General features: G+C 39.7%; 1 protein-coding gene across 5 annotated transcripts; it reads left to right on the forward strand.

Annotated features, from left to right (window-relative positions):
• Positions 1 to 19,082: 19,082 nt before the first annotated feature.
• On the forward strand, positions 19,083 to 58,011 carry RNASEH2B (ribonuclease H2 subunit B). Of its 5 annotated transcripts, XR_003989998.1 has the most exons (12): positions 19,083 to 19,227; positions 31,458 to 31,529; positions 34,455 to 34,562; positions 36,791 to 36,867; positions 39,535 to 39,655; positions 44,910 to 44,974; positions 46,205 to 46,310; positions 49,141 to 49,219; positions 50,148 to 50,190; positions 51,546 to 51,635; positions 55,261 to 55,341; positions 57,278 to 58,011. XR_003989998.1 is itself a non-coding variant. In XM_030476077.1 (11 exons), exons 1-11 carry the CDS (start codon positions 19,164 to 19,166, stop codon positions 57,383 to 57,385), a joined length of 924 nt encoding a protein of 307 aa, XP_030331937.1. In that variant the 5' UTR covers positions 19,083 to 19,163; the 3' UTR covers positions 57,386 to 58,011. The 5 variants fall into 5 exon arrangements, 4 of the variants coding, with proteins under 4 accessions (XP_030331937.1, XP_030331939.1, XP_030331938.1 ...); XM_030476077.1 differs by lacking the exon at positions 51,546 to 51,635; XM_030476079.1 differs by lacking the exon at positions 57,278 to 58,011 and having other exon boundaries at positions 51,546 to 51,631; positions 55,261 to 55,345.
• Positions 58,012 to 72,089: the final 14,078 nt, after the last annotated feature.

Below are 72,089 nucleotides of genomic sequence, written 5' to 3' on the forward strand. Positions count from 1 at the left end.
AAACACTAGAATCTCCTTACTGCAAACACTGCCTTCTGACCACAGCCACTGAGCTCCCTCCCCTTTTACTGGGGCATGGACAACAAAGAATCTGTAGGGGTTGAAAGCATATAAACACCAAGGACTTAGGATCTCCCCAGAGAGGACAGATATTCTAATTGCTCCGCAATTAAAATTTATATTTTAAAATGCCAGGGCCAGTTCCACAATTTATGGAAGCAGACATGCTTGCATAAGCATTTGTGGGGAACCATGCCAGAGGAGGAACTGGGTCTAGGGTTTGAGTTGTTTTAAAGAGATCCTTAACAAAACAGATCTCAGCTTATGCTTCTGGGCATGAAAAAACAAATACATGAAACTTTAACTATTCATTTTGTTAAACATATCATTTACTATCGTATCAGAAATAATCAGGTAACATATTGTGGGAGTGGGCTTTTAGTCACATTTGATGTTCTGTTTATTCCAAAGAAACTAGGAGGTCATCTTTCTAGGAGACACTCTACTGAAAAGCACAAATGAGCCACAGCAGAATGCATGAGACTGGAATAGCCCATTCTCTGACTTTCCCCTATGAAATGTCAGCTCAGCCATACCATTTACATAGCTCCCAGGGTGTCCAGGCATTTTTAAGACATCTTGCAAGTCTCTCTCTCACTCAAGAGAGTTTACAGCATAAAAGTAAGCAGCACTAGTCATATCTCTGCCTTCCCACATCACATGGGAGCTGTCCTGTGTGGGAAACCAAGAGATGTTGCTGGGTCTAAAAGCCTCCTTTGTAGAAAACATGAAGAGTATGTGGAAGACACAGCACTCCACAGACACACCTGGCTAGCCTTAGCCCACTCTCCACTCTCACCTCAAGGCCACAGTATGGGGACTATAAGGAACCTCAGCCTTCTGCTGGGAAAGAAAATGGAACAGAAAAGGGTTGCATGACACTCTTGCTCTTCCACTGTTTGTCCCCACTGTATGACCACAATATGGCACCAGCACAGGACTGACCCTCTCCGGCGCCTCTCCCCTCCCATGCAGAGCTGCTCTGTGCAGTGATAAGAAGCTTCCCTACTTTTTACTGTCTTATAAACAGAGGATAAAGCTTGGCCTTATGAATGTGACTTTCCCTGATTTTTGAGATACTGACACAATGCGTATTCGCAAAGACTGTTCCTTCCTCTGGCCATCTGAGTACAGTGTTTGAGAGAATATTTATATTTGGATATGTGAGATCAAAGATTTAGGCGAACAAAGGCTTCAACAAAAAAATAATAAATAGAAGACACTCGTAAGAGCTGAACACAGTTGAAGGCACAACAAATATGAGGACAAATACAGGTTCCTGTACAGCTGCATGCACAAAGGAAGAGAACAGCCATAAATGCAACAGTTAAGCTGAAACACAACATTGCTACAAAGTGTTTATGAAACTAGGTTCTTCAGGGAGTGCATGAAGCAGGATCTGAAATCAGTACCGTGAAAATCTATGCATTGATGATCTCAGCCAGCACTCAGAAAAAGCAATCAAAGTTCCGACTGAGCTTTGGAAGGACCGAGAACAAGCCCCAAAGACCAGAGATTATGTTCTCCCAGCCTGTCAGGTCTTGCATGCAGTTACGGCGTATGGTTTGCCAGTCTGCTGTCTCAGCACAGCCTTTCCTGTCTGGTACCAACAGACTGTTGACCTGTCAACCTGTCTGTGACTAAGAGGCAAGAGATTTCAAAGCGCCACTTTTCTGCAAGGCGAGAGAGCACACGGAGGTACCATGAGATGGTGTGTCAGTGGGTTTGCAGCTAATATTTGCATGCTGGCTCTTCCTGATGGTAGTTTACCTCTGTCGCAGCAGAGCCTAGTTGCAGTGCAAAGCTGCAATGAAAATAAACATAAAATCACCTAGAGGAAAAGTCCCTCCCAAACCCCTACACATATTACACTGTCCCTCAGCTACCTTTCAACTTGAACTACTGCTTCATTCTTGTTGAAAAAAAAAGAACAAACAAAACAAACAAACAAACAAAACCCAACCAAACCCTAGGAGTTTGATGCTCACTTTTTGTTTCCTGCTAAAACTTCTAATTCATTTACTCCAGAAAAGCTCATTTGCTTTAGCTGTAAACAAATATTTTGGATGCACATGCATCCTAAATAAGTTCTCTGAAATCTCTACCAGCGTACCCAGTAAAGATCTAGAGAATAGCTTAATTTGGCATTAAATGAGAAAGACAGTAAGAGAAATGCCTGAATTCATGCACTTTCAACCTCATAAAGAACAGGGACAAACAATGCTACCAGAACTCATACCACAAACAGCAGTAACTATGCTCATAGAGTAACATAACGGAAGTAAGGGAGCTAGGCACACAGGCAGACTGAGAAATGATTGCCTAAACTAATGCAGAGCACAGCAAATAGGGTATCTTAAAGTAAGATACACACAAAAATTAAGATGAGCAGAAAACAGAGGAACTGACATATTGCAGGAATTGTATGTTTTCCAGTGCAGGATCCCATGCACGTCACATACCTAGGGGCTACGTGCTTTACAGGAATCTGTCGGTTTAGTGCCTTGATGCTGATGGTTCTTATCTACACACTGCCAGAACGCCTGGTGGTTCTGTTTTGCAGTTCATAAAAGCAGTAATGCTGAGAGCAACATTCTAGCTGTGACCCATTGTGTTCCCATTTTCCCACTGAAAAAGCCTAAAAATAAATTATGTCATTTTTATGGGGGAAGTTGTAATAGCTCATCCTTTTTATGCACGTTCACTATTTTTCTTATTGTTTTCTCTCAGGTATCTTCTGTTAAATGAAAAATTACAACAGAATACAACTGAACAAACATTACTAAATACTCAAATAAAGAAAATACTATGATTATACAGTTAAGCGTTAGGTAGCACAGAATTCCTGAAAAATGTTTGAGAGAAGCTTAAATTCTGAAGCTTTAGGCTGAGTAAGGCTGGTTTACTGCATAGACTGAGAGTCCAGGCTCATACAGCATGGCCTCCTAACAATTTTTCTTGAAACATTAAGGGTATGGAATATGTATCTCCACAGTAAAGATGGGCATATTGCTCTTTAAAACAGTGTTCAAAACTAATTTTTTTCTGGAAACCTCCTACCTTGCCACTCAAGGTAGGATTTGGCTTCTGTAGGTGTCTATATGCAGCTGTTTAACTGTGAGCATGCTGTATAAGCTCCTGTTGTAGGCACCTGAAATCTCTTTAGTACAGTCAATGGAGCTCATTCAGGTGCCTAAACGTAGGTATCTAGTTGAAATGTCTACTACCATAAGGAGGCATCTATACAGGGCTGGCATATATGATAGTTACGATGAAACTTACGGCAAATCAGAATCCTGCTGCAGCAGCTGTGAGATGCTACAGGGATACCCTTTACGTCTAAAATGACACTTTACTGTGTTTCAGCGACTTAGCGAAGCCCAGTGACTTCTGGTTTTGGCTTTACTCTGATCCTAATAATCACATTTTTTGATGTATAGTACCTTGGTAGAGCCACCTGGGCCTTATCCTGACATGCAGGATAATTCTGGAGAAGCTGTACATAAGATTTTAACACAGGTACTTTGTTATGCATAGCAATGAAAAAAAAAATCGCAACATTCCTTCAGACTGAAGGTTGCTCTAGCACTGGTGGCACCCCTGCTTTGAGGGGGAGGTTGGTCTGGATGACCAGGTGACCTCCAGACATTTCTTCCAACTGACTTTTCTATGATGCTATGGTTCTGGCTTATTCAGTCCTACACAACAGAGCATCTTTCTAATCTCTTCATGAGGTCTGCTCCATTCTTGAGTTGAACCAGCAGCCAGTATTTATGTGTTTCATGGGTTTTCTGTGTGAGTCTGAGTTGGTTCAACAATTTCCCAGGCCATGGGCTGCGTCTCTATTTACATTTGTAAAGGGTCCAGCACACCCCCTATGACATGCAAAAACCAGTGCCTCCAGATACTGCAACTGCTCTTCAACTGTGCCTAACTATGTGGAGGCCTTATATAAAGAAATAAGTCATTGACTTATGGAAAAGCTAAGTGTGAACTTACAGCTGATCATATATTTAAGCGGTTTTCAGAACACAGGTAATACAGAAAACAGCAACTATTGTTTTTAACCAGACCAAGACTGTTCTATGAGCAGCAAAGCCTTCCTGGTTGTGACAATTCATCGAATTTACATAATCTTATGACATGTTTGAGCTGTTAGGAAGTGTGAAGGTGGGCTGCTACTAATGGAAAGAGGCAAGGATGTGAGCTTGAGCAGTTGTCCTCACTTCTACATTGTTAGCTCTTTTCCAGCTTTAGCTCCAAATAGCTCTCCCCAAAGAAAACCTAGAAGAGAGAGAAAAGAGCTGTAAGGAGGGAAAATGGGGGCATTGGTGGTTCCTAACCCTCTTTTACTTTGTAGTAGAAACAGCCTTAGAGGTCAACACTGGTAAAAGAAGCCTAGAGCAACTTGGTCTAAGAGATATCAGAAATATCTCTGTACCCAGAAACAGCAGTGGAAGGGGACAAGGAAGAGATGGATTGTATCAATGCAGTAGGTATGCCAGAAAGAAAGCACCCTAGAGGTTTCCAGCTTTGGGGATTTCTATTGCTCTGTTCTGGGATGTCATGGTGAATACTGGTATGACTAGAGCAGCTGCATCAGCAGTAATGCAGCAAAAAGGCCCAGAACAGGACATTTATATGTGATTTATCCTTTTCACCTGAGAAATTAATTTCAGAACAGAATGAAATAACTGGATGTAATTGAACAGACATCCAGCTTAATACTTGTCTTTGTAATATCTGATACTTATATATTTTTTGGAGAACATAGTGTTGGATTCTCAGTTGACTCATTCATTGTGCAAGTATCTATTAGACTTCCAACCACTGAGATTTATTTATTTTCATTAAAAGTCCACATTATTATTTATATGGTCAAGAACATAAGTAACGTTGGAAAAAATAAGTATTAAAGTCTAAGAAAAAATATTCAGAGTAACAGAAGAAAAGAAAAATATGTAGTACATATTAAAAATGAAAACAATTGTTATAAATATAATGGCCTTAAATGTTTGCTTTTATGTGACAGATGTTTTTAACAAAATGTCTGTGTTGGCAGTTTGAGCACACTTATGATTTTAATTTGTGTAATATTCCCTTTTAGTATTGATGTCTATTTACAACATCTGTGAAGGGTCTGTAACCTGAATGTGACAGGGAAAAACTAACAGACTGCTATTGGAATCTTTCCACTAGGTCCATGTAACAGACTATTAACAAAAATCTTAAATAGCTATTCTAATCATCAACAGCAATCTTACGCAAATTATATCAGACCCAAAGGACTCGATTAACTTTAAAATGCCTTACAGACCTGAAACATAAATTTTGCTCCTCCTGCCTTCCTCTGTAGAGTCAAAATCAGATCATTTCACAGGCATCGGTTTTAGCTAGGCACACAAAAAATCAGTATGCAAGGCAGGCTGCAGACACACAGGCGGGGTTCCACTTTTATCACAAGGAAAGCACATTTCTGAGTATTGAAATTAAACGTAATCCTTTTTTTTTTTTTCTTTCCCTGTTGCTCTTTTGTAGATCTCCAACAACTCTTTCAACTAGCTGGAAGTTGGACAATATCCTGGCATTGGAAGGCATTAATATGCCAGTGAAGTGCTGCTGTTAAAATTATACCACTCACAGAGGTAGATAGAGGATTTCTTCATGAGGAAAGCCAAGTCTTACTTACCATAATGGTTTCAGAGCATAGCAAAGTATGAATGAGGGAACACGAGCTGTCTTTTGCTATTAATCGCTTAATATTTGCATCAAAATTTGAAATGTTAACTATTATTTTTATGTCCCAGAGGTCTTTTCCACAGAGTTCTTACTTGTTCACGCCTTCTAAGTCAGAAGCCAAGATTCCCCCCCACCTTTTGCCACTTAGGCCCTCTCTTCCCCTCCCCTCCCACACATACCCTTTGTTTGACCCCATCTATGCTACAATAACTATTTAATTAACAACAGTTGTTAAATTTGTTTATGGCCTGACCTTATAACACAGTATGGCTGGCCAGTTAGGATGGAGCCAAACTGTTTTATATCTAGGTTAAGCAAAAAGCCTAGGTAGAGACCTAAGCTAAACAGCTATTTTCTAATAAAAACTGAAAACCAAAACACAACAAAAAGAAGTCATTCCATTTGTATCACGCTTTGGCCTCATCCACTATGGCTGTCCAAGATGCATTATAACCAAGTCTTTAACAATGGAGACTAACAGCCATTGCTAAAGTTTGCTATTTTTCATACAATAAAAAGGAGAAAGGAGGACAGTCCTTTGAAAGCTTGTATTTAAGGCAAAGCTTTTTATTTAAGGCAAAAAGGTCTCTTTGTCTCTAACCCTGTTTTCCTTGGCATTTGGAAGTTGGGTCCAGTTTCTCGCAAGAGAGCCCCAGGGTCTCTGACAAATCTGGGTCTCTGCTGGGTACAGCTGCTTCCTTCTGAGCTACTGAGACGGTCCCACGGGTAGGAAATTTCTAGTGTTCCTTGCAGTAACTTTTTCTTTCTCCCTCACTAGACATATTTCACTTCTCTTTTTCTTTCTATATCATTATATCATTTTAGTCTACTTTGCCTATGTCCCCCTTGCTTCTTGTGTTTTTATTTCCAATCGCTTTTTCCTTCTTTTGCATTGTGCCCCTCAGGATTTCCACATTGAATCACTTAAAAGTAGGGCATAAAAGTCTCGGTTTAACAAGGAAAAAGGTGTTAGCTTTTGTTTACCACTCTACTTCTAGGTACACTGAATCCTGTGGAAATCCTGTGAGGCAGAACTAAGACATCCTCCTTAGGACTGATACTGTTCTTGATGTGTTCTATATAATTCACAAATAATACATTGCACAAATAAACCAAGGATGTTTTCCATATTACTTAGGTTTTCCTTCTCCTCAGGAACATTCAAGATAATGGTTTTAGTACTTCAGTATCTCTATTGTCTCAGTGGAAATACCTCTGTCTGAGTCCAGGATAGTTCCCCAAGCATTCTGCTGTTTAAGCTAAACTGACTTGGAAAATCTTATTTCATCTCTGTGAAGAGAAATGTGACTGAACATGGGTCTACAGCCAGACCATGGCAGACTCTGAGCATATTTGCACATCGGAGAAGAGAAGAAGCAAGGCCTCACTGCATGCAAATGGAAGAAGCTGAAGGAATGGCATGAACATGAGGAAGAACTTTATGCTGAGAGTGGCAGAGCTGCCCAGGTGGGTTGTAGAGTCTCCCTCTCTGGAGACATTCAAAACCTGCCTAGACGTGTTGCTTTATAATCTGTTCTAGGTGACACTGCACTGGCAGGGAGGTTGCACTAGATGATCTCTAGAGGTCACTTCCAATCCTAATGATTCTGTGATTTTGTGAAGGAACTCCCCCACTTGCCCTCTGAAAGGAGGTTGGTTATTTGTAGCAGGGAGAACTGCTATTCATTGTGCCAATGTCACTGATCATAGAAGAGGATTCAACACTGCTGTGGATGCTGTCTTGGACACAAAGCCAGCCTAGGTGATTAGAGATTCATTAGCACTTTTCATGAATGCATATCCTGGCAAAAAAAAAAAAAAAGTGAGCAAGGGTGGACCAACAGACAAGCAGTCCATACCGTGAATTTTGGGGTCTTATAGTAAAGTCTTCAGACATTCACTGAGGAAAACTAGGTACACTCACTCCCCAACAGCTCACTTCTGCCTCTGCAACTGTTCTTGAAACAGGCGTCCTGTAGGACTTCATCCACTGCCCAGTCACATCCACTGCTTTTTGGTGGCCAAGTTCGCACACCAGTGGAAGTGCTATCAGAGTGCATCCTTATTCCAGTGTCACCCCAACAGAGCAAGTAGGCACAAAACTTAATTTCATAGTATATTCTTTGTTACCTAAATATGAAAAATATTTCACCTTGAAATCAGTCAGATTTTTGGATACAGGCTCAGCCTGCTTCTTATTTTATTCAAACTGACTTATTTCAAGTTCTGTTACTGTCTTTTTGAACTAGCTGTCCTCCTGCTCTCTTTGTGCAATGAGCTGTATGTGTTCCAAAACAGTTGAGTGAAGTTAAATCACAAAACAATGGATCTCTGCTGAACCAGAATGTCAAGGAAAAATTTAAAACATAAGGTTAAGGAATCACATTACACACCAGTTTGGGTACATTCAGAAGACTCAGAAATATTAAAAACCTAAGTTTGACTGGTAAAGATATAGCTTTTCTACAGAAGTTTGTGTTCAAAAGGTTTTAGTCTTCCGTTCAACTCATTTATGGTGTACGTAGCAGAATCAGTTCCCTTACCCGAAATTAAATCCTAAACTGAACCCTCCTATGTTTTTTGAATTAAATTGTTCTAGGTATACACAAGTTTTGGACTGGTGTTCATCTATTCATAAAATGTTTTAATGGTACTAAATGAAAAGTTGTATTCTTTGCAATATTTTTCTACATTATCTATAGCAATATTAAAGCTGATAAATCACTATATTAAATACACGTTTCCTAGTTGCTATTACTTTTAGCCTGGTTTCCCATAATTTCTGCAATGGGGCAATCTGTCTGTCCTCCTCTCCTAACCTCCATGGCCAGTTTCAATCAGATTAGAAAGAGTAGGGCTCAAACTAGAATCTTGTCTTAGGTTCTTAACTTGAACAAACATTTTGGAGAACTGGAGAAGAAGCCCTCCTAGAGCAAAGTTTCTCTCTACAGTCAGTGGAGACAGGTAAATGTCTTTGGATGTCTCTGAAGGCAGACCTTGTCTGTGAAATTCAGATGCCTAGCCTCAGGAAGGCAGTGATGATCTTCTGTTGCTTGTGGTAGGGGCAGAAACACTGAAAGAAGCCTGGCTCCGTAGCTTTCTTGAATTTAAGATCAAGTTAGGTCCCTCAGTTAGGCAGGCTTGATCCCTTCTTAGGTATGTATAGATCAGTGAAGATCTCCTGGAGGGTAGAGGTCCTCAGACAATTTGTCTTCACTGACGCAGAGACACAAGGAGCTCAGCTATTGCATGGTCTGTCTGGCTGTGGCCAGGGGCCCAATCGGTAAACCCCCAGCTCTAGATAATCTGCAGCATATGATGAATCTCAGCTGGTTGAAATGGTGCAGAGGACCTGGGCAGGGGAGCTGGGGTTATGATGGGGGAGGCTGAAGAACAAGGATAGAAATCCATAAGAAACAATTTGTTCCTTTTAGAATTTGTTTGCATTCATTAGTTCTGCTGCTCACAAAACAACTTATTCAAGTATGTCAATTGCTTTTGTTTACTTCTGTAAATGCCAAATGCATTCCAAATTCAACTGTTGAAGTAACGGGTAAGCCTGTCCTTACCATACCGATTGCTTTTCAAGGACATCAAATGCAAATCCTGTGTTCTAGAAATATATCTTTTGTGGCAGGGTTTGCTGATATTGCAGTCCAAATACCTAACTCTTATAGGAACAACCATTGCACTGACTCTTGCTTACATTTTTAATATTTCTTTGGCCCCTGGCCATTTTCTAAATAAATGAAACATGCCTGTACTGTTCCATCCAGCAGACAGATGATAAAAAGTCTGTTTCAGACTATAGGCAAGTCATTCTTCAGCCAGTCACTTCTAAAGATATGGAACAAGTAGAGCAGTCTTTAAGTTTAATGCTACCCTTTCACATTTTAAATCAATTTACAATCTTCCTTTGTAATCAGTTTGGTTGCTTCCCAAATCCAGTACAGGGGATGTTTTATTGCCAATTCTTCATTTCTGGTATGATGTTCTTAATAAGGGTTATGTCAAAGACAACACTCCTTGATCTGTACAGAATCTTTAACATAGCATCTCTCACAGGCCCTTTGTTTCAATAAAGCTATGAATGGTACATATACCTTAACAAGTCATTTTTCTAATGATCTGCTTTGAAGGTCACAAAATACTGTTAATGATGTTCCAAATAACAAGGACCCTTTGCCTTCTAGAATTTCCCTTGAGAACATGCTTGGCTGAAACCAATTTTTATGTACATTAACAATATAATCTCCTTGCAGTGCTCACAGAATAATAGAGTTACTTGCATTAGTGAAGACACAACACTTCATAAGCCAATATACAATTCAACTGAGAATTCTGATTTTCAGTCTGATGTAAAAGTAACCCTAGAATATATCTAGTTTCAACATGCTTAACATGTGTAACAAGCTAAGAATTCACCAAATACCTAATTACCAGTAAGATTAATTTTGCACATGAATTCAGAAGACTTTTAAAAGATAAATGAAAAACTGTTGTGAAATGAAAAGTTTTATGTAGTATGCGAGCTGAAGGCATTAACTCAGAAGCAATTGAAAGTCTTAATCTTAGGTATATAAAAGTCTTAGGTATAAAAAGAATCTTAGGTATACCTGCGTATTTCCACAGAAAAGACTCCTTTTTCCACCTCAAAATTTTGTTTTGACAGAAAAAGATAAGCATGGTGATTTGTCAAGGATTCCTGAACGTCTGGCTGTCCATTTAGAGCTATGGCGATTGCTTTGCCTGGGCTATCAGTTCTGGTCACATGGCCACCACGCATTAACCAGTACCTGCACTCGCCTGCAGTTGTTAGAGAGTCTATTTGCACACATTACAAATGCAGACGTACAGTATGTTTTCTGCATGTGCAATGAGCTGTATACTTCCAGAAATGTCAGGCTCACAGTGCCTGAACTGGTCATCTCTGTGCGATCTTCACCCACAACTCCTAGAAATAGATATGCATTATAAGATTTATTTAAATATTGACCTCTTGTATTTGCTTGCAGTAGACCTATTAGGCAAAAATTCTCACTGGCCACATTGTGAGCTGCCACCAAAGCACGGCAGACCAGGGTGCCTTCCATAGCCCCTAGGAAAGAAACATGATGCTGTTGCTGTACTCTTTCCTCAAAGCAGGGTGGCCCTGTTCATACGACTTATTGGGAACAGTCATGTCATCCCTTACACTGTGCTGGGGCAGTGTCTAGGAGTCTAATAGCTGGCACAGAACTGTGTCGGGAGTTGCTACCAGTTAGATAATGAAGTTTCTGGACAGCGTTTAAGGCCGTGCTCTAACCGTGTTTGTTTTACTTCTCTTGATGTCACTCACAGTTACAGTAAAGAAGCCACAACCAGGAATTACAAAAGAGGCAGGCAAAGCACTCTGTCCTGGGGGACTGGGCCACTCTAACAATGGGAATACCAAATCCTTGCCTCAGAATTGCATGGAACCAAATAAGGAACCAATAACATATTTTATATACATTTCTTCATCTGTGAGGGCAGTGTTGGTGTTCTGCTTTACATGAGGCTCCTTGCATTTAAAACTCAGGTGTCTCAAACTGCTATAGACCTGGGTGTTCTTTCTTAATATGGTCATACCCATGCCCTCTACTTACAGATCACCCTACTTCCACCTGTAAGCAATGTTCAGCTCTCCCACAACCATGACACAGCCCACATTTGTGGCCCTGTGGGGGTATTTCTATGCATAACCACAGGTGGGATCTAAGTAGAGAGTAGGCAGATCACCCCTCCTAATATATTCAGATTTTAGAATAATAATGGTAAAACAACAGTTCCAAATTCACCAGTGAAGCCCACTTTCTAATGAATTTGTGTCACATAGCTGATTGAATTGTCCTTTGAATTGTGACATGAGCTCAAGTTCTTCTTAGACATCAGACAATCCATGCAGATACTAGCCATTTTATGAATGCTATCATTCGTAGCTGGGAAGCCTTCAGGAATATTCACACCCAGTTTGATAGAATTCTTAGATGAGAGAAATCTTGGCTATAATGTCGATATTCCACTGCCTTTTGGGGCCTGACTGTCAAAATACTCATGGCTAAATCATTTAGAATTTATATTTCTTCATCTCACAATCCTCCCCCAGAAAGGTCACTAATGCCATCTAAGATACCTTAAGATATCTGACACATGCATATGGGGCTAGAGGGTATGACAAAACATGTACGGGAGACCAGCGCCCCGCTGCACCAGAAGTGGGTGGTCAGGTGTTCCTACTGTCACAAAACCAAGACTACAGTCAATAAATGCCATGGATTTTAGAGAGTTGTTGGACAAAAATATGAATTTGCATCAAAGGTGGCTGAAGTCAGTGGACACTTACTGAGGGATGACAGAGACATGCATACATCCACACAATATGCTCCCCCAAGCCCTATTTCCTTAGGAGACTGGTCTATAAACACCACTCAGAACTTCCATAATTATTTTTATGTTGCTGTTAGTTCCCTATCCCATTCTATACATGGTAGAGGACCGACCTTCTACCTGATTTAAAGGACTGGTATGCCAGCCCCAGTGACAGAAATTCAATGAGTCTGCTAGGAACCAAGTCTGGGTTTGAAGCATATGAATGACCATCTTTGGCGACAATTATGCTTAGCAGCTTGGCACGCAGTATTTGCTAGAAAAGAAACTGAGCCCGAATGGAGGGATCTCTCGGAAGACAGCACTATAAACAGTTCTTTCTTTGAGATCCCACCTGGAGGGTTTTCTGCAAGAGGATAAGTCTGTTGGTTTACACTTGTATGACTGAAAGCAGATGTTAACTTTTCAAGTTTTATAATTAACCATGATGGACTTCTGTAATGATTTTTGAGCATGGAAGGTTGTCTTAGTTATTGCTGGGTATTAGAATAATGCATGTGTTGCTTTAGTAACAGACTGCTGTTAGTAAAAAGCAGGGAGAAAAGAAAAATAGGCAAAAATGAAACCATTAAACATGCAGTGGTTGTTCAGAGAGAATTTCTGAAAGAGGAAAAATGGGAACATAGAACATCAAAGGGCACTATAGCTGTTTAAAGATAAACGGGGAGAAGAAGAAGAGACATTTTCTGGACTATATAGGTAGCATTCTACGATAAATGGCACTGATTTGTCTGAGAAATCTAAGCTTCTATTCCTCAATATCATAGGGACAAAGCCTCAGATACAATAAACTGACACAGACTCCTGCAACATTTTGGTGCACAGAACAAAACATAGATATATGTGTATACATATACACATACAAATACACATACACATACAAATACACGTACACATACACATACATATACATAGACACAGACACAGACACAGAACCAGACGTACATGTTTTATATGGAAAATTTCTATATATATTTTAAAGGATTGTGTCTGTGTACACAGATATTTATGTATATGTATCCATGTGTATGAACTGTGGTAAAAGGCTATTGTTTATGGGTTTTTCATCATATGGATTCTACATTTCTAACTATTGATACTGTGGAAGGAAAGTGCAGCATCAAGACTGCCAAAGTACTGTTGGGTTATAATAGTAATAATACCATCACATGGCACTTATGAGGTTCACTGTAATGTTCAAACTCAAGTATTGTCTTCTTTCTTAGACCTTACGCTGTCTACAAATACCTGAAAGGAGGATGGAAGAGACAGGTGTCTGGTCTCTTTTCCCAAGTAACAAGTGATAGGACAAGAGGTAACAGCCTCAAGCTGCTTCAGGGGAGGTTTAGACTGGATATTAGGAAAAAATTCTTCACATAGAGGGTGCTCAGGCATTGGAACAGGCTGCCCAGGGAAGTGATGGAATCACCATTCCTGAAAGTGTTCAAAAACCTTGCAGATGAGGCCCTTAATGACATGATTTAGTGGTGGATTTGGCAGAACTGTGGTAAAGGGGGGACTTGATAATCTTAAAGGTCTTTTCCAACCTAGTTGATTCTATTATTATTATCTGGACACTTTGTTTGCAGAGGTTTTTTTTCCATGCTCTGCTTTTCAAGTGAACACTTATTTTCTGAGAATGTCCTGATAGGGCTGAGAAGTTCATTGAAACCCACAGTACAGGCAGGCAGGGTTAATATGGCCACTATAACACTTCTGATACAACAACTTCTAATCTGAAAATGTTCAGAAAAGACTCCATATGTTTGGTAGGGGTTTTTTTTAATATGTTAATGCCTTTTTTTCTCTCTCTCTCTTTTTTTTTCTTTTTTTTTTTTTTTGCCAGTGTCTGAGTCATAATCTGGAGGATATTTTGCAGTAACTTACTGCTGTGGATGAATGTATCATGCACATTAAACAAGTGTTGCTACTGTTCACTTCAAGCCAGCTCACAATCTGTATACTCATTCAACTCTTTTCTCCAAACAGTATACATCATTCTCAGCAGCTTCTATAAACAGATCAAGTTCTGCTTGCTATAGCAACACACCTCCAATGAGCAAATTTTCTGGTTGATTCAACAGAGGAAAAAAATAGTTCTTAGGTGCTCTGAAAGAAAAGTGGGAGATCCAGCATACTTGGGTCAATAAATACCTGCTTGTGCTGACCCCATAATAAAGTCTTCATCCACCCTTTGGGTATGATGGATGCACGAAAGGTGGGGTGAAAAAATAAGAGATAATGCTAACGGCTGTATAAAAACTGGGGCCTGTCCCAGTACAGAAAAAAGGTATCTGCAATTTGCCTATCTATCTACCTCTAGACAGCTGGGCTAACTCTGAGATAAACTTACAAAGCAGGTCAGACAAATGTTTCTCTGTTTCTCTCCATTGACACTAAATAATTGGCTTGAAGCTAGATACTCACAGTACAAAAATACACAGCATGAATCCCTTCGTTTCTGTGGGTGTACCCACATTTCCTCGTCTAATTCTGGTTTCTTTCCTTTTCTCTCTCTTACTCCTATTTGACCTGACATACAAGCAAACTTTGGAATCCAGTAGGTTATTTCTGTTCAGGCAAAACCTGATAATTGTTAACAATAGGTGTGATGCAACCTTGTTAGAGTGCAAAGGACAAAGTGATTTCTGCTCAGAATCTTTATCATCATTGCTTGAATACTTTTAAATGAATACTGTTACTTTCCTTAAAGTGGACTATTTGCAATAAGATAAATACTTGCTTAGAGGAATACTGCAATGAAGAACTATTTAAAATAATTATTTTTCTGCTTGAAAAATTGACTTGGAATTCCAGTTAGAAATTCAAACATGGTTTTGAGAGCTGTTTTATAGGTTTGTAATGCCTGTATGTGCTCTTTCTGGTCAATGCCATCTCTATATTCGGCATCCATATGTTCTTTTGAGTCACAGCAGAACCTTTTAAGATCACTACGATTTAAATATAGGGATTAACCAGCTCTTACGTATTTGTGAATTAAAAAAAATTAGATTGGGAAACCACTTTGTGAGGCAAGCAAACCTGTTCTGGAGAACAAGACGGCTGCTCACGTGGACCTGTTCCCTCCTATGTGCCAGCACGTGTGTGTTTCATGTGACAAACTGGCATCTTCTGTGCCATAGAATGAGACAGTGCCAAGGCTCGTGTGACAAGATGATCCAATTACTTGAACTGATGTTGCATTTCAGCCAAATCATGGAGTATTTTTGGTCACACAATGAAGAGGAACTGTGATTTGCTTCAGTGGGTCAGAGTACAGATACTTCATCACGGGTTTATGTTCTGTTAAAGTATGCTAAGAATATACTATTTGTCATTTAAATGAGCTTATTTTAATGTATAATGAAGCACGATTCATGTTTCCTTATACATTTTTATTAGCCTTTTCAGTTTTCATATTTATCTTATTTTTCTTTATTTCTGTGTATCCACCATTAATTGTGAGGATAAAGGGATGTGATTCTTGTCTAATGGGAAGAAAAATAAGGGGAAAAAAAGACTGAATAAAATATTTTCAATTTGTTTCAATTCCACACATCTTTTATTTTGAACAAAACAATAACTTGACCTGTGATGAACAGAGAGCAGTATTTGAAGCTAAATCACTTTAAATGAATCATAATTAGCCTTGAACATCAGCTAAAGTTACACGTATCAATAAGCCTTTTGCTGGGATGAAATGTAACACTTGCATACATACAGCTGACCCTTAAATGTGCAGATCAATGGATTTAAAGTTATGCATGTAACTGTTTGAACCACTGAAGCATAAAATAGATAAACTTGGCCCATAAATATAATTTGTTTGTTGAAATAGTGTAAAATGAAACATAATCGTAAGTGGAAACAATTTTGTCTTTCAAATGACAACCTTGACTTAACAATGAACCACACTTCTTTCTTAACATTGTTCCGTTTCTTGCTCCAAGCAAGATTTAAGAGTTACTTCACTTAAATGCAACTTGTGCATTTAAGCGCATCCCCACTTGTGCTGGGGAGGAGGAAAGGGTAAATTCCACAGCTGAAGGTGGACAAAGGTACCGTTTCTTTGGCAGCAGAAAGCCAGTAATTTTTGCTTGGCAAAAAAGGATGCTTGCATTTGCACAGCCATTTGGATTATGAGAAGCAGCCCCAGAAGAAATGAATGAATGGACAGCATGCAGGTGAAGTCTGAATGCACATCACATGGCTCTGAAATGTGTAGACTGATTGTCCTCAGATAGGATGCAGTCCCATACTGCATGCATTTAGCTTTCTGGATGAGATGAGTCATATGGACCCAAATGAGAATACCCATGTGTGTAAAATTAAGATTTGAGTATTTACAATGATATCACCACAGCAGTTCAGATCAGTCTAGTGTTTTAAACATCAGCATTTTCCTTCTGGGAGATATCACTAAGGTTTAAAAGTGTTGGCAAGCCTGAAAGGAAAGTATTTAATTCTTAAGCAAATAAGATTTTAGTATCATCAGCTCCTGACAGAAATCCCTAATTAGTATATCTTCTGTTTATAATGATATAGTATATCCTCTGTTTATAAAGACAGATAGTATATCTCAAACGTGCATGAGTAACAACAGAAAGCTTTAAATATTTAATATGTATAAATTACTACATTAATTTTATTCCAAAACTGATGTAATTCTAAATCCTTATTTGGGCCCATTTGAGAATTTCTGTTTGAGAATGTCCCTGGAAAGGGACATTATAGATCCCAGGGCCAATATGCATCTAGAGATTGGGGGAGATGCTCATAAACTAAAAGAAATGAACAGCTGGAAAGTCCATTCAGTTCAACTGATGTTAGGAGTACTTGGTACTTCTGAAAATTAGCTTGTTTACCAGGTGCCTAAACAAGGACAGATTGGTGCTTTGAAAAATGTGAGCTTAATAAGTCAGTTTTGTATCTGTACAGCAATGTTTGCTGTAACATTTCCATCACTCACCACAGTCAGGGAGGAAACGGATGTCTGGAACAACTGCAGGTTTTGCCTCTAGACTTGACCCTGACACACACTGTACCTGGAGGCTTGCACAGTTGGATTCCCAGCTTTTCCAGAGCTTTGTTAAGCTCAGTGGTGTACAACAGCCTGTGTGTCATCGTCATTTTCAGAACTGGAGGCCAAACCAATGTTGTTATTTATGGAAAACTTTTTCTGCATGTGGAAGGCTTTCCTTCTAGGAAAGTTTCAACAGCAACTAGCTCTGTTCTGCTCCTCCAGTGCTCTTGTACAATTACAGTGGAACAGCCGGGAGTCTCTTTCTTTCTTTGCTAACAAAAGTACTAAGAAGGGTTTTACAAGACCCATCAGTGAATATTGCAACCCAGGCATATGCTATGGCAAACTGCAATCACTTTGAAAGCAAGTGATTTCAGCAGGGATTTCTTCAAAACACATGGTGAGGTGTGGTCTTTGGCACTTGGATCTTGCCCCACTTCAAGCAGGGTAAAAAATCAGGAAAATTAAAACAAATTTAGATTAATGTAATCTCAGTTATGAATGTATATGCTCAAACTTCAGGAAATTATTTCTTTCAGCCTTAGATCAACTCAGCTGTTTTGCATATGTTGGCCTTGGTTAGTTCTGCTCTGGTTTAGGGAATGGATGTTAGTATGTTTTTAATATTTGTTTCATATCTCTGAGACTTAAAATTGACAGATACACTTTAATACTCTTGATAACATCTAATATTTGCCTCCTAAATCTCCAGGACAGTGGCCATCAACCCATTCTTCTGCTGATAAAACCAAGTGTATGTACATATGCACACATGTATGAAAATATGCGTATTTTGTGACTATGGCTTTCTGGCGTGATCTGGAGATATAGAACCTATTCAGCAGGATTATATTATACACACCAGGGAGGATGAGTGTCGAGAGGACTGCCCACGCCCAGCCTTGGAGGATGAAGTTCCACAGGACAGCAGAGGCTGGCAGGCACCCCTGGGGAGAGTCCAGTCCAGGTCCCTGCTCAGGGCTGCACCAGCTATAGGAGGTGGTCAGGGCGATGTCCTGTCAGGTTTTTAACATCTTCACTGATAGAGATTCTGAGATCATCTAGGCCAAACACTATGAGTGTGGCTCCATCCTCTTTAGTCCCCCTATGAGGTATTTATGTACACGGATTAAGATCCCCCGAGTCTTCTGCAGGCTTAATAGCCCCAGCTTTTGGTCCTCCCTCGCATCTGATGTTTGAAATCCATTAACGACCTCTGTGGCCCTGCATTTCAGTCCTTAGGTCCAAACTCATGACACCTAGTAGAAGCCGCACCCCGCTCTAGACAAAGCTTTCGGCAGAGATGCTGCCTCCTGCCAGGGGTTGGCAGTGATGGGGCAGCAGCAGGCACCGCTCAGCTATGGCCACTCAAGCGTCTGCCACAGAGCACTGCAAAACGGTCACCCGCAAGCCTGTGATGGGTCAGGGTTAAAAGGAAGTCTTTGCCTGCCAGCCCTCACGGTGAGGGGGAAGACGTGCATGTGAAGGCAGCCTCGCTGCCTATCCGCTCCTAGGCCGAGAGGGGGGAAAACGGCTCCGCGGCGCTACCCGCCCACAAGCCCTCCGCCTCCCGCTCCGCACGCCCAACAGCCCCGACGATGAAAAGAGGCTTTGCCACTCTCTGTCCCGCCCGCAGTGGCTTGTACCATTCTCTCCACGTGGTAGCGGGGAAGGAACAGGGGAAGCGGCAGCAAATCGCCAGCATCTCAGTGCTCTGCTACCGCCCGCACCTCTCTCCCGCCCACGGCGTGGTGCCGTCCACCGCCACGCACGGGGCTGTGGGACGCGCCGCCGCCGGGCGGGCAGTAGCGTTCGGCGCCTTTTTCCGCCTCTCCCCGCGACGCCCCGTGCGGCCCCGCCCCGGCCGCCATGTTGCGGCGGCAGCGGCGGGAGCGGCGGCGCGATCGCGCGTGGAGGCCGGGGCGCACGGAGCATGCACGGCGCGAAGCAGCGTCCCGCGGCCGCGCACCCTGGCCAATGGGTGCTCATTGCACCAGGTAACCCAGCGCGGCCCCGAGGCGGGACAGGCTCTGCTGCAACGCCGCGCTGGCCGACCTTGGCGGTGCTCGCTCCGGGGCTGGGCCGTCGCTCGGCCAGGAGGCGGGTGCGTTTTTCCGAGGGCTGGGGCAGGTCTCTGGGCTGCTCTGTGCAGCCGCCTCCAGCCCTGGTGTGGTATAGGACGTTTCGAGACACAGCCTTTACACAAGGCCCTGCAGAGTATACCTGCCTTGTCCCTTCTGGGGACCCTGCTTCCCTCAGTGCATCTCTGAGGTTTGTTTTTGTGTGCCATTAGGGTTTTCCACAGGTCAGCTCGCTCCTGGTTTGCAAACAGTGTTGTGAGCCCCGGGGACAGGAGCTGCAGAGGAGGGGTCTTGTCACTGAGGTCCCTGATGGAGCCTCACTGTCATCTCCTTGCTGTGGTAGCCCACTTTGCCTCCATCCCCTTTGTCCGTTCCTACTTTTTTTGGGAAGAAATGGTTTAAATGCCCTAAGCCTGCGCTTGAAAACAAGTTTCTTGGAAACCGTAAGTCTAAGCCAGAGGGAGCTCTCATCAGCTCTTCCTCTCTATAGGGTAAAGAAGCAGACCTCCACATGGCAGTTCTGCAGATGCAGTATACACAAGGCGTTAAACACGGTGTAGGCTTACTTTCCCTCACTTAGCGTTAAATAAATAGGAAGATGCCTTTTCCCCTTTATTTGTGCCTTGTATCATGTTAAAAATTTAAATTCACAGATCACAAGTTTTTTGTGTTAAAGAGGATGAGTGAAAAGAGGATGTGCTCAAGCTCCAAGACACCAGGAGGCATTTCATAAGTGCTTGTTTTAGTTTCGTTTCTGAAGGAAGTGCACAAGTATCTGTGGGTCATCTTTGTACTGTGCCTCTGTGTTACCCCACCCAAAACATTTGAGTGTTAATTTCAACCAAACCTGATAAAAAAGAGGAGCTCTTTGGAGTAATTTTGTGAGCTTTGTGAAAATGTCTGTGATGATGTGAGAAATGTTATATATGGCACCTCTCAAGGAAAGGTATAGCAAGAGCTTAGTTCAACAAAGTTTGAAAACAAGGGAAGAGCTCAATCTTGAGACATGTATCCATAAGAAACTAGGCTTCTCTAGTTACATGATAAACAGAACCAATTGTTATGGTTTCACTGATTCCACCTTTCCTCTGGTTTTAACTTTTCAGTCCGCCCTTTGGATTCTGATATGCTTGATGCCTAAGAAAGGAATTTATACATGAGGAATTCCTTTTTTTAACATTGACTCTCTGCAGACTAGGATTTAAAGCCGAATCTTGTATCAAATGACTGGCTATGCCAACAGATGTCCATACTGTACAAATATTTACAAATACGCTTAACTTATGCATGAATAGTCAGTTCTGTGCAGTAAGTTAAATTCTTCAGTAAGTGTTTGCAGGATTGGAGCCAGAGCTTGTAACTTTCATGAAACCAGACAGTTTGTATTACCAATTATGCCAGGACAGCTCTCACAAAATTTATGTAGTACTCCAGACCTGTAAGAAAGTTTATTAAGCCTTAGTAGAACCTCAGAGCACGTAGTGATTTTAAAAAAAGCCTGTGGCTGATGATTTCAGAACTGCACGGCTGATGAGACTTGCCAATCGTATAAATAGGGCTGCTGGAATGAAATAGATTTAATGATTTTTGTTTGGGTTTAACTTTTTTCAGAAAAGAGTTTTGTTTTTTTTTAAAGTTAACGTCTAACACCTTTCAAAGTTTTGCATTGCTTTGCTTTGCTTTGTTGAACGAATCACAGAAGTTCTTCATTGGCCATTTAACAGAATTTGTAGTAGGAAGATCTGATTACTTTTGTGAATGAAGGTGGATGCAGTTGGATTTATAACAAAAAATGCTCTTTGACTATGTTAAATTTTATTCATATGGTAATCCATATATTCATAAAACTGCATAGCATTATGCTACATACATACATAAAAATAGCAGGTGTAAATAACCGCAGGATCTGGTTCTGGATGTGAGTTTAATACCATTTGTTAATAAGTCTACCAACATTTTCTAGGTGTAAATGGCCTATTTATGTATATGTGGCTGTTACCCTGCGCATAGTGGGAGGAAGGAGCAAGGTATGTTTTAATGGTATGCAAGAAGCTCCAAAACCTTTCTTGTAATAAAGGCACTTTCTAAGGTCTTGGTTTCAAGAGCTTAGGTTTGTTTGAACTACTCACCTGCGTACTCTGCCTCCTAGAACAGCCTTTAAGGTTAATAGTGTGTACCATCCCGCACAACCTAATAGCATCTCCACTTGGATATACGCCATTCATCTCTCTTTGAGTGTGATATCTTTAAAGTTCCTGTATAGATGCAGATCATAGAATCATAGAATGGGCAGGGACACCTTCCACTAGACCAGGTTGCTCAAAGCCCCATCCAACCTGGCCTGGAACACTTTCAGGGATGGAGCATCCACAGCTTCTTTGGGCAACCAGTTCTACTGTCTCACCACCCTCATAGTGAAGAATTTTTTCCTAATAGCTAATCTATAATTTACCCTCTTGCAGCTGAAAGCCATTTCCCCTTGTCCTGTCACTCTATGCCCTTATAGGTGACTAGTTATACAAAGAGGCTTGGTATATCTTAGTCTGAAAAAGAATGAGATCTGTTACAAGTATAGAAGTAAAACAATGAGAACCGCAACTTGCTTTCTTAAGTATCAATAGTTTTCAATTGATAAGACTGTTGGGAGTTCAACAGTAGCTTCCTAGAACAAGGCAAAGTTATGGCTGGTCTTCTGAACTGTGATGTGTGTGTTGCTCTGATTCCTTAGTTGTTATGTTGTTTTTTACTGATTTTGCATAAGTCTCTGACCGTGGTTTTGTTGCTTATGTGACATGTAGAAACAACTATAAAAAGCACATGCGAGAGAAGGATGACATTCTTTCTTTTTTGGACTTTAGCAACTGACAACATGGGACTGATGTCTGAAACATAGCAGCTAAAAATTAGCAGGCAGATTTCATTTTGTAATTGCCATGGAAAGTCAGCAGAGTATGCTTGTCTGATTTAGTATTGAAGTTTATAAAATTATTACTCATTTCCATGTTTCAGTGTACATTTATACACTTTGTTATATTGCATAGTTAATAAATTGCTGCTCTGCTGTTTAGAGCACATGTGATGACAGAGGAGTTAAATTTCAATTTCGTTTCTGATTTCTTAATTTTTATATTTATTTTAGTGTTCTGGCAACAGCTTAGAAACAAGGAATCTCCTCAGTCTGGTAGAACTGCCTTGTTCTTTGTGGAAGACATGTTTATGGCTAGAGGAGTAATGCAGCTGGAGTGGTTGTTTTATGAATGATAGGTGTTATCTCAGCCCTCTTGAACTGTTCCGGAGGTCCAGACTCTGACACTTTCTGTTGCAAGTGGTTAACTCTATCATTATAGAGGTGGGTGAAGGTGGGAAGGGAGAGCAGAGTTACCTGAGCTGAGAGGCAGGGTTGATATTCAGTCAGCAGGCTAGTCACCCTGTGCTTCATTTCCATCAGTCCTTGCATTCTCTCTTGTGGCATTCTTTCCTTATTCACTGTTCTTACCAGCAGCCTGGTGATAGTCTTTGCTGTCCCACACCCTTCACCACTCTGAAGCACTCAGGCTGTTTGGCATGGGAGAGTCACACAAGGGAAGTAGGAAGAGGAAAGGAGAGCCTCAGACAGTCATATCTGGGCTGGCTGGTAAACAGCGTCTAGGTGAGGTAGCAATTTTTACCTTTAGGAATGGTAGCCTGCCCTTGTCGTGGTGAGAGCTCTTGTGATGGTGTTTCTGCTGATACTTATTTTTGCCGTGGAGGCAGGATTGTGAAGCCTTATCATGGACATATAGAGGAAGGTTGAGAAATGAATGTGAGTAATGAAGAGAGAAAATGATGAACAAACAGGAAGAGGGTAGATGGAGGGATTGGTCATATGCAGGGAGGTGATGAGGACTGAAAACTTGGATGTGTGAGTAGGAGTAGAGCTGTGCGTGCTGGGCTCAAAACAGAGTCAATTCTTTGGGCAGTTTCTCCAGTTGCAGAGTTAACTATGCTGTGGATATACAGGCACCAGATTTGGCCTAGAGCAGACTCAGCTCAGCACTAACAGTTTATTAGTTCAAGCTCTGTGCCATGTTAACACATCTCTGCTATTTCCAGGACCAGCTTTGCAGTGCAGCTGCTTTCAGACAGTGTCTGAACTAATAAGTCCTGATGGACCCAAGCTGGCTCTGTGCAGACCCACTTGGGTGTTTCTGTGCTGTGCTTCACGTTCCAGGGGATTTTATTAGCTTGGCTGGGAACCCAGATCTGAACTTGCTTTGAGCGGGGTAGTTGACGTTGATGGTTAGGAAGACCTCCTGAATCTGGGGTTCTGGAGGGATCATGGTACAGAGACACCAAAGTGCTAACAAGTCCTGAAGGACCCACATGGACTTCACTGATGGACAGCTGATTTTCCAGGTTGTGCTTTTCTGCATTTCTTGTAGTAGTTGGGTAATCAGGAATGTTATATTACCCATGTATCCAAGCCCCCTTTACTCTCAAGGATGTAGAGCTTCCTGTACAGGCTTCCTGTTCTGTTGGTCTGGCTACTGAACAGGTACAAGGGAAGCGAGGTAGCTCCTGAAGATTAAAACCTGTCCATCTCGCAGCTAGAAAGTTGCTGATGGTGTGCTTTGTTATTTACTAGAGGAGATTCTGTCTGTTGCAGAGTATTCATGTACATTTTTTTAAAATCCTGCTACCTGAACGATGAGGTTTATTTTTTTTATGTGCATATAGGAAATGTCTACTTGCTTTGTGAGCTGGGCCCATGGAAATATTTTCTCTGAAAATCGAAAGAACTGGAAATTATTTTCTAGACAGAAATATCCCACTTAATTGTGGAGTTCTAAAGGCAGGGCTCTGGAAGACCCTCAGATACTTAGATAAAGTTGCTCTGTGTGACACAGATCTTCTCTGGGCTCTGTATAACAAATACACATTCTTACATAATGGCTTCAAGCTGGTCTTGCGAATAGCAACCAAAATGACACTAGCTGGTTAACAGGATAGGTGTGAAGGGCAGTCTCTTTTCAGTACACTTTCTCAGGGATAGGTGTTACGTCAGAACTGAAATTATTTATATCCTTCACTGGTTTTAGCAAAGAGGTCAGGAATCGAAGACACTTTTCTAAGCCTGGTGTTCCACTCTACACCTAAAGTTAAGACTACTGTATTTAATTTGTTCAGAGTTTGTCTTTATTAGGAAAAGAAGTAGAGGTTAGCTGCAAGCTGAAAATTATTTTCAACCTTCATTTTTGTGAACTAGGCAAGTTTAGTTGACTATACATTTTCAGTCTGCTGTTTTCTTCAACAGCAAATTGATTAGCTTTTTTATTGTTTTATGGGAACTGCCATATGAATAGCACTGGAATGATTGCAAGGGGGGAAGGAAATTAACAATCCTATTATTTTTAGGAATTATTTAAAAATAAAAGGAGCAGTTTCGCATTAGACTTGGCAAGTTGTTTGAACAAATCTCATGTGTGCCAAAGTCTGATGGAGGCAGAAATAAATGGACTGTGATGCCAAACCATAGGGCATCAGCACACATTAAATTAATCCTTCATTCTTTCAGATGAGACTAAGGAACTTTTGTCTCTGTGGAACAACAGAGGAAGCATTTGCCTTGAAAATTTTGGGTCATATTGAGAGAAGATGTCATAGCAAAAGAAGCAGTGGAATACCTAATGCATGAAAGTATTTTGTTTTAAAATCTAAAGTAGGCAGGTTTTGTATTTATTTTCTTTCCATTCTCATACCTTGCTCTTAAAGCTCTGATACATGCTTTCATTTAGCATTTAAAAGCCAGTTCAGTTTATCTGCTACGAAAGAGACCGCACTGCTGGACTGTTAGGGAGCTTGATTCAGAGTTGTAAGAATGTCAAAATTGAGGAGGATACTTGGACATTAATAGTTCCAGAATAAATTAAAGAACTTGGAAATAATGTTTACAATAAACAAATGCATATGTTCTTTAATAGCTGACTTAAAATATTAGAAATACTGTATAAAATATGTGCACGTTTTTATATCTTTTTAATAAGGTGAATGTGAATATGCTTCTTTCAGAAGTTAGAACTCCATGGGCATATTTTACTTAACCTCCCCCTAAATTGGCATTTGCATCTCCTGAACAAAGCCTTTTGCCTGCAGGTAATTTGCACCATTTCTTGTATGTCATCTCTTAAAAGGCATACTGTGCTCAGCTGTGTATAAAGCAGATATAACTGGCAAGCTAAGCAGCCAGAAGGAAGCATAGCAAATAAAATAACTGAAAAGAGATGTTTTAATGTGTAACACCATCTCCTACTTCTGCTTTCTGCCATCTGGCTTTGAAGAGACCAACTTATGCCAACTTAGGCCTCTCTGCGCATGGGAATAGGGCTGATTCAGGCAGTAATACATCTGCACCAGTGTTGACCCTATAAATATTGAGAAGGGAAGTCTGAAGTTTTTATCCTTTCAAGTGATAACCTGTTCTTGAACTTCTCAAGATTGACCTCTCCTTTGTTAAGCTCAAAGTCCTACATGTTCTGCCTAGCATCGAGATTTCAGTAACAGATGAATTAGTACTGCCCATTGCTGCCAGTGAGTCCATAAACATGTTTTTTTGGCCTAAGGAGTGGACTGTGCCAGCGTAAGGGGAAGCCAAAAGATGCTCTCAGGCAGAAGCCGTAATATTTAGCTGTATTGTATAGCAGTTAGTGGAGCAAAGGACCTCTTAAACCATTTAGTAGCATTTCCATGTGAAGTTTTGCTCAAGATAGAAAACAATGTTATTTTTAGCACTAACATATCATTATGTTTTATCATAGGATGTTCCGGTGAAATGGGAGCCAGAAAGACTTTAAGGGGTGTAAATTATGTCACGTTAAATGTTACTTCCTTAGGGTACCAGATACTAAATGCTGTGATTACTAAACTGATAACAAGTCTATCTTTTACAACAAGTGTGGCAAAAGTCCTCTTACTGAAGCTAGTAATATGTATGGTCAAGGAAAGGGTAAGGTAGTCAGGTAACATCAAGTTAACGTAACTGAGTAACAATTAAGAAGGTGTTTCCAAAAATTAAGTGTGTGCAAGTGCAAAGCCATACCTTATGTATAAGCATCTGCAAAAGAGGCTGTTTGCAGAGATAAATCGAGATGCGTGCCTGAGTACCCCCCTGAGAGTATTGTGAGCCAGAGAAGTAACAATGTAGCCTTGTGGTTCATCTCTTGATTTCTTACCTCTATAAAGTCACATACAGTCTAGTTTTCTAATTAGCTTACACTGGTCAAAGACCCCAGCATCACATACAGAGTAGGTTACATTCTATGCCATCTGTTTCTGCCATGGGTTCTGTCCCTTTGTTCCAGTGATCATGTAACCATATGGTGAGTGAGAGTAGCTTACTGACCTGGGTGAAAATTAATACTTTTTTTTTGTGACTGGTTATTTCTCAGCTGGATCAGTGAACTGAGCTGACTTGCTATGTGGCCATGAGGTTGCTAGTTTTGACAGAAAGAAGGTAGGAGGGATGTACAACGGGGTGAGCAGAGGTGGGGACATCTGGGCAGAGCTTTTCAATGACCTGTGATCCTTTGTCATTTGAAGCCATTCATGAAACAGTACCCTCAGTCTGTGCATACCTAAATTCATTCATTATGCTAATAGTTAATAACCTTTTAACTTACAAAAGTTTTCAAAAGTTTGGGTGCTACAAAGTACTGGATTTATTAATTTTCACTGGGCTTTTTTCAGGGCACGCTGCAGGGCAGAGGACACAGGCACTGAGTTAAAACCATTTACTTCAGGGTTGACTGATTCTAAAAAGAACCTAAATAAAATGATTATTTGATTTAGCATATCTTACCCTTAGGCTACAGAGTTTAAAATCTTCCATAAAATGTCCATTTAATGGGCTTCATCATAATGTCTCCATCTGACACACCTTTCATGCATGGTTAGAAGTTAAGAAGGGAATGGAAAAGACTTGTGTAGGTGACGTATGGTTTAATATCTGTTTTTAAATGAAATCTTAACTTTATATTTCCAGACTTTTAAATAATCCTGTTTCTTGCAGGGCAATGGTAGTAGGGAAATTTGTGCTCTCAGAGGGTTTTTTCCTCTTACGCAATTGACAGATATTTACAGCCTTTTTGCTTGCTTGGCTGGCAGCTTTTTTCATGGGAATTCCATATAACTTGATATTAGTCTGCTACATATAGTATTCTATAAGCAATTAAAAAAACCCAAACCAACCCCCCCCAAAAAACCTCACCAAAAAACCAAAACACGTGAATAGTCTTTGCATCATCCATAACAGTTTCATAGATCTTAGTGGGAGTTTTATGTTCTTTCCCAATTTATTCATGTTGCTGTACCAGCTAACATTTTTTTTTAATAGCCAGATTCATTAGTGCCTCATATCTGTCCATTGTGGAAGAAATTATTGCCAGAAATCCTTTGACAGCTGGTTCATTTTCACTTTGTTCTGTTTATATATTTTATAGAATTTGCCTGGTTGTATGTCTGACCTCCACGAAATACGATAGGCTTTTCTCCTTTTCTGTAATGGAAAGCTTTGTTTAAGCTTTTACACTCTCTTTCGCTCAGCTTCAGGTTTCTGAGGTTCTGTCTGTAGAGTCCAATACAACTGATGGATGTATCACCTACATTTTCAGATAGACTTTGTGTGATTTGGTTAATAGTAAATGAACAGTAGACTTTCACTGAAGCGAAGTAGATATACTTATTAGCCCAGTGTTGGCATTTAATTGTCCTCAGAACTTCCTCCTCTGGTATAGCTGTAGTCGTGCTATATCTGGATTCATTCTGTCTTGCTGGAGGTGTGTGTAAGTTCAATGGAGATAGAGGCATGTACTTGCAGGGGATGGTACAGGTGGGTTTAGGATTTAGGTGGGTTCAGCTGCCCCCTGGATGTGCCTGTCAACTGTCTTCCCTGGCAGTTTAGAGAGTGGCTTGCAAATTGAGATGCCTCCGTGGGACAGAATTAATTGAGCCTCTCTGTATCCCTGTGTCAGTTTCTGTGTCCTTGTAGTGAATGTTTTCCTAGGATAATAGCATACTGTACTAGCACATCTGTTAGTAAGCTGACCTGTACTTGCTGTGTGTAACCTGCAGCTGTAAGCTGCAAGACATTTGGTAGTTTAACTCTTAGTTTTGCTAGAAAACTGCTACAGTACTGCTTTTTAAGAAGTCCATATTTACTTAGCTATGAGAGATCCTTGCCCAAATGCAAGAACTGATAAATGTAATGATATTAAAGAAATCCAGTTACCTTTCCTGGCTAAAGGCCAGAGCACACGCAAGTTAGGTTTGGACACCTAACTTCAAAAATCCCTTGTGCAGCTTTTTCCTAGTCATGAAGTGTTTAAATTCAGATAAATAGGGCCTTCTTTGCCCTTAAGGCCATGTTAATATTATATCCAGTTTTCAAGCAGGCATTCTCCCAGTTGCCTCTCTTTATCTGCCAACTTGACATCTAGTAGAGCCAATCTGTAACAAAAATGTACTTCAGATGCTCCTGGAAATGTAGAGAGGTATTGCCTATATTTTGAGGAAACTGAAGGTGAAAGAAACTCGAAGAGACCACTTTTGCCTTTGTCTGCTTCTTGTGTGTGTGCCCCTTCTGGTAAACTGCCTTTTGTGGTGGGTGTGTGGAGAATGTGACGTATACTATGATCCTGTCAGCAGGCGATACTGGGCCTGAAGGCTGCAACTCAGACTGTTCATTAAGGTATGGTCACTACTGCCCTCTGCAGTGATGAACCCGATGGAGCTTGGGGAGGACCAAAGAACTAAATGGGCAGAGCTGTGCTCCCCTTCACGTGGGGAAGAGCTACTGGCTGAGCCAAGGCTGCTGCAGGGCCAGGCTGCATATACGGAGGAGCAGAGCAGAGGGTACTGAGCCTGGGCTAGTATGGGGCAGGCCTTATTGCTGGAGTGCCATGGTCTGGGCTGGCAAGGCAGAGGATTGATGAGGAAGAGATGGGACACTGTATCCCTTGGGTTTGTTACGAAGTGCTCCCTTGTGTACAGGTGCCTCCCAGGCTCAGTTTGGATGGATAAATCCAGTGTGTTACTAGAAAATTAGGAAAAGAACAGATCAGCTAAATAAAGATGTGAACTTCATTAAAAACATCTACATTAGGAAGGATGGTCTACTTAATTGTTCGCGTTATACAAGATGCAACTTAGGGCTCAGCTGGACTCATTCCCAGTGTTCATAAATCTATGCATGAAGAAAGCAGAGCAAGTGAACGCTATAAGTTCCTTTGGGTTTTTTTTGTTTTGCTTTTTGTTTTAGATTTTGAAACTCACATTTAGTGTGTATATTTTAACATGTTCATGTGAAACACATCAAAGTAAACACATGCAGTGTGTTTCTTTCACTGTCATTAATCACTGTAGTGTTTTAAAAAGTAACAAAAAATAAACTAATGTTAAACTGTGGTCAAGAATTGAAATATACACAGCTCTAGAAATTTGAAGTTCGCCTTTGCCAGGGCAAATGTAGCTTGACAACCGTGTGTGTTTATGTATCAGCATATGAAGCAAGTCTGGTTAGCAAGTACGGACTTTTTCCATTAAAACCCCTCAACTTATATTGAAACTTTTTAAAGCACTTTTTCAAGCCACCTGAAGACTCAGCTAAAAATTCAGGGGAAGAAAATGACTGTAAATTCTCCAGATCTCTCTGAGAACTATTATCCTCCAACACTTTATCACAAAACACACTTGTTTTTTAAGCCCTGCTTATGTCTTTATCTGGGCAATTTCTGTTTGTGGCACAACTGAATAACCAGGAGTGGATGTGAAAGATGAGGGTTATTTAGGGCTTTTCTTTCTTTTCCCACCGAGGTGCCAGCGAACAGCCTGTGAGAAGTCCACCTGTCCTTTCCAGATGTGTTAGGGAAAGGCTTTCAGCCAGAGTGAAGGACACCTATTTTTGGTGTATTTGAGGTTCCTGCTTCCCTGTTTTCCACAGAAAAGAACTGTGCTATCTCCCTTTCCACAAACCTCCTGGATGCTATTGAAAGGTGAAGGATAGGTGTGCAGCTCGCCTCGGCCGCCTCTCTCTGCTTTCCTCAGCAGCAGATATCAGTCTGATCTCTGTCAGTCCGTTCTCTGGGGTCTGGGTACTGGTTATGTATGTGGAATGCTTTAGTAATTTTCCTCGCTCTGATAAATGCCTATATGAAAGGAATTGGGACAGAACTGGCAGCATGCAAGCTAAGAAAGATGATGCTGTCATGTTGCTCTTCATTCAGATGTGGGAAGTTGTTTTCATAAATATAAGTTAAACTTCCCCTAAAAGAGAACTTGGACAGAATATAATTAATTGGGGATCCTTATAGATGTTTTCTCAGACTTGAATCAGCATCCTTGTGGGAGCTGTTTCCTTTCTTTTTTTTTTTTTTTTTAATTTATTTTCACAGGGAAATAGTACTTCGTGGTTCTGCTTTTTGTCTTTTTTTTTTTTTTTTTGCTTAAAGACACAGAAAAGAGAACAGCTGTCAGAGGCTTAAGCCAGAGGTGCTGTATTCTCTCAGCTTCTTTTTCCTCTGGAGGGAATTAAATACAGTCTTTATTTTTCAAGATTATACATAATAGATAAACAAGTGTTAATATTTTTCACAGAAGTAACAACCACTCAGACAATTCCTGCCCCGTATTCCTGCATAATTTGACTTCTTGAAAGCTTTAGAGGACCACTGTTTCTTCCTGTGAATATTTTACCTTTTCCTCTTTTAACTTTTTAGTGTCCATGCTGTGCTTGGCCTAACTTACCAAAGCATTCCCATTGTCTTTGTAATTAAACAGGCCAACATATCAGTTCATCTCACTTAACTGAGATGTCATACTTAGGGCCTCTCTTGCCTGAGCCTCTCTAGGGGGAAATGGTTTTCAAAATCTAAATCATCCCCAGGTGCATATCTTTCCTGTGGCAGATAGAGAGTGCCAGGAAGTCTGGAATCATAATTTAGGTGTCTTGATCAGGTAGGATGAATTTGGGCTGAAGCATATAACTTTCAGGCAGAAAATATGTGAGTTTTCAAAAAATGTCAGTTCAGTTGATTCTGAATGCCTTGGAGAAGCATGGCAGAACGTGAAATACTTCTTCATTTACAAGTTCATAACTTTTTCCTCTCCCCCTACAGAGGCTGCTACTGACTTTCCTGAGTCACCTGACAGCGAACCTTTGTTTACAAAGCTGCGTAATCCAAGCACAGGCAAGTTTTGCAATTGTGACGTGAGCCTGTTAATGTTCTGGTTGATGCCCTCCACCATCAAAAGATTCATATTTTGCAAGCTGAAATAATGATGATAGTATAAGTCTTACACGCCAAAAATACTGCTGGCGATGCCAGATAGTTAATGCTGTGCAAACATTTAGGATTTCTTTTATGATTTCAATTGGTTGAACTGTTTATTCGTCAAGGATATTGGCAGCACAAAAAAGAGGTGTAATGCAAGTTCTGTTTTTAAGTGCATTAGTTTTGGGGAGCTTACAGTGTTGGGTGTTGAGCGTGGGCTTTTTTTTAATCCAAATTTAGGCTTCATAGCATTCATCTTATGCTATAAAATAAATAGTCAGAGTTACAAGATCTGATTCAGTTATACTTACCAAGCTTTTTGAGTCTTTTCATTTTAAAATTGCATTTTCTTCTTGCCGTGGTCCAAGTGGTGGCGTCTCTTCTCTTGTTAATAGACAATGAGACACTTTGAGTTCAAAATACATTGGAAAGACCAGCAAATGCAGACAATATAATGACACTACCATCCCTCAGCTACTTTCTGCTAGCCAAATTGTTCTTTTTGTCAAGGATTCGTTATTACTGAGTAATGTAATAATTGGAGTACGAGACATTGCAGCAGAAACTTGCAGTAAGCCTTTGTTAGGGTTAAAATATTTTGTTTGAAAAACACATTTCGTGCTGTTTGATTTTTTTCCTTTTCATAAGCTCATTTGTTTTCTGTAGACTTCAGTTGTATGGTTTTGTTTTGAAATTAACTGCTTCTATTTATATATGTTTAACTAAAGTCTTCAGGTACATTTTAATGTTTCAACATAGTAACTGCTACTTGAAAGAGGAAAATAATTAAGAACAATAGATATAAAATGTGAACTCAGTTATTCATCATGATACCTGCTTTTTGAATGCTCAGATTTGCAGTGGGAATATATAGCCACAGATATTTTCCACCTGCTGTATTATATTGGCTGTCTAATCTGTTATGTTTTTAAAAGCATGGATATTAATTTGCTTTTCTCTGTGGAAGAAGAGAGCTATTTACCTTGTGGAATTGGAGATCTTGGGAAAAGTTTCTGGGGAAAACCTGAAGTATAATTGTCTGGGTGTGTTCTTTTAGAATTTACAGGAGCTTATTTATAGACCTGCAAAAACTTTCAGTTATGTAGCCCATTATAAGTATAGGGTCTGAAAATGGAAGGACTGAGAACACCCTATTAATGTATTTTCCTTACATTTGGGTCTCACAGATGAATTGTTGATGCCAGATATTGTATAAATACGCACTGAAGGACTCAGCACAGTAGAATTCATGTGAACCGCTTTACTAAATAAAAGTATGCATGGTCCTTTTTGTAGACAGATAAAAAGCACAGAATTTCTATCCCTTACAAACACTATAAACTAGGGTTTAGCATGTAGTTCAGAAGTACCACAAGATACATTTTTAAAAGTGCTGAACTAAGAGAAGGGAAATAACTGTACCACAAAACTTAGGCAACTCACTGAAATAGTAAAGTTGCGAGCAAAGCTGCCTAGGTTCTCTCTTCATCCCCTAGAGTTTCTCTCTGATGACACTGCTGGGAACCTGTGGTGACTGTCCTTTTAACAAAAGAAAGTAAATTAAGAAGCTAGAGTTAGGCAATATTAGTCTCTTTCCCAAAATTTTGTAGCTCACCACTGCATTTGGCTAGCGTGCTCACTGGTAGGAGTCTTAAGTTGTTCAGTAAGCACTTCTGTGAATAGTTTGATGTCTGGTACTGATCAAACTATGGTGTAGACCCTTGTTGAGAAGCACGTGGTAATGATTGAAATCTCTGCTCCCCCTCTTATCTAGTTTTCACTTCTCTCCTCCCCAGAAGAAAAATTATAAGAGAACTGAAACTATCTTCTTAGGGGAGGTTAAACATCTGGTCAGTCTTTTGGATAAAGGGGGGGAAAAAGCAGCATCAGTCATTTTGGGGAAGAAATGTGTTTGCCCAATTTAGCTGATATCCTTCCACCCTTAGGGATCTCTGCAGACTGAGAAGAGCAGTGCTGGCGTCCGCTTGCAGGGCTTACACTGGGACTTTTTAGAGCCAGCAAGTCAGTGCAGCTTTGCAATTTATGTGTTTTGAGCAGGACTGGCATGTTGTTGTTGTTCTTGAAGATGGATTGGTAACCAAGACAGGACCAGTCCAGCTGCAGACTCAGCCGACCAAATTTCAGTGGCCTCTTCTGTAGTTCTGGCAGCTTTCTGGTTTAGATATGGAAAATACAATCCTATTCACAACATATTTGTCACCCTTTTATTATAACCCAGAACTAATGTGAAATGACAGAGCTGTGCTATAGCATGGCCTAAAATAAAGCTTCGCTTTCCAAACTATCAACATTCTGATGGGCATTTTGAAGCAACTTTTTAGCTTCCTTGTTCACCTTATTTGTCTACCCATACTGAGCCATTTGCAATCCATTTTGATGCACACAAAAAAATAAATTTCAAATTGTCACTTTAATGTTTGAGACTTTTGTTCCGCTAACCCAGAGTCTGATATCTTGAAGACAAACATAATGGAAGGAGTGAGTATTTTCTTGTTTTCCACCTTCCCCCTTCAGTACAGAGACAAAAGCTGATTTCTTGAGTGATTTTGATTTGAGTTTGGATCAAAGGCTTTGTGTTGTAAGATGAACTATTCACACATTTTATTTATTGATTCAAATTCAGTTTGGTTTATAAAGTTGGTAAATGAACATCTGTATATAATAGTTTTCTTTGTCTGAGCTTTCTTTGTAGTGAGTTTATGTAGAATGTGTGTATGTTTGTGTGTCTGTATGTATATAAGGCACATTCTTCAGACATATTGGGTATTCTTTTGATTTTTGTGAAAGCTTACAAACACAAACCAGATTTCTTTTCAACAGGGGAAGCAACCCTTTACTTATTCAATAGTGGTGCACAGCAGCTGTTTGAAGTAAAAGCTTTTCATGAGGAAAATCGTTCCTGGTTTATAGGTCAGACTGTTCAACAAGGTGAGTAATATAATGTATCCTTCTCTCAACTGTAACTAATGTTCATACGCAGGCCTTCCCTCTCTCTTCTAGTAAATTTACAGGTGTTTTTCCTAGTTGTTTGGGGCGTGCTGCATCACATCCCCACCTTCTGACACACTCATTTGCCATCTGGATTTAACCAGGGCTGGGGGCTTTGTGGTCTCTCTTTAAAAGGCTGTCTTTGGCAGCCTCAATTAGACAGATGTTCATTTGTCTTTGGGGCGGGGAGGAGGTCATTCAATTATATTTAAACTGAAGTGCCATAAAATACTTAGCTTGCCTTGTCAATCACACCAGAAAGTCCTTGGTGTAAGTAAAATATGTGTTATCCTACAGGATGGGAAAAAGGGCTGGAAGGCCTTAGCTCTAAGCTGAGTGGTGTGTTAGAGCTCCAAGCATTGGAATGTATGGTCTTGCTTTCTTTTAATTACCTCTGTAGTCCCCTGTGTGAGTGCTGGTATCTCAAGATAGGTCTGCTGTTTGAAAGTGCCATTTTGGTGTTTGGTCTGAAGTAAGCTCTTCTATAACGTCCTAGTCATTCTCTGATCCTAGCTTGCCTTTCTGAAAATGAGGAGGAAACTTGTGTAACTGTTTGTGACAGCTTTAACAATCCTTTATTGGTAAGGATGTCATTGCAGTAGTGTTTCCCTGCCAGAATGTCCATAGACCAAGCAATAAATATCAGTTCAGGAGATGAAAGTATATTTATTTTATCCTTTTTAACTAGAACCATTTATAGTAATAAATAAAAGCAACCCCACCAGACATATGCCTTCTTTAACGATAATATCCCAAAGCGTGTGTTAACTTTTAAGCATCCTCTGCAGGCGCATATAGCAATGCAAGCGGCATGTCTGTGAGCTTTTCCTTGCTCCATCTGGGGGTGAGCCAAAAGACTGGGTCTGCTCCCTGCTCCCAATTATGTCCACATTGTATTCTCCCCCTCCCTTTCTAACCTCTGTTTTGGCCCTTGGGAAGCAGTTGCCTTAAGGAATCATCACCTCAGTTTTCTTTAAAAGATACAGGGAGGGGGAGGGGGAAATTGTTCCTGAATGTTAGGCTGCTGCATCTCTGAAACAATTAGGGGAAGAACTGCACAAAACCTGTTTGCAGTTAAAGCAAATTATCTTGTTATGTGCAGAGGTCTTTGTACACCTGTAGTGAGTCTGAACTCTTTAGAACAAATAAAAATACCTCCTCCTAGAGGAACAGTGGAAAACATTTAAATGAAAGCTTTGAGAAAGTGGCTGGTGTTTCTGTAAGTAGTCCTGATGCTTGCTTTGCCTCATGCTTGCTTTGCCTCATGCAATGCATCATTTTAGCAGTGCAGGTGTTAGCTTTATCCAGACCACGTTCTTCCCACCCCACCTTTTGTTAGCTTTAGGGCTATTGCAACAGGATTACTTTTCTTTAATTATCTTAATCATGTGATTTAAAACAAAATAAAAATTACATTTACTTGCTTTTGGTTTGCTAATTAATGTCAAATTGTCATCAATTATTTGGTATTATTAGTGAATTTCCTTGATGTTACATTGTTTCCAATTATCTACAATAATATAAAAAGCCTGACTAAGACATTGTCCTACAATGACGTCCAGATGGGCCGAGGTGTCTGTTTCAATGGGAGACCAAGTTCTTCCTTTGTGTGTAACTTTGAATACAGCATACTGAGCCATATTTTCTGATTTATTTATTTTGTTCTGTTAGGAGACTGCATACAGATTCACCCCATACAGACGAGAGGCATATCTAACTTAACTAGCTCTTGAAATTCTTTCTTGCCCTCCCTACCTTTTCAGCCAGCACAGTGTTGCCTTGCCCGGTGTTTGAGGTGGAGTATACTGGATATATCTGGTATCTAAAAACAAGTTTCTGTTACACCCAAATCTGCCAATAGAGGGCAGCTTCAATTTTGCTGGTTTTAATATAGTCTAGAAAAAGGCAAAACTAAGAGTGCTTGAAACCAGCAGACCTGCAGTGGAGCTTATGCTTTGGTTTGGCAGGGTTGAGAAGTGAGTTCTCTTTGTATTTTTAGTATAAAATCACAAATACTGTTTTCCTGCCCATTTATTAAAATATTGGAATACTAAAAAAACCCAACAAGATCTCCTCTTCTTGTCCACACTCCTGAAAAACATTTAAAAAAAAAGTTAATATATTAAGTCTCTTGGTACTAAGCTTACTTTTACATATCTGTCACTTAGATGGGCGCCTGCTGTTTGTAACACCGATGGACCCCTTATTTCTGCTGCTTTACTACCTCATAAAGGCAGACAAGGAGGTAAGCCTGCTTTATTTTTTCACTGGTATTCTTAGGAGAAAACGTTATTTCTGTCTTCATTTTCTGCAGAAGTTATGTTAATTTTACAAAGAGACGCTTCCATAATAGTGGAAATTTAATTTCCATTTAAAGCAGAGATAGCCACCCTAGAATTTTTTTTTGTTTGCACGAGATTGTTTTTTGTCAGTAAAGTATATTCTAGGAGTCAGCTTGCAATCTCAGCAAACTCTAATCACCTCCTTTTTAAGAGAAACAGAGAATCTCTTTTGTCCTTTTGTGAGAGCCTGTCCCAGAACTATTGAATTTTAAATTGTGAGATGTCATCAGAGTAAAACAAACCAGTGCCCTTTCTTAGACATCAGTAGATGAGTCATTTTGGGAAAGAAGGGAAAAAGAACGAAGAATTTGGATGCTATGGAAAAAAAGAAACGTTTCTGTGGCAGTTTGAACTTAAAAGGAAACACTGCCTTCTTAGAAGCAGTATTTGTAGAGATGCTGTATCAGCAACAGGATGATCAAGTGTCCGAAAGTTGTATAATTAATAAATGGTTTAATTGGATTTATCATGGGTATGTCAAAACCTACTTAAATTTCTGAAGTGTATTGAAAGGCATAGGCAAAGTTATTGATTTATTGCTTATAATCTGCCAGTAGTAAAAAGGGCGTAAAATAAAATGTAAATGTTGATCCTTGGTGTTTTTGTTTTTTTCTTTTTCATAGAGGCAATAAATTCACTTTATGCGTCCTAAGAGCTTTTTGCTCTAACAGCATTTCCTATGAGGTTGTTTGTTGTTTTGTGCTTTAGATTGTGAGTGGAGAATGCAGGAGAAAATTTTTATATGGTGAAGAAATAAAGCCCTAGTACACATTTGTAATAATCTATTGTTCTGTCATTATTTTTACATTATTTATGGTATAGGATGTGCAAATATATTCTGCATTTCTGTGGTCTGTTCCTGCTTCAGGATGGCCCAGCAGAAGTAATTGCACGAGGAATAGTTCAGCTCATTCTCTAGGCACTCTGCTCTCTTCAAATTCAGCATCCCTTTGAAAGCTTTATACCAAACCTAAATTAGGGACACAGTAAATCTCCTCTGTCTACGTGGTAGAGTGTTGAGGTAGCCTGAATAAAAGACAACTACTGCTGCTATTTCCCTGCCTGGGAAGCATCATGTACCGCCCTTTGCTTTCTTGGTACATTGTTTTCTAGGTTTCTGGTTTTCTAGGCCAAGCATGGTGCCAGATAAATGCCATAGAGCTGTTCTGGGTCCTAAATCAGGGCAAATGCATTCCTGCAGTGCCCTGCCTAAGTTAGCCTATTCTTTAGTAAAGGGAAGTCTTGAGGATTGTGTTCCAGATACTTCATGCAAGGCCAGCTTGAATGCAGCACAGTCACTTGGCTTGAACTAATGGGTGTCGAAGTACCCACTGGGTATGTTAGGATCATCGTTTGCACCATTCGTTGGTTTTGATAGTGTGGTGAAGGGTTGCTTAATGTGTCTTCTGAGCAGAGCCGTCTCCTATCCAGCAGGCTTTCTTGGCTTAGTATCTCTTCTACTGCACAGTGTAAATGTGGCTGTCTTGTTTTGGGACACAAACAGGTTTGTGCAGGTAAGTTATCTATAGGAAACAGTCTATTCCAGCTTTATTTCTGCATCTTACAATATTCTTTTTGCCATTGTTATTGTGCCTTTTTTTTTTGGGGAGAAAAAACCTTAAAATACTTTCTGTTGTGTTTTGGGTTTTGGTTTTTGATTTTGGTTTGGTTTGGTTTTTGTTTGGTTGGTTTTTTGATGGTTGGTTGGGGGTTTTTGCTTGTTTTTGTTGTGATTTAACAATGGATGGTTACTTTTATTAAGCCTCTGACTGTCTAGCAAGAGGATTAATTAATAGTGAAAGCAGTATACCCAAGTGGGTTTTTTTCATGCTGACCAGTAGAATGACTTCAGCTTTGGATCCTGAGACCGTGCACTCTCTAAGGATGGAGAGCTTACTAAGTCCTTGTACTGATGCACTAAAGGATCTTTCCAAAGGGAAGGTTGCCAGTTGTGCCAAATGGTGCTGAATGATTATGCATTGTTTGGCAACAGCAAAATTTGTTTGATGATTCTGTCATGTGTGGGGCTATTTAAGTTGTGCCAAAATCACTTTATATACATACTCTGGCCAAACTGGAATTGACTTTGCAGAGGTGAAAGGTTAACAGTGTGTTCCAGAAGCTGCCCTGCTCCTTTGAGAATTATCTTTATGGAAGGAAAAGCAAAATTTGAATGGAAGCTATGACACTGGATTTAATCCAGCAGGTTTTGGTCTAAAATACTATTGGCACACGCTGACTACTGTGTCTTCTGTCGTCTTCCAAAAAATCTCACTGTACTTCACATTAGTTTCTCCCCATGTTGTTTTAAATTTGGTCTTTTAAGTGCAGTAATTGAAGAGTTCAGCATTTTGCAGGTATTTACTGCTTTGAAATAAATATTTATAGCTTGCTTTGTAATCAGTTTGTGACTGTGTCATGTGTTATCATTCAAAATACAATCGTCTTTAAATCCTTCTTTTTTTTAAAGCTATGGCCATTGCATGCATATGTATTTCTATATAAGTGTAGTGTGTATATGTGTTTTAACATTATAATAATGCTTTATAATTCCTTTGATGTATTTTCAGCAACAAGGAAAGTTTCAGCCACTCGATCAAGTTGTGCTAGACTCAGACTATCCTAACTGCCCGTTGCTGCTGAAGTGTGCAGATGTTAAACAGTACATACACCATATAACAGAAGTAAAAGGTGAAAAAGGGGGCTGGGGCAAATTAAAAAAAAAAAAAAGGCTGGTTTTGTTAGTGTCACTTCATTACAAGATAGATTTAAATACTGGGTTTTGCTTTACCAAACACCCAAAGTGCTGAATGCAGCTCTACTTTAAAACAGACGTTTAGACTTAGAAATTGTCATTGCAGTATCGTGAATAGTAATGTATGGATCTTAGATTATCTGCTGTAGCTAAAATACTTGTGCAGTCTTGTTGCACAATACTTGTGCAATTCATGTCATAAAAATGATAAACTGATCAGAGTTCTCTTCTTGACATACTGTATGTGTTGTGAAGTTTCTTTGCCTTTTGGTGAAAGTTCTACAACTCCCTCAATTCTTTATATAGAGTCGGATGGTCTGGTGTGGAAGAAGTTAACCATTGTCCAGTTATCTTTTTTCTCCCTTTGTTGCAAGGCATTAAAATGATGAGTAGGAAAAAGCTGGAAAAGAGGGAACATGCTGCTGAGAAAGCAGACTTAATTTTTTAAAAAAAGAAAACTTGATTGGGATTGTGTGTGTGAGAAAGAAAACCTAAATGAAAAAAATCAGCAAAGTATCAGTTCTGTGCATAGATTCCTCAACCTTTACCCAGAATACACTTTGGTATGGGGGCTTTTATTTTCTTTGAGGACAATATATGCTTTCTAGGGAAGAGGGAGGACCACTGCATAATTTTCACAGTTTGGCAGACCTGTGAAAGATGCAAGACCTCAGTTTTTATATTCAGTCCTTTAAAGACCATTCCCTTTATGCTTGCTGACTTCCTGATAGGGAATGGAGGTTTCGCTACACACAGATGAGAGGTCTACAGAAGGAGATACAGGAGTCTAAGAATATGGAATTTACCACCAAGTGCAAAACAACTAAGGTGCCTGACCCTTATGCATGTAGAGCTGCTCCAGGGAGTTGAAGTACACAGATTAAAAGCCAGAAATATTAGGAATTTGTTTTCATGAAGCACTCTGCCCTAGATATATATATATAAGAAGAAATATTTAGGTGATGGATATACAGATAATTGGGAAGTGGCTAAGGAAAGCTGGTGGAAGAATGAAAACCTTGCTTAAGAAATAAAACACCAGACCTCTTTAATGCTGTATATAACATCAATAAGTGGGGTACTGTGGGTTTTTCCTGAAAGATTTAGATGCACAAGTTTAAGCATTTCCAGTATGATGTGGTGCATATCATAATGTAATGTAGGGCAGTTGCTTCCTCCAGAAAACCAATTTGAACTTTAGGGCAAGTCGTGTTTCCATGGAAAATGATCACTTTAACAAGAGAGCAAGAAATCTGGGCAGCAAGACTGTTGTTACAGTCTTGCTGGTACTGGGGTAGTTGGAATTATGTGCTATTGTGATACTCCTGTATTTCCAAAAGAACCTTCAGAAAACATTTAGTTACATTCAGTATCACTGAGAGCAGGGAACCTTTTTCTTTGGGTAGGCTCTGACTTTGGAGAAGGCTTCCTTGAAACAGATGCATCTGAACCGCACAACCGCTTTTGCCTTCCCTTGAAGTGATAAGTGTTTCCAGTAATAACTATTATTAAGCTTTTAGGCAATTGCTGTGCCCTACAACTTGTCCAATACTGGGTAAGGAGCCAGGGGTGATAGAAGGAGTACTAATCTTCTGTGCACCCGTCTGAGAAGGTGAAAAATTATGCCAGATCCTCTTGGCTGTCAAACTAAGAAGAATCCTACAGGAATGTAGGACAAGGTCTGGATTATTCTTCTGAAGGGGTACTTCTCCAAACAACAGTGCTGCCTTTGGGCTATATTTATGTTCCCTTCATAACAGCAAAGTAAAAATAAAAAATAAAAGTAAAAATGCTGTAGGCAAGGACTTGTATCTTGGCCTAACCTCTGTATCCATTCTGAAACTGTATTTGCAGTTGTTATCCATCAGAGCATCCTCTCATAAACTGTGTTCTGTTAGACAGTAGTGAAAATGCTTTACTGCATGGTTTTTGCATTAATATTTTTAATAATGTATTATGTACACCTGTAAGTTTGTGTCATTTTGCCAGCAAATGATATTAACTGTTAAAGAAGTTATGTCCACTTCCTGGTCTTTGTTTTGAAATTTAAGGTAAAATTTGCTTTTGTCATTAAGGCTGTACACACATGCATACACCAGCTGTATGTGATGTTCTTGGAGGTCCTTAGGCATGTACCTGCACATACCTGCTGCTTCTTTTCTTGTTCAGGGTTGAGTTGAAAGTTAAGTGGAGCTTGTTCTTAGGATTTCTGGGGTTTTTTAGAACACCAAGTATATTGTTATGCAGCAAACACATTGGCACTTGCTTGCCTGTCATGCACAGATCACCTTTCTGTTGAATCCACTTCTATGTGTTTCATATTCTCATGCCTTTTATTGCCTGTAAAAAGTACCAATATGAGTAAGGTGGTCTTTTCTAGCTCTAGGACCTGTTGTCCACTTTGTAGCCTTTCTCATTTAAGGAGCAGGAGTTTAGGGCAAAAAGTTATCTTTTGTGTTGAGTCTTCTGCAGCTCTATGCTGTTTGGCAGAACTTAACAATGTAATTATTTCACTTTTAATTAAATCTTAAGGAGTTTAACATCTGTCTCACAAATTCTTACCGTAGAGCACTCGCAGTTTACACTTACTGAATTAGCAGAAGGTGCACTTTCCCCAGCCTCAGTGTTGAAGGGCACTGAAAATTCATTTTGCTGGATTAAATTCCCAGTTACCTGTTTAGTAGTTGAGGAAAGGGTGTGTTACAGCTCACTAAATCTGGGTGAGGCAGGTTGCTTGCTAATAAATTCGAACATCGGGTGTGAAGTGCAGTTGAGAAGGTTTAAGAAAAGGTTATGAATTCCAGTTCTAGACTGTTACTCTTTGTTTCATTTTGCAAGGCAAAAACTGTACTGTGATCTTGTCTAATGTGATTAACATGAAGAGCCAAGAAAACTTACCTGATTAGAATAACTAAGTAATATTGCCAAGCTTGTATTCCCAGAAGGTAGGGAAAAAGGGGCCATATGAGTTTCAGAGTTATGGAAAACACTGAGAAAATGGATGTTAAAATGTGCTTTAGGCAGTTTGCTCAACAATACATCAGGGAAACTTCCAAGTCTACATAGTGATTACCCGATCACTGAACATATTATTTAATTGTAGAACCACTTATATTCCATCTGTATTTCTCAAACCCAATCTTTCCAGATGTCTCAGACCAGTTTTATAGGCACCAGACACATTAGGGAACAAAAGGCTTTCCAATATATACTCACATTATCAAACATAGTCGCTAACTCTCACCAATACCAAATGTGCATCACATGTTAAATCCACGTTCCAATATTGAATCCTTTTGTCAGCAGTTTGTGACTTTCATAACTCACTTTAATTCTTCAGAGGTCTCAAATATTGTCAGTTCCTAGAGTTTAATACTCAGAACTGTCAAGCACACAAAATATTTTCAAACGAAGTGATCTCTGAAGGGTTCAGTGTAATTATTTTTCACATGTTTTAATGAAAATGGCTTCACAGTTCTATGTTTCCTTTCCCTGACTGAGTCACTCTGAATCATGCTGTTGTGGGGGAGTCTGCCTGGGAATCTGGGCTGGAATTACTTTTCAGCATGAGTTTTGGGGAATGGTGGCTGGAGGGATGTCCCTTCCTCGAACTTTCTTAGGTAGGAGAGGAATCCATGAATCCGACTCACTGTACGTGGACTCAAACCATGTTAGCTCTTTGAGAAGCAGGTTCAAGTATTCAGAGTGTCTCCCTCATTTTCTGCTTCTTTCAGAGCCATTTAGAAGCTTCTAAGTCCTAAAGGCTGCAGCCAGCAATGTCACAGCTAATTACTCTACCTGCAGCTCATCATCTTCATGAATCAAAGTGTATATTAGTGGTCTTTTCCTTTTTGCTCTTTAGAATTTTTGCATTGTGACCTTCTACAACTGTTGAGATAGATTTAAACTTTATCTTGTAAATAGCTTTCCTCAACCTCTCCACACCCCCTACCATGCATACACAGAGAGCACATAAAAGTTGGCAATTTGAATGCAATTTGAAAGAGCCAAGATAAACCCAAAGAAAGAAATGCTGAAGTAATTATAAATATTACCTTGTTGTTTGCAAAGGCAGAAGGAAACTTCATGAACTGAGCATTGGAATATGATACTGGATCAGTAAATGACATGAAACAGACGTAGGTATTTATGGGAATGGTATACAGGAGATTAAAACTTATTGAAATACCTGTTAAAGACTGAAACACGGTCTTTCCTGTGAAATCTTCTTAGGCATTTCAGTCCAGTTCCAAAATGTAGCTTTCTGTGAATGAATACCGATTTTTTTATACTGAAATTTCCATGAGCCTTTGTAATTTTCTCTTTGCCTTTGATCATAAACTCGCATATCTCCAGACAGCTGACCACATGTGACCAGCAAGTGTTCATGATACCCTAGCAAGTGTTCATGATACCCTAGTTATCATAGGGGAAACACTTTCTGAAATTCTTATATCATCGAGTTAATTTGTGTTGCTCAATAAATCATAAATGAATCATGTACTTCCTCCCACAAGGAGTGTGTTTCACTATTTTTTGATTCTGTATTTTCTTTTGACACAATATTAAACTACGTAAAAGGGGAATAGAAGTAAAACTTTTGCTTTAGTCACACTGTGAAATGAGAAGGGAGAATTGATAGGAAAAGAGTATATTGAAAGTGTGAATAGTTTGCCTTCACTAACCAACTCTCTGTCCTGGCCCCTTAGTAGGTGCTAGAATTCAATAAGTGAAGATGTAAGATAAGATGTTGTGGGGTTTTTTGTTTTGTGTTTTTTTATTGGTTTTTTCTTTTTTTTTAAGCCATTGTGGAACCAATGTTTTATATTGTGAACTGTGCAGTTAAAATGACCAGTCTGGAGACACATGGCAGTGAAGGTTTGGCAAACTACGAGAAGAGTCTTAGTGAATTCAGGCAGACCAAGATTACACATAAATAAATAAAACATGTGCTTGGCTGGGTTAGGGCCCAATTAAAGAATTGTCAAGTCGTTCAGACTTGTGCATATCAGCCCAGTCTGTTTATTTTTCCACGTTCCCAATATTTTTGAAACTTGTTGCCCTGATATCAAACATGTGCAAGCTGCAAATTAACTTTCATGCTGTATCTATAACTTAAAAGATTTAAATGTATTGAAAATGCAATTCAAACCAGTTATGACTTTCTTACCCTTACTTATGTTTTCTCAGAGATTGGCAGCCAGAAATTCCACAAATACAGCCAAGAGAAGACACTGAAGTGGTTAAAGAAAAAGGTATTGTGTTTCTCTTTTGCTTTCAAAATTGCTTTATGTTTAAAATTAAAATGCTATTTAACTTGTCCTTATCTGCATTTGAGCCATGTGGTGTGCCTAAGTTCAAGGTGTATGTCCTGCGCAGGAAGGAGAGTCATCACAGTAAAGTTGTTGCACTTGTGAATGGGATGAGATATTAGAGAAATGAAAAGTTTGTAACATTTCTCTTTCTAACGGGGCTGGCATAAAAGGGATTCATGGAGTGGAAGGAGGCACAAGAAGCAGCTGAAATTCAGCTTTTCGCTGTGTTTGTTAGGCTTTGCATAAGGTGAGGGGCTTGTCTTTTGCTTTGTCCACTTCACAGATGAGCTAGAGGAGAGCTTTGACTACAACTTTTAAATTCTGCCATGCATTAAAGCTGGTCAGAAATGCCTTGGTTTTGTGCTACAAATGGGTTTCCTCATGAAGTTTTGGCAGAGTCTCTCAGGATGGTCCTGGTATGGTTGCTTTTACCCTGATCCAAGAGGTCTGTACAGTGTGCAGAAAACAAGCTAGTGTTATAGCAAAGCTTAATTGTGGTCTATATTTTGGTATAAAGATGGTGAATCTCGTTTTACGCACATGCTTGTTCCCCTATTATGATGCCACTTTGTAAAAATGATTGTATGCATCACATGATACAAGGAAGCCTCCTCACTTAAATTAGTTAACACAAGCACAAAATCTGGTCTACTTTCTGCAATGGTGAGGAATGGGGATATCTTACTTTGCAATGAGTACCTGAATATTTGCATTTGAGCAGATGTTTCAACAACCTGTTTGTGTTGTTGAAAATGTCTTCTGCCAGTTATCTCTCTGTTAGATCCAGTATAGCAGTGCCTTGTAAAGTTCTTAATCTTTGATTTCCTTCAGGACTGCCTTTGCAATCCAGCTGGGCTCAGCCATTCTGTTCTCCAAGCAGGTGTATTTCTCACCTGTGTGGTCATGGCTGTTGCATTTGAGTAGCTTGGCTCATCTTAGGGTGCTCCAAAACTGGTGCTATGTTGCCAAGGCAACATCTTCAAAGACATACTAGTTTCTTTGGGTTCTTTAAGCTCATATGCTAGTCATTACAAATGTATATTAAATTTCACCACAGTCCATAACTTGAGTGTTTTATATGCTTGAAACAAAATTACAAGAGCTTTGTCACTGCATTAACATGTGCATAACAACACTGATACAGACATTTCATTCTGTGGTTTCTTATAGGTCAATCAAACAGTGAAAGCACTTAAAAGCAACAATATAACTGTAGGCGAAAGGGTATATGCAGCTACATTTATCAGCAGTAAACAGATCACAGATACTGAAGAAGGTAAGAAAACTAAACATTGTAATGAATTCCATTTTTGTGAAATCCTATAGGTGGAGATAAAACATGATTAGCATCTCAAATGTATTGAAATTGGCCTTTGCAGTAAATTTATTCCTTCTACAGAAAATTCCATATATGTTGTGACTGTGTGACTTGACTTTTCTGAGTTACAACAGAGTTCTTTTTTATTATTATTTTTATTAGCATTCAAATACTCTTCATAGAATTCTTCAAAAAGAGAGGAGATCTTAGGAAGTCATAGTCACAGAGTAAAAGCTCTTGCTTGGAACATTGCGTTATGTGGCAAATGTATAGAATACACAAGTGTGTGCTTATAAAGGGCAAAACCTTTAATAATACATGTATTAAATTGCCCTAATGTTGACAAGCCTGGTACCCAAAAGTCTGGAGTGATCCTGTTTGCTTCTAGTAACCTTTTCCCTCCCTTTGGGGAGGGCAGTGTCCTGAATGTTACTGGGACATGAAGTTACGTAGAGAAAGCTGAAAATAGATTTAGAATAAATTCTTTGAATGTTAATGAAAAATTAGAAAAGTTTAGAATAAGATGAACAAAAGAAAGTTGTTTCTTATTACAGAGACATTCAGAAGTCTGCATGCTGTTGAAAAATAAGTAGAAACAAAGCAACTTGCTGACGAAGTGGAAAATGAGTTACCAAGTAATGATATCAAAGGAAACAACATAAATGAGATTTAAGAGGCAACTAGACAGTTTTATAGAACAGAGATTGTAATATATGGTTTTTAAAAAGAGGCAAAGCTGCAAAACTTGTAAGTGACTTTAACTTTACAGTAGCTTTTCATCCTTTTCCCCACCCCCATTTTTTTAAAGAAAGGGAAAATCATCCTGACAGCAACCATGTTGACTATGCTTAAATACTTTATCTCTGAAATTTGTAATTAGCTTATCTGCAGTGTTTTTTCCACACCTGGATATAATAGTCTTTTTAAAAACTTTTTTCAGATTTTAAATCTAAAGAGCAACACTGAAATAGTGAATACTAGCAGTTAAAAGTAGGTAAGTTTTGGAGGCAGCCCCACTGTATGTAGCAAGGTGAATGACAGGAAGTCAAATGGACCTTACTCAACACTTATTTTTAATAAGACTAATTTTCTTGTCTGATCCTTTCACTGCCATGACAGTGCAATTTATTTCTGTAGAGATTGCTTTCATAGGGGTATTACAAAATTTCAGTACCTTATAACTAGATGGGTGTATGTAGTTAGCATCTACAGACATTGTAGGGCAAAAATCTGGGAGGATATAATGAGTGCAAATGGGGAAGGAGGGGAGGTTTAACATATGAGACCTGAATATTTCATTCAGAAGACAAAGAAGGGAGGTGCACAAGTATTCCTGATGTTTGACAGGAGGTTAATAACAAAGCAAGGCTAGGGTGAGAACACAGACTCCCTAGAAGGCAAACAGTGGTATTTTTGAATTGGTAGAGGAAGTCAGTGAAGATTGCTTCAGGGGAGAAATGTAAAGAGAATGGATTCTTTATTTAGCACAAAATAATAGCAGTTGACTTGGACTCACTGTTCAGTGTCATAATGTAAAGAGTGAAATGATGGGAATATTTTTCTTAAGCAATAAATTGGATATATTAAATGCTGAGGTGAAATTCTCGTGGATTGGAATTATTTCTTGTTCTCTCCTGACCCCAAAGTGGGTGTAGGGAGTGATAAACCCTTGATGAATCTAAGCAGTGGAGGAAGTAGAAGTGTAGATGGGAGATACTAAGATTTTGATGTCAGTGTAATTGAAATGCATATGCTGGTGTCAGTTTGTGAATTCTTTCTGCTTCAGTGTCAGTTTGCATTGGGCTTTTTAGGTTTCAAAAAACAGAAAAAGAAAAAAAAAGGAAACTATGTCTGGCACAGAAGAAACAGTTCTTTACCACCCTGAGGCTAGTTTACCACATGCTTCTGATCTCTGCAGATGCGTAGGCATATGAACAAAGAAAGCTGGCCTATTGTAGATGAAATTCAGAGGTGAGATTTTGGTTGAATATCTGTCTGGCAAATACTTCCTGTGCACGGGCGCTGTTACTCCCTAGCAGGCCCAACAACAGCAAGTTTAAAAGATCCAGCCCATGATCAGTAAGTGCTTGTGTAGAACATGACCGAAAAGATCTGATTTAAGACTTTATGTTTTAAAAGGGTCACTTTTTTTCCCAGTTTCTCAGAAAAATGTTGTAGCAGGAGTGCCCTGTACTGAAAACAGCTTCTAGTAGTTCATATTTCCACAGATAATTATCCCGTCTTGCCAGTGATGTTTAGATAGGCCTTGGCATTTTCTGTGAAGTACTGAAATTAAGTACAAGACTTTGAAATAGACTCATTGTCTCATCTAATTGTTTTCAGTTGAAGCCAGAAAATGTACTTTAGTACTGAAGCCTTTGCCAAATAATTGTAAGATCCAGATGCTTTAAAATTAATGATCGTGTGTTCTGTTGAGTCAGCTTTTTACTTTTGCAGGTTTTTAAAATTTAATTTCTTTGGAAAAATACATGATATCTAGTATGCTCAGAAAGTGAACAGCTTTTGTAAAGTACATACAGGAGATATTAATAACATGTGCTGACAAAGTGAGTGTACTAAGTCTTTACTTTTTAAATAAACCTACAAGTGTCATATAACATAAACTACTCAACACAGAGAACCATCACAGTGTATCCATTAGAAGTCTCTTACTATTAATTCAGTCTTATGATTTATGGTAGCACGTGCAACATGGCTAAGGCAACGTGACTATATAATGTGGATGTTCTTTTTCTTCTGCTTCTCACTCCCTGCCCTGTTCCTGAAGACTATGTACGCTATGCCCATGGGTTAATATCAGAATATATTCCTGAAGATCTGAGTAAGGAGTTGTTAAAATACTTAGGGTAAGTATTGTTCCAGCTAGCTCCTAGTTTTATATGCAGTGCATTAACGTCCTTTGGTCAGTGCTGTTGAATACTGAGATTTGTTCATCTTGGTTGCAACGAATAACACTATGAGCTTGTATTTGCCACACTTTAAATGTGAGTTTTTTTCAAATGTCGATTATGCCTTTCTGTTGTGCCTATGATGGGCTGTAAGAGAGATATGATATAAAAGTCTGGTATGTCTGTTACTACATTTGTATCATGAAAACCTGAGAGGTGTATCTTATTATAAACAAAGTGGGAAGGAAATCCAAAGACTTACAGCAGTTTGTCCAGAACTGTCAAGCACAAGCAGCAGAGCCAAGAGTAGAATCCTCATCCCCAGTCTTCTTTCCTTTTCCCTACTTGCTCAGTGCTGCTGGGGTTTGACTTCATATATCTAACCCATGTTAGTTTATATTTAAATCTGGAAGGTGAGCCAGCATCCTCACCCTGGTGTTCCCTGCCAGCAGCAGCCTTTGCTTGGAGCATCACTGGGACCCTGCACCTGTCCTTCAGCTCAGCTCTGTTCAAAGGGTTCTGTTATAGTGGCCTATGGAAAAATGTGCAATTTGCAGCTTGAAGTCCCATAGCTTAACTGTTTCATTGAAGAGATATTATGTGCTTTATAATACCATCTTACTAATAGGCAAGGTTTTCAAAAGTAAGGTGGAGTTCTGTTTTGGTTGCCAGATCTAAGAACTTTTAAAAGAGCCTATGTTTCTGCTATGGTGCCTGGCTCTGTTTTAGTTATCTAATGTAGAGTCCATGAGCTCTTTTTTTTGCAAATGCATGCCATGTGTGAGCAATTGATAACCAAAGCAGACTTTGTGGGGAAGGAATTAGAAGCTTTAGGTTGTGCAGTCCAGCTGTCTTAATTTATAACTTAAAATCTTTTGTTCTACAGGCTCCCAGAACTTAAAAGCCCAGCAGCAGAGCCACCATTGAAGGTAGGAGAATATTAAGATATTGACAGATGTGTTGTAAGCTAATTTCTCTGAATTATTGTTATAACTACACTAGGCCAAACACTGGGTACAATACAATAAGTAAGTTGGCCTTGTGAAAAGCTGGTCTGAAATAACATGAGAAATTTACCATGTATTTAATTTTTTTAAAAATAAGGAATATTTTGTTTGGTTTTCCTGTTTGAAAAAGGGGAGGGAAAGAGAGAGACGTATTTTATGTCTCTTTCTTTTTGGTTTTGGTCAGCAGTCTTTTCATACATGTTTTGCTTGTTTAGTTTTACTAAGGTTGAAGGGACATTATGACCTCATAGGTTTTCTTTCATAGGTAATTTATGAGGACCCTGAAAAGGACCTCCTGGGTCATGAATTTCCAGACAGCCATGTTGGATAATCTCTCATACACTGACCATTCTTGAGTATAAGTCTCATTAGGACTTTTATTATTTCCATTACTTGTCTTGGAAGACTGTTCTATAACCTCATTCCTCTGATGCTCAGAAACCTTTCTGTAAATTCCACCTTGAATTTATTCATGGCCAATTAATTCCCTTGCACTTTTGTGCTAACATCTTTCTGTTTTTTTAATTGAAATGGCTGTTTTCCCTAACATACCTTTTCTCAATGTGTAAAGGGAAAACATATATCCTTTCTATTTCATTTTGTGAAGCCAAACTTGATTGTGTGAGATGGTCTCTCCATTCCCTCGTTGTTGCAGGAACATTTCTTTACACCTATTCCAAGATGAATTCAGTTGTTTCGAAGCAGGTGACCAGAATCATACATAATTATTCATGATAAAACCTTTACCGGTACAATATGATGGCATTCTTCCCTTCTTGTCTTAACTGGAAGTACTTACTCTCATTACATCTTAGAGTCCCATTTGCCTCTATTACTGTGTGATGTACTAGATAGCTCACAGTCTGCTGTGAATGGTTAAGACACACAGTTGGGTTTTTTTTCTCCACTGCAATTTTCAGTTGATCAGCATTCAGATTTACAAGAAATTCATGCCATTAGCTGCTGTGTACGTGACCTTGTACTTCTGTGCCTTTCACCTGTTTTTAATGTTTCCAGTCTTGAAGGTTCTCTGGCTTTTCCTTCATGGTGTTAAAAGCTCTTTAGGCACTCATAATGTACATTCAGTAAATGTAAGCATGCTGTTATCTTTAACAATTAATGAAGATTTTGAATAGATATTTTTCATGGCACTCCGCTAGTAATCTCCATCCAATCCAATGCCATCTCTTTCTGCATTATTTGCCTTTGTTTCCCTTTTACCCAGTTTCTTACCTGTCTTAACATTCTTATGCAATCTTTGTTTTCTGTAATTTCAGTTGCTTAAGCGGCACCATGTCAAGTCCTCTGGCAATCCTTCACGTTTCTGTCACCAGAAAATGTGTTATCTTTGAGGAAAAAAAATGTTAGTAGGTATTACCTATGTTTAGTTTTCATTTACTCTATATCTTCGGTTATTCTTCCTTCTTTAACTTTTTCTCTCCCTCCCCATTCTAGCGCCTACTACCACTTTTCTTCCTCCTTATGTACAGATGGATGTTTGGCTAATCTGCCACATTATGGTCCCTGCCTGATAGAACAGTTGCCAGGTTTTGCTCTGGACTTGTGATTTCTGAGGCAGTCTCCCAACAGTGTCAGCATATTGAGTTTTAATTCTGTCTTGAATAGAGTGATTTCTGTTCTCTTTTCTGCCCTTGTGTTTAACCTCTTCATCTTTACTGAAAACAATTTACTGAGGCAAAGGATTTATTCCATTTTGGGGCTACACATAGATTAGCTTTAAAATCTATCCAATCCTCCCTGTATAGCAGCTTCACTTTTTCTTTTTTGTTTCTCTTTTTGCCTCTGTGGCTAAACAACCTTCTACTATTTGTTTTAGTTTCCTTTCCAAGGTCTAACTCAGCTTGACTTTTTGGCAGTTCTCACTTAATCCCAGTATTACCTGACCCCTAAAACAAATTTTGGTTTTTGACAGTCTTTTTTCTCATTCACTGTAGAATTCTGCTTACTCCTAAAATCCTTTTTTTTTGGGGGGTGGTTGTATGTGTGTATCGGTATGAGCAAGGGGAAGTATTCATATGATCAAAGGACTAGGAAGCCTGCTGTAAGAGGAAAGGCTGAGAGAACTGGGTTTGTTCAGCCTAGAGAATAGAAGGCTATGTTCCAATATTTAAAGGGTGGCTACAAAGAAGATGGAGAATCCCTTTTTATAAGGAGTCACATGGAAAAGATGGGGGGTAATGGACACAAGTTACGTATCTGACTGGGCACAAGAGGAAAATTTTTCATAGTGAGAACAGTCAGCCATTGGAATAAACTCCCCTAGAAGTAGTGGATTTTTCAGTGTTGGATACTTTTAAGATTCAGCAGGGCAGGATGCTGGGGTATCTAGTCTAGGTCATGTTTTGCCTGGAAAGGTTTGACCAGATGATCCTTGAGGTCCCTTCCAACCTCGTATTTTATGATATAGTTTAGTCTGAGAAGCTCTTTCAAGATTTTTCACCTTGATTGAAGAAGAGTCAAAATCACTTCTGTCTTTTACTTTCCAAAGTGTCCTCCTCAAGGGGGACATCAAGTCCCTTTGCTTTGGCTTAGAGAAATAAAGCGTATGGTTTGCAAAGTTTGCCCCTCCAGAATCAAGAACCCCACGTTTGATTATCCTTTCTCTTTAATTTAAACTGAGGCACTCTGTGTCTACTGAAACTAGGTTACTTACTACACCGACCTTTCCTGCAATGTCCCTGCTACTTACCGAAACAAAGTCTAAAATAATTTCATTTCTGGCTGGTTCAGTGGCTGTTCTGCTAAGCAGTATGTCAGCTAGCACATGCAGGAATAATTGGGCCCTACTGTTATTAATAGCATTTGTTCTCCAACGTATATCCATGGATATAAGTTATTTCCATGTGGTTGGACAGTTGTCCTGGCTGCACAGTTACTTGGCCCTTTGATTCAGTTAAGAATTATCTTTATGCATTGTAAGAAATATTAAATGCACATCAGGAGCCAACTGATATTCATTAGCCATATAAGCATGTTACAACAACTATATTAAACTACATGTGATGTACATTACGTATTATGTACGAATAGCTTTTATACCATTGGGATAGTTCTTAGAATCTATTTTTAAAAATAATTTTATTTCAGCAGCTTGGTTACAGAGGAAATGAGGCTTAGAACTGTTCGGTTGTTGGGCAGTGAAATCTAGCTGAGGATCTGATTAATATCCAGAGCACTGACCAGGATGTGTGTGATGCTTCTGTGTTTTAGTCTTTGCAACTTCAAAGATTAAAACTCCCCTTTATTTCAGAGTCTCAGAGGAGCAAGGCAGGCTGGTACACTGGAACCTATAGTCTCCTTCAGACCATTTTTATTCACTTGCATTGACATTTCTCTTCATGAAAGTTAGGTGTGTTGATAGACATAGTATAGGATTATTGTAAATAAAGAAGGGTCTAACATGTATTTCCTGTTATGGTAAAGTAATTGCATGTTTAGAAATGATGTTAAATTCTCAAGGGAGGAGAGATTTAGAAACTTCAGTGGTTAACAGAAAAGCTACAAGAGATTCTCTCTCTTGTAGTACTGGATAATAGTAAACTGGGTACAGCCTAGATTCTGTGATCTAATGATTAAACCAAAATTACATGTTCTGTGTATAAATTGTAAGCCATTGATCTTGTGTTGTAATTGTCAAACTGTCCAGTGTCAGCACAGGGAATCTGGCCATTGGCAGATGATGAGAGACATCTACAAAGAGTATGTAGGCTCTGCTACAACTAAACAGCAAACATTTTGCTGGAACGCAAACATTTTGTTGTAAGTTTTAAAAACTTGTTTATCAGATTCCAAAAAGAGAAGAATAGTAATTATTCATTAGATTGTCATTTGAAAATGTAATCACAGCACAGTAAACAGGCCCCTAGAGAGGCTGATCCAGATCCCATTGAAACCAAAAGAAAAGGCTGCTGTTGGATGTGGTTCTAAGAGCTGAGAAATCTAAGCTGCAGACCTGGCTTCTGTGCCAAAGGGAGAGAGGGAGCGGGGAGAGAGAGAGACATCACAAGCACCATAAACAAAATGAATAAAACAGGATCTTAAAGTGTATGGTACCATCCAAGTTGCTTGCAAAATCACTCTCTTTGGCACAAAAACTGGGAAGGCCACAGTTTAGATTTCACAGGATATTAAGGACATGGTAGTAATATCAGATATATAATAATAATAAAAATAGTGTTGTAAAATGCTATATACTTTTTTTCCCTTTTGGAAACATACCAGAAAGTTTTCACCTTTAAACTAAACACATGCTCACAGTTTATGGAAAGAAATATTCATTCTTACGGCCTGATTTTGTGAAGTGCCGAGAACTGTTCACTTTCATTATTTTTGAAGTTAGAAGGCACACAGCACGTGCAGTCAAGCTTCTTAATATACTGTTAGATTCAAGTGATGAAGCAGTCAGCAGAAATATGTCAATGCTTCACTGTTGCCAAACTGCAGAAACTAATTACTTCTAAAGGTTGTGCACAAACAGATAATAGACTAGATAATGATCCACTTGTGCTGGCAGATGGCAGTAACACTGGAGCTGCTGCACAGTTCCATCAGACCACGGGGACCGGAGTCTAGGTTCCCTGGCTGTTAGGCACGAACTTCCAACAGCTGCTTCCTAAAGGTTGTCTAAATAGACTCTGACACCAAAGTCACAATCATGGAAGTTAAAAATGGGATTCAAGTGATTTCTAGAAGTCTTTCTTCAGAAGGCTAGGAAGAAGAAAATGCTTCCCATCACATTGGATGATCTCCACATTGAATGATCTCTTTTGAATACTGTAGAGATGGTATATATTCACATGTAAAGAAGACAATTGCAAAGAGAAATCTTCCACTGTCACTGAAGATTCTTCAGTTGATTGCCAGTCCTATTTTGGTGCTATGATTACGTTATAAAGCCAAAAAATTTAAACTTCCATGTGTGTACATCATAAAAGTGGTTGACGCAGCAACTTCCTCACTCTAACATTTCAGAAAAGGAAATTATCAGATGGCCCTGTGGAAGCAGAAGAAGACTATACTAAGTTTAACAGCAGCAATCTGAAAACCAAAAAGGTAAGCAAGCCTTGCATTCATGCATGTTTTGCTAAAGCGTAGATTAACGTCCAACATTGGCACAGAATGCCTATTTTTCTCCTCCAAAACACGTCAGAAAAACAAATACAAAGCACAGATGTTTGTAATTATATCTCCTTGAAACTTTTCATTCAGGTTTGATTTTACTTTGATAGTCTTCATGTCCCTTTCTGAACTCTTCTATGCTGTTACTGTTTGACAGTACTATATCAGTGAACATTCCAGTGAATCTCATGGAGTTTGACACGTATGTTAAGGTGCTCAGCTAATGTTTGCAAAGCTCTTTGAGAACTTGAGATGAGAAATCCTGTGGCTTAGTGATAGCAACTGTTAAATTTCAGTAATTTGAAAAAGAAACAAAGATGGCAGCATTCACTTACGTTCCAAGGGATGCTGAGACAGGCTTTATTTTTACCTAGAAATATTGCTTGTGCACTTACTTATTCAACTTAACAAAGTTAAATCAACACAGAGCTTGCTGATTGCCAGCTCCAGCACAAGTTTGGAGGCCAATTCAAATCTGAGTCCAGTGGTGCCTGCCACTGTATTATTCCTAGGAGAGCAACAGAGATGTGAAAAGAAAGATTCTCTCCATGTGTGCCAAGGTTGTGAGGCTTGCACTGGCTTATTTCTCTGAACATTGAAAGAAAATGAATCCTTCTCCAATCTATTGGGAACCAAAAAGGCCCTCTGTGCTGGTCTTGTGACCTTCAGACTAATGCCGACTACTCTTTATCCCTCTGCAAAGAGAAGCAGCTGGTGACAGATACATTCCTTCCTTCCCCCCAACAATCCCAGAATTTTTTGTGCTCAGGGCACATGCTAGTTTAGAAGTAAGAGGAGGATTGCCCCCTAAGTGAAGATAAAATGGTCTAAAATACGCATGTTTCCCCTCTTCCCCCATTATGTACCTATAGCTTTTGAACTGAGCATAAAGATAGAAATAAGCTGAGGGGAGATAATTCATTTTAACATTAAATATGATTTATTTCTGAAATAATGAAGTGCATTGATGAGAGAATCTGGGAAAGAAAAGATAGCTCTTGGACTCTGTACAATGTACTACTTTTTTTTAAGTACTTTGGCAGGGGTTCTGTTTGTATAGTAACAGAGACGATCATACTGTTGTTGCGTATCTCCGTCTTATCCATAACCTTCTAGCTGATCCCAAGTATTGTAATTGTGAAGTCCTGCAGACTGAGGAGTATTATAAAGAAAGGTCAATGCAAAGTTTTCTTAATAGGGAAAACAGCTAGAGATTTAAACCGTAACATTTTAGAATGCAAGAAAGAAAAGAGGTCAGCTCTGTAAAATGTGGCTCATAAAATGTGTTTTAGGTGTAAAAGTCTGGGAAGTTGTCCCAGTGGCCTCAAAGTGCTTTGCAAATGTTAGTTACCTTCTTCATTCTTACTTCTTCCATCTCTTTTCCCTTTATTTCACTGTGCTTAGAGTCTTTGATAATAAATCAGTGTGAATTATTCATCATTTGTAATGCAAGGCTCCAATTCAGCTTGCTGACAGCATAATCATGAGATTGAGTCGGAGGGTACAGTATGCATCTGTTCTATTGCACGCATTATTCCTCTTGATGTACACTCAGGGATTATCCCAAAGTAAACGTTTGAGTTGGGATACCTCATTCTGCAGAAAGAAAAGATGTTTCACCTCCTTGTCCTTGTAGTTGATTCTCTGTCTTTGAGGTTAAGTAGTTCATGACAAGTATTTTTCTGTTTGAATAATCTCGAGTTTGTTTTGTAAGGATTTTTTCTTACAATTTAAAGCCTGCACAACATTATATTTACTGCTGTATACTAAAAAAGCAATCCAACTTCTTGGTTGACTTCTGTATTTAGGAGTTCGTAGCTCTCCTATTGAGATGCTGCTTAACTTTTTCTGTTTATCATTTCACTAACAGGCAAACAGCAAGATGTCTGCAGCGCAGAAGGCTTTGGCCAAAGTTGATAAGACTGGAATGAAATCAATTTCTGCTTTCTTCAGCTCCAAACCTAAAGCATCAAAATAAAGGCTTGTTCTTGAATGAGTTTTATACAGTAGTTATTTTTATGTTAAGCTAAAGATGTCTCCTGGGGTTTTTTGTTAGTATATTATGTGCAGGACATGTCTGTGTACATGGTGGAGTTTGTGAGTGAGCGCGGGACAGAGCTGTTATGCCTCAGCTGGGCAAGGAGGTACCATGCAGATATTCCAGCCTGGGTCAGGAAGACAGCCTTGTTGCATTAGCAACATGGTCCTATGAACCAAGAAGCAAGGTTAAACCATACTGTACTGCTGCTTGTTCTAGAGCAAGCTCAATCAAGGCTACCACAGGGTTTTCTCCATTGCACTCCATTCCAGGCTGGAAGCATGCCCTTGTTTGAGTTTTTAAGGAGTTTTTTTCATTCATAAGGAGCATTATTTTTTGAGAGTTTATGGAGATTTTTACCCAGTGTAACACCAGAGTAGGATGTCATCATTAGGTTTTTATGTTGACCCAAATCTAAGTGCTGATGTAAGTGTTGTCATTGGTGGCAATTTATCGAGGCAAAGACAGTGTCTGTATTGGGATTTGGGTTGGTTTGAATATGCTAGAAACAAATTGCAATAAATGTCAATGGACATGTAATGCAATAAAGTGCTTTGTGTAACAAATTCATGTTTGTTGTATTTGCTGTACATTTCAAGAGTTAGATTGGGCTTCAGGACATTTATTAAGGGGTTTTGGTATTTTCCTGTGTATAAATTTTAATCCTTAAAGAATTACAGTATCACTTTTGGCTTACATGATAAATCTCTTAACACATGGCTATATAGAGATATTTTTATGTTCAGTTCCAAGGTCAGTAGGTTCTTAAAAAAGTAATTAAGGGAAGATTTATTTAAAGGCAAAACTTGTTTTTTTAAATAAGCTTATTTGGACCTGGATTCTAAGGCTTAAGTATGAGTGTCTTAGATAAGGTTTAATTTTATGAAGTTTTGAACAAGGTAGGACTGTTACTTAAAACACACTACTCACTTTTGGGTGTATGCTGTCCACTTTACAGAGTATTGCCATATATTCAGAAGGATAGCTATCTGCTAAGTTGCAAGTTCTCTCATTCACAGAATCAAAGAGAATGGAATCACTTGGATCATTAATATAGGTCTAGCCAGTGCTGCAGAAAACTCATCATTTCATCTACCAGTTGTTGCATTGAGTCATTACTGTGGATCAACTACAGCATGTGTTTTAAAAAGACACTCAAACTATTTCATTCTTTGCTACATCAGCTCAGTAGAGAATCTGCCTGTGCCCTTGATAATGGGGAATTTCAGAGAAGCTAGGAGGTTCTTTAGTTCTTTAGTAACTTCACTGTTTTTCCACTTCAGATTACTTGCTGCCATTCACAACTATTGGTTTACAGTGTTGTCTGTTAGGTTAAAGAGCATTGTGGCATTTTCTCTCAACCAGAAAAGAATGAGAAGCCTTGCTGGTTTTTCTGTGCAGTTTTGCCGTTGTTGGAGTTTGTATGCCTTTCAGACCAGTGGCTATTTCAGTTTTGGACATAGTTTGTAAACGGGGAAGTCAGTATTGGTTGGAATTCCAGATAAAATATTTGGAAGTCTAAGGAATTATTATCTCCAGTTACAGAGATTTATCTAACAAATGTGGATGGCCTCCCAAAAGCATACAGTTAATGTTCCTAGTTTTAAAAGTGTTTGTCTGAAGTGGATTATCTAGACCCAAAATTCAAGTTCTTTAGAAAAAAGAAAAAAAGCTTTTCAGGCATTTTGAGGAATCTGTATTGTAAGTCTTCCTTAGCTCTGGAAATCAGCCTGTAACGTTAGTGTTTAAATGTAGGTTGAGAAGTGTGTGATTCAGATGCAGAGACTTTATTGATTTCTCAGTTAGAATCATTCTCCCAAGTCATTTGGTGCTTTAATAAAATTCCAGTCATGAATGTCAACTTTCTGAAACCATGTAAGGGTGTGGGAAGCAGCAAGGGACACACACACCACACCCCCCCCCCCCGGATTGCTGTGTGGAGCCATAGAGAAATTCCAGCTACACCACACTGCCTTGTTGTTCAGCTGTCTTCAGCAGAATTTCACTAGCCCTGTCAGTAAAGTTTCCTTTTTTTTTTTTTCTCCTTTGACTGTCAGACAAGTTTAAAAGTTAATAGTAGGTGTCACTGCATTTGACAATTTCTATGTGTACCGCCTTGAGAATTGGTCTAGGCTGTAAGTAAAGACCCACCCTGTAGCAGCACATATTGGTTTATCTGGTGGGTCTTTGCTATGATTGGAAAGAACTACCATTTGGTGAGCCCAGAATGAGCGATCGCCGTCATGAACTGGAAGGGTTAGATTTTGAAAAACACTCAGCCTAGCCCAGCAGTTTATTTGACGGTCAAAGAAACTGCCCAACTTCATATCAGTAGGAGAAGGGATGCAGCAATGATGACAACTTTTGAAAACCACCACTCAAAAGTGCAGGATAATGTTAAGGAGGGGGGAAAAGAAAATAACCAGGCACATACTGTGTGAATCTGCTAGTTTTAGGGGTTTAGTTTTTAACAGTTCAAAAGTTTTGTGAAACACATTTTGGAAACGCATCTTCTCATTGACTGAACAGTTTGAGAACCTTTCTTCTAAGAAACAGTCCCCATTTCTCTGGTCAGAATGTAGGACAGAAGGAGGACAGTTCTGATAGAGAGGGGAGGCCTTTGTGGTGACTTCTGTCTGGGGTACCGATCCTGTTTTTTCTTTCTCTGTACATGACTTTCACATCTGCCGCTGCACTCGGGGACTAAGTCTAGAGTTCTTCCTCTGTGCATAGGTGCGTTACGCTTTAGTGTGTCACATCTCGACTTCAGCTGTCAGCTACGCTGTAACTTACAACAATTGTAATTTTATTAGTGACTGTGCTCTTGGTTGGGAATTTGTGCATGACAAAAAAAATAAGCCATTTCCAAAAGCCATTAGAGCTTTCATGTGAAAACAAAAACTCTTTTCCCTTTAGGAAAGAATGAAATACATTTAGTAACTTCGAAACTTCCTCAACATGTAGCTGTAAGAAGTTATGAAGAGCATATGGTGCCAAATACATAAAACAATATTTCCTACCACAACGAGGATTTAAATATAGTTACTCTGCCTGGCCAGCAGTAGCAGTAGGTCATTAAGAAGTGCTGCTTTGCTATTTCTTCCTCGGTTAGCTTAGTATGAAACAATATGCCAGCACCATTACAGAAATGTGGTCTTACTTTATTTCTTTTTCTGGATTAACATGACATCTCTCCATGTTCATGTAAATATCTGATGAGTTGTGATGCTTTTATAGTTGTTGGTTTGGGATTAAGCAGTTCTTACATTTCCACTTTTTAGAATATACATTGAAAATGGACTGACACCAGTGGGCATGGAAAACTTCATATGGAAATACTAGCACTGACTTAGGGATATGTAAGGGTTGAAATTGCACATCATTTTCACTCTTAAGTAATAAACTTAGTTCTATTTGTAGGAGTGACAATTGGTGATTTTAATATTTTCAGTGGAAAAGGTGACACACTTGGCAGAATTTGTATTCAGATCTGAAACCTGGAAGAGTTGCTTGTTTTCAGGTGTTCAATTGCATCTGACCTTATGTTTTTTAGAAGGAAACTAAATGCACAGATGCTTATTTGACTAGATTAATGTTTATAACTAGGGTTTTCTCTTTCCTTTTTAGATGCCTGGGCGAAGACATGTGAAGAAGAAATGAAAGGAGCATAAGGAGACTCGCTAATATTATTTTAACTTGCCATAATCTCAAAGCAGCTTTTAAAGGCATTTTTTACGCACTTTCTGAAAATAAATGCTTGAAGTTAGACATGCCCTGTTCCAAGAAAAAGCAAATCTCAGCAGATTAACATTGTTAAATATGCGGTGTGTTAAACATACACTGCTTCAATTTTTATAGCTTATACACTATTGGTCTATCGGGCCCTTCCAGGAAAGCACTTACGAGCATGCCTAATGTTAAGCACATGAGCAGTGATCTTAAATTCAGCAGTGTTGTTTGTGTGGATAAGTGCTTTGCTGGATCAGTGCCTAAAGTCCTGTTAGGTGCTGAGCATCCTGATCCATATCCAGCAAAGCACTTACATCCATGCTTATCTTGAAGTGGAAGAGCCAGTCTAATATTTGTGCATTAGTGTTCATCATAAAACCTCTCTTGGCACAATGACTCACATGCTTAAAATTAAGCACCTGCCTAAGTATTTTGCAAGGTCAGACCAACAGCATCCTTGAGAAAGTCTTAAATAATTGCTTGATTTTGTATGAATTTTCTTTTTTTTTGTACTCTTTTTTTTTAAAAAAAGAGTATATGATTTTAGTGGCCATAATTATAAGTTCTATAAGCTGCATAGCAAAATATGCAATTATATGCAATTTTATCCTTTCTTTTCCAAAATCTAGCCCAATTCAGCAAGATGGCCTTTTTGGACTAGAAGTCCAATGTTCAGACATAGAATCATCCAAAATGAAAAAAAGTTAACTCTAGTTTTTAGGACATTTACGTTTTTTAAAATCATTTCATTGAGTTTAATTTACATGGTTTTGTCCAAACAGTAGGTCAAGTCTGAGTTACTCTCCAGAAGATGTTACCTAGCTCTGGTTTTGTGAACAGTCTGACTCTTAAAGTGCTAAAGCTTGAGGCAGCGTCTGTGTTAAGAAGTGCAGATGGAGAAGCTGCATTCTTATTTTACTTCTTTTGTTCTAAGGGATTTAAACCTTAAAACCATGTATAAAATAACATTTACATCTTGTGTTAAGAACTAAATCAAAACCTGTGTAATCCTCCAGGTTAAAAAAAAAAAAAAAAAAAAAAAAGACCTAGTTATTATTTTCTTTACTCATGTAAGAGGCACTTCCTGTAGAGTGAATTCAACCAAATTGTCAATCTGAGGCTACATAAGCCATGCAGAAAATGGATGCTAATGAGTCCCCAAGTCATCTGTATCAGATTCAGTCTGATGTTTTAACTTAGATACCCGTTTATCAAACTACCATTAATATTATTACTTTGCTACAAAACTTTTAAAAAGTAATAATTGACAGGATTTTTAACATAATATTTACTTCTGTAAATTTTAACTATGACCCCAGTTTGCGGACACCTACAGCAAATGGCCAAAATGTTCTGTAAAGCTCGAACATATTTGAAGCATTCTAGATAAGAAGAAAAAAAAAGTATGGCAAATTCAGCCTAACTTCAAGTCAAACAAGAGCTCCAAGAAGAGCATTGCTGAAAACTAAATTCCAAGAGAAAGAGGCAATAGCTTATTCAACTTTCTTTTCAACTGATTCTGATCAGCTCGGTTTCAGAATAGGAAAAACCTGAACTATTAACCCTTCAGAAAACATGTATGAAGGGAAGTATAATCTGAATGCTTATTTTAGACATTTGCACTGAACTCTTTGCTGATTTAATGCTTGTCTGGTTAAGCAATGTGCACTATCCCTTTTCAAGAAAAAAATATTTAACAGTTTTTAGGCAATACTGCAAGAATATTATATGGATCCAAGATGAAATTTCTATTTTTCTAGCTTACATTTTAAAAAATCCTTGATGTATAAGATTATATATTTCAGTAAAATGTGGTTCTATTTTTTGTAAGAAAGATCTTTAATTCATGTACAAGAAAGAAATAAATACCTTTGGAACAATCTGTTGATTATTACTTTGTTAATTTCAGAGAGAAATACAAATCAAAATGCAGTGCAATCAGACTACTAGTGCTGTTAGCCTCCACAAAGTAGTCAGTAATTCATAGACTGAATTGCAGGAAATAATGAATCCTGAGATAGATACAAATGTGAAAGTTCATTAAGACAGATTCAATGAAGCAATTAGGCTAATCCTTGAGGACCTTACTGTACAGATCTTGTAGTGACAACTCATTTCTGTGTACGTATGACCTAAGTACTCTGGATATTTTTATTTTCATTAGCATGGCAGTGAATCTGAGTGATGGTGGGATGAGGAGAATGGAGGTGAAGAGAATAATGTGATATGTCATTTTTTTTACATATTTCCTTGCCATCACATATGTAGTATATAGGTGCTCCATCACAGATTTAGACAGAACTGATAGATAGTTCTTTGCCATGTTTTTTGTAGCAGACAGTTAATCAAACACACAGGAAAAGCTGTTCCTCTGCCAAAACACTATCCTGGTATCACCATGATGCTGTGCTAAGTGCTGACAGGAGTGTTCAAGGCTGTTTGGAGAGTTACTACCATTTCATTTGTAAAATCCAGAGAACAACAGGCAAAGCAAAACAAACATAGTGGTTTGAGTTTTTTTATTCGGCAGTCAAGTTGGTTTATTGGTATTAGTGAGAACCAAGCAAGAAAAGCAGTAAGATTTGTACTATTTCATAAACCTATCACTCGCCAGCACTTATCTGTAGAAATTGAATTAGCAGTGCTAAGGACAAAGCGCTGAGACAGCTTGTATTTAAGTATAAAAGAGCATTTACACTGCTTTGCTCAGTAAAGTCAAATGGCAAAAAGTAATACAAAGACTAAAGAAAATGGCACATTGCCTTACATATTTAAAGAACTGCCATAGCTCAGATGCCTAAGTTTAGCTCTCTAGTACCCTCTGTGGGCACAACTGTTACGTCTGTTAGGGTGTGTCACGTAGCTGCCTTAATTTTTACAAAGCTCCCTTTTGAAATGCGTTTGGTACCCTGCGACAGTTGCAAAGCAAGCAATGTTATCATAGGTAAAACAATGCCCCAGTGAGGCTCATCAATAGTAAAAAATGGAAGCTAATAGAAAAGTGAAAAGCAGTGCTTTAAAATCTTGCTTCTAATTTGGGGTTGTGTTCATTGCTGTGTTGACCTGTTGTCTTTTCACTCTAAGGGCCTGATTCTTCAAAAGATCTATTCCAAAAGGTGCTAACTTGGTAAAGCTCCACCTCCTCTTGACTTCAGGCCAACTCAGCTTACTGTTTCAGAATGGGCACCTGCATTCATGAAGACAGCCGAAATAAAAGCTTTCTACAACCCTACAGATGAGTGAAGCTGGTCCTGGTGTGAATGGAACCACCACCAGCTTCCTCTTGAATTCCCTGTGCAGCTGGCATTACTAGGAGTTCTTCATAAACAGTTCAAACTTAATTTAGTAGGAGTGAAAGTAGAAGATGTAACTAAGCAGAATGCTTAGAGATTGGCAGTGAAGGATAACTGAAGTTACCTTGAAGGAAGTCATTAAGGAATCATTCCACCTCATTTTAACCACCTGAAAGTTAGGTGTCTACGTAGCTTCTCTGCTATTAATAGAAAGCATCCTGAAAAGGTGACTTTTGTATTCCAAACAGAATGGTCTGCTGGAGCTGTGGCTTTTTCTCATACACACTGAGATGGGCCTAGATACTGTGTGTGCCTGCCCTCAGAATCTGTACATGGTTTTGTTCAGTATAACTGCTGTGCCTTCAAGAGTTGGAGGCAGTCCTGTGTTTGAGATATTGGATTTAGCCTCCAGGCTCGACAGGATAGGTCAGGCTCTCAAGATCTCTTTAGCTTTCCAGTAAGTATTGTTTCTGTCTCTCTTCTCCCTCCTAATTTTATAAATACGTAATAAACTTAATTTTTAACCTGTTCTCCTGGGAGGGCAAACCTCCCCTCTCCACTCTACAGATTGTGTTCTGCACTGTTGCCATACTGTTTTCCCTAAAGGTACTAAAACAATCATTGAAATTTTGCCCTATTGCTACCCCCCTAAATTACTGTTCTATGCTTGAGAGGGCAAAATTTGCTTGTAATAATTTTGCAGCCCACTCTCTGGTGCCTGAAGCATTCCCATCAGCCCATGGGGAAGGACTATCTGCTTTATCTGCAAGAAATAAAGGTAGGTAAGTTGATCTGGGCCTCTCCCCCCCGTTCCAGATGTACTCTTGTGAGTGATTTTAAGGAGTTTTAGCCCTTAATTTCCAGTTATTGTTTCTCAGCTGTTAACTGCCCCCTGCCCCTTTGGCTGCGATGCTGTGACTTATTGTGCGAGGCATAGTCAGCCTTTCAGTGTGAATTAAAACAGCAACCAACAGCCAGAGGGTCATAACTGTTTAAGCTGTTAAAGCTCAACTGAAAGAGTATATCCAAGTGTGCTTCAACTCTCTGTCCCTCAGCCTTCAATCTATAAACTGTGAATTATGTCTCCCTACCTCATCACAGTAAGTTGTGACAGTTACTAGCTCACAGGATTATGGTTTAAATAAAAATACATTTAAAACTGAATCCAGTGAACTCAACCTGAACTTCTTTGAATTCCCATACGCCTACCACAAGCAGGAATACCTCTCTGGAGAGCAAAGCTACACAGAGACACTGATTTGCTCTGATTTCAGGTAAAGCAATGTGAGATTACCACTTGGTTTGTAACACCATGTGAGGCAGACAACCTGCTGCAGAGTAACTGGGCCCTGACCCAGGCTCCCAAATCTTCATGGAGGGAAGTTTTTCTGTAGATCCAGGTGATGAGTTGTTGGTTTAGGCGGGGCTCTGCAGAATGGAGGCTTTGTGGAGGCTTTAATGCTGCCATTTGTTCCCACAGACAAAACCCTCTACAGTTTTTGTGCTGCTTGGGTATGATTTTGCCCTTAGTAAGCACAAATTGTAATTGCTGGCCTTCCTGGAGTCTGGTTATACCATAAACCAAGCAAAAAACAAACAAAAAAAAACATGCTCATGGACTTTTAGCAGGATAATTGTTCCCAGGATAGTTTATTGAATGACAGGTTATTTGGGCAACTTGCAAGATCTGTGAAGACAAGGAGAGATTCCCCATGCACACTCTGTCCAGGCAGGACAGGATTTTAACCTTCACAAGAGTTCCTCACCCAGCACAGGCATAACCATGTGCTCTGCTCCAGCTCTAAGTAGATGGAGCAGTGGCAGAACTGGAGTGAGATTGAAATGAAGAAATAAATTTGAGTGTAGCGGGGAAATCCAGCAGATGTAGAGATGTGATCATTCTATTCTGCTCATTGTTAGGATACACCTGGAGAGCTGTGTCCAGTTCTGGTCTCCACAATTCAAGAAAGATGGGGCTGTACTGGAGAGGGTCTACAGGAGGGCCACAAAGATGATCAAAGGGCTGGAGAACCTGCTGTATGAGGAAAGACTGAAGGAATTAGGTCTTTCTCCCTGGAGAAAAGAAGCCTCAGGGGGCAAGCTCATCACAGTGTTCCAGCAGCTACAGGGTAGCTAAAAGGAGAAATGAGGCTCCCTCTTCATGAGGAGTCACATGGAGAAGACAAGGGGCAACAGGTATGTTACACTCACCTTGACATAAGAGAAATCTTTTACAGTAGGAACCATCATTCACTGGAACAACCTCTCCAGGATGTGGTAGACTGCCCATTGCTCGAGCTTTTCAAGATGTGATTGGACAGGGTGCTAGATGATCTCACCTAGGCTCCCTTTCCCACAAAAGGCGGGACCAGATAGTATTTCAAGGTCCCTTCCAACATGGAGTGTTCTATAGTTCTGTGAAAACTATAATGGATGTGCTGCCATGGAACTGCAGCAAGTGTGTTATGTCCTTTTTTCCCAGCCAGTTGGTTAGATTGCAGCTTTGGCAGAAAGGAGACCTTCAGGGAGGATTGTCACTGTGTCTATTATTTCCAAGGCAAGTTGTCCCTGTGTGCATATGTTGGGCTCTAAAAAACTGACATTTCCCTTCCAGGGCTACTGCTTAGTGACCAGCAGCATGGGCTAAATGATCTCCTATAGGGATCAGAGTAATTTTTTGCAGGAAGTTATGGGGAGAAAAAAGGGTTCAAGATGGGAAATAAAGGAGCAGAGGCAGGAGGAGCAGAGAGAAGAGAGAGAGCTTGGACAGCACAGGGGTGCAAAGAGGACTGGGGTTCAGCACTTTTCCATCATCTCATTTTGTCTGGGAGTTGTGCTGTAAATGTTCTTCTTTACTTGTGCCAATGGTATGTGAAAACCACGAGGTAGCAGGCAACTACTAAAAAGCAGTAACTCATCAGAATGGTCATGTTGCTCCATGGCAAGAAGAAAACGTTACTGGACCTTTTTAAGAGAAAACCACCACAGAAATGAGTTTGCCAGAAGCACTTGCAAGGATCAGAGAGATTCTAGGTCAAGAGTTTTCCAGGGCCTTTTTCAGCAGTTCTTTATGGAAGACTGTTTATTTTTACAGGGTACAAAAAAGTCCTACTTGGCTTTGAAGACCACTGAGAGATGAAGTATCTGTCCCAGAGGACTTGAGAATAACTACTAACAGTGACATTCTCATATGTCCTCACACTTATGTCCATGTGTTCTGCTCTATGTGTGTGTATTTTCAACTCTGCCAAAGCGTAACCATGCAAATCCTATTGAGCAGAATGGGAGTTGTGTAGCTAAATTCTGTCCTGGGGTTTGGACGCATTGAGTTTAAATCAACAGTGTGTATTAACATACTTATGTTTATAGGTTGGCAGGGCCTAAGCCATTATGCTCACGATACCTGGTCTCCATGAGTTAAGGGAGGGCTTGGGAAGGAACAGATAGCTCTGGTGGGTCAATACCTGTTTACACACCTGGTGTCAACAGGAATTGGGCATTTACAACCATGGGACCCACTCTGAGGATTGAGGCCTGATAGGGAGAGATGAGATCTGCCTGACAAAGTGAAGCAAAAGCATCTTTGCCAGTAGGCTGACCAACCTGGTAAAGAGAGCTGCACTAGGAAGGACAAGGGAGGGACGTGGCGATGATGACCTATCATGAGTTAAGTGAGGTAGCAGTGTACAAGGTCAAAAGCAGAGGCTGCAGCATGTTGGATAAAAGAAAGACTTCACAAATGGTAAAGCAGGGCAAATGGACATTTGCCTCAAGTATAATTACACAAATGCAGTCAGCCTGGGAAATAAGCGGAAGGAACTAGAGTTCTGCATGCAACAGTGCAACACCATTGGTATAACAGACACAGTGGGACAGTTTCCCAAGTGAAGAGTTGTTATGGACTGATAGAAGCTCTGGGAAGAGGTAGGGAAGATGATGTGTCCGTGTCCGTGGCAGGGGAGGTTGGAACTGGATGATCTTAAAGTCCCTTCCAACCCAAACCATTCTATGATTCTATGATTCTAGCCACTGGATTTCTTCCTTCTTTGTGGGGTGGAGAACATAACCACCTTCTGTACCCTGAGCTGTTCAGCTTTCTGGGGGGGAGATTAATAAATTGGAGTCTTTCATATAAGACTTACTTCCCTGTTCTCCTGGTTCAAGTCTGAATTTTTCAAAATCTGGATCCTACTTGGGATTTTGCAATTTGGTGTCCAAGGATCATATTCCCCCTTTCGACCACAATCCTTCACCACTGTGGGTGGTCCACCAGTAGTACACTGGCCCACACCATGCTTTTTTCTCAGATTCATTGCCTGCTGGGATGGCCTGTGCTCTTTACCCCTAGGCATCACACCATTGGCATGTGTATGGATTACTTGTGGCCCACTGTCCTGACAGTGACACTAACTTGTTTTTCTCCTTTAGCACCCAACCAGCTGCAAATACTCCTAGGAAAAATTCTGTGGATTTTGTCAAGTTGTTGCAAAACAAGTATTTGCAGAGGGTTAAAAAAGGTCATCTCCCTCCATCCCAGCCTTGCTTGACAGAAGCCCAGCTGGTCCTGATACTGATGCACCTTCTGCACTTAGAAGGATCTCTACCATTGGGCTTGTTTGTTTGTTCATTTTTCCCACCTAATCTGTGGGGCATCGATTTTTGTCTCTTGATGAAGAAGCCACATCTAGTCTACTAGGGTGCTAATTTACTGGTGTTACAGCAGCACTTATTTGTATAGTGATCTTTAATCTCCTCAAGGAGCACTTTCAAGTTTCATGTGATTGATCTTCTGCAAGGGGTTGAGAATGAAATAAATGAGACTAGAGAAAGGACAGGAGAGGAGTATCTTAATGAACAAGCGTTGCCTTTCCTGGAAGACCACAAAAAGTTTTAAAACTGGAGCATGCAACCAGGGTTGATGAGTGGGTAGGGAAAGCGAGTGGGGAGTTGCAGAAGACAGGGACAGAAGTGTTCATGTCCTGGAGCCAACAACATCAACACTGGTTCCCAGCCTGAGAGCTATGGGTGGCAGTAGGCAGTTTCCCAGCGAGGCTCCTTGGGCTGTGGGGATGGGGCAGGGTCTCCTCACACTCAACAGATGTGTCCCGGTACCAACAAGTGTTTCTGCTCTGCATCTTGAGGAGCAGCAGACCCTGGACACCTGCACCCAGGTGAACCCAAACCAACAGCTGTGGGTCTTATTTGCCACTCACACAGGTAAAGGTGACCTGGCTGACCAGAGGAGGACCTTAAAAGCCAAGACTGGCATCCGAGTGGTTCAGTTCTTGCTTCAAAACTCCACTGAGACCTGGTGGGAGATATATCCCTTTTTTGCCTCATAGAGGAGAGGAAGAATAGAAATCTCTGCTTCTCCACCCTGTCAGTGGTTTTGTGATGCCTTGTGTCTTTAATGTGAGCTCCTTGAGGTGAGGCCTATTTCCTCAGCCATGTTCATGCAGCTCTTGGCTTACAAGAGTCCTGATCTTCAGTTGTCCCTCTGTAATCTCAATCATAAGAATTTTGCCTTAGTGAGGACTGCAGGATTTGCTCATCTAAAATATCCATTAAACAAATAAATCTTCCTGAATGATCCTACATGCTCTTTGATCTTGTCTAGAAATCCACTTAACTGGATGCTTAGTTTCTGATGTACACTGTTATAGTTCTTTACAGCCCTTGCTGTAAAATGTGTGTGTTTACTGGTGAGTATTTGATTGAAACATTTTTAAAAGACTTAATTTTTTAAGACGTTCTCTTCCTTGGGCCCCATGTTCGTGTTGATATCAACTGGGCATGAGTACAGCCCTTTGCCTGCACTCACTGACTGCCGGCTTTGGACTGCTGTTGGTCTATTACACCCGGGGGAGTAGTATGAAGCTAATGACCAAGGGCAGAGGGAGTTACACAAAAGACTGCTGAATAAAGCCTGTAACAAACCAGAAATCACTGGGAGGAGGCGAGGAGGAGGGAAGGTGAGTTGTGCTGCACGAGACTCTAGACCGGTGCTGTGCACTGCATTACAACAACAGAGCCACAGGGACCGAGCAGAAGGTCCCCATCCCTATTTCATACATGGCACCAACCTGCAGCACATGGTTCTCACCAGGCAAAGGATCCCCCAACTCCCTACCCCAAGGGCACCACCTGGTCAGCTCGGTGAGAGTGCCGATGTTGAGCAAACTGGGAACCAGCATAGCTCTTCACTCCTACGCACTTGTCCTGGTGGCTACAGAAACCAATTCTTAAATAAACCGTGCAAATAGCAAACACACAGTAGCATGCTGGTTTAACCAGGCTGGAGGTGAAGATAGGGTCGAAAGCTTTTATTTGTGTTTTAAAAGGCTACTGGAAACCTCCTTTTCAAGGATGAGTTAAGTAGCCTCATTGTCATGTCGTTACTGCATTTTGAAGTTAAACAGCTCCATGATCTATGAACTCCAATCACACAGTTAATTACCCCACGTTCCCCCTCCTTGTTCCCCTCCCCCTCCCGCTTTGCTCTTGAAATACATTATATTTCTTTGACAGTCCACCGCGAACAATGTCTGCTTTTGTGACAGCGACATTGCCAGTGGTGTAAAAATCTATGCGTCTGTCAGGTTTCCCCATGTGAAACATAATTGCTTAATTTCCATTTGAAAGTACATCCCTGACATTAGAACAACGTAGACACACCAAGGATAACAATGATTTCCTGACACCTACAATGGGGCATAATGCGGTAATAAATATGTGTGCAAAATGAATGCTCCGCACACAGAGGGAGCAGGTTTGAATTTACAGCTGCAGATGAAGTGTTCCTCAGGAAAAAAAAAAAAAATTAAAAAGAAAGAAACCAACAGATTAGCATCAGTGTGAGTCTATGTCAACCAGATGGCTTGCTATGGAAAAAGAGCTTCCCTGCTTTATTCCAGTAACCCTGGCTAGCAGGCTGAATGTCTGAGATGAGAAGAGAAAAATGATCTCATTCAGCTGGGTTTTTTTTTCCCTTCATGCATACATACAGCTTGAGCTGAAGCAGAGTAAAAGCTCTGAAAAGAACACAGAAGTTGTCCCCTAACAGTGGGGTGTGATGGACCAGGAGAGCTCGCGGACGTGGGTTCAAGCATGCAGAAAGTATAGTGGAGAGCACTGCCAGCTGGGAGGGGGGGACCCCTCCGGGGACTGCCGCTGGTTCTAGCCAGGCATCTAGCCCTGCACCTTGAGATGGTGATGTGCTTTTTCCTCTGACTTGTCCCTCCTTTGTGTGGCCCCAAAAATGTTTGAAGCAGAGGTCATTTCCCCAGGCCCTACTTCCTAGCATCCTTAGATGCTAATGCAATGCTAGTCATGGCCAGGCATGTTGGTCCTCACCTGCTGATGAACTTGCCAATGAAAAACACATAGGCAGTTCGTGTGGAGGCAGGTACACTGAGCTACTGCCTGGCCCTGGTTGCTTCACCTCATTTTAGGCATTTAACTGAACTCTTTGTCAGGAGCAGTTTCCTCCAGAGTCATTGGAGACAGAAATGTATCTTTGAGTGCTGACAAAGGGTCTGGTGGTGCCTCTCTCTACAGATTGTGGGAAAAAATCCTAGTGTAGTAAGACTCGTAACTTGGCCTGAAGTTAAATGGGATGACTC

The sequence above is a fragment of the Strigops habroptila genome, chromosome 2 (genome assembly GCF_004027225.2).
Source record: "Strigops habroptila isolate Jane chromosome 2, bStrHab1.2.pri, whole genome shotgun sequence".
Lineage (NCBI taxonomy): Eukaryota > Metazoa > Chordata > Aves > Psittaciformes > Psittacidae > Strigops > Strigops habroptila.

What these genes read in the sequence shown, in the direction of transcription:
- RNASEH2B (XM_030476077.1), top strand. Translation starts at nt 19,164, where the DNA reads ATGCACGGCGCGAAGCAGCGTCCCGCGGCCGCGCACCCTGGCCAATGG. An exon ending in AGGTCAGACTGTTCAACAAG is followed by an intron (nt 34,563 to 36,790) that starts GTGAGTAATATA and finishes TCTGTCACTTAG; the next exon opens with ATGGGCGCCTGCTGTTTGTA. An exon ending in TGAAGTGGTTAAAGAAAAAG is followed by an intron (nt 44,975 to 46,204) that starts GTATTGTGTTTC and finishes GGTTTCTTATAG; the next exon opens with GTCAATCAAACAGTGAAAGC.